Here is a 72089-nt window from a genome sequence, read left to right on the forward strand (position 1 = left end):
ATGCTGGTCATGAAGATTTATTGCAGCACTTCTTATTAAAATTAACAAGGCCTACAATGAGGTAACACCTCACACCAGTCAGAAACCCCATCATCAAAAAGTCTAAAAGTAACAAATGCTGGAGAGAGTGTAGAGAAAAGGGGACCCTCCTACACTTCTGGTAGGAATGTAAATTGATGCAGCCACTATGGAAAACAGTATGGAGATTCCTCAAAAAACTAAAAATAGAGTTGCCATATGATCCAGCAATCCTACTCCTGGGAATATATCCGGACAAAACTTTAATTGGAAAAGATACATGCACCCCTATGTTCACAGCAGCACTATTTACAATAGCAAAGACATGGAAGCAACCTAAATGTCCATCAACAGATGAGTGGATGAAGATGTGGTATAAATACAGTGGAATAGTACTCAGCCATAAGAAAGGATGAAATAAGGCCATTTGCAGCAACATGGATGGACCTGGAGATTACCATACTAAATTATGTTAAGTCTGAAACAGAACACCATATGGTATCACTTATATGTGGAATCTAAAATATGACATAAATGAACTTATCCAAGAAACAGAAACAGACTCACAGACATAGAGACAGATTTGTGGTTCCCAAGGGGGAGGGGGTGGGGGAGTGACGGATTGGGAGTTTGAGATTAGCAGATGCAAACTACTATATGGATAAACAACAAGGTTCTACTGTAGAGCACAGGGAACTATATTCAATATTTTATAATAAACCATAATGGAAAAGAATATGAAAGAGAATATATATATATGTATAACTGAGTCACGCTGCTGTACAGCAGAAACGAACGCAACATTGTAAATGAACTATACTTCAATAAAATAAAATTTTAAAAATTTAAATTACATTAACAAGGCCACTAGGATGACTTATTATTAAAATTTTCCAGGTACAATTTCATTCCTCTAAAACAAATTGATGTAAAAGAGATAGTCTATTAAATATAAACTGTTCACCTAAGTCATAAAAACAAAAAATACACCTTAATTTTGAAACAATTTTCTGTACTGCTGTTGCATTAAGTGAAAAACTCATCCTTAAATTCTAAAGCACAGCCTCTCTTCACAGCACTTAGCTTTGTTACTACCAAGAACAGCTTAAAGAGGAATCAGTAGGAGCAAACTAACATTTCAGTGGTAGTAGTCTAATAGGCAACTTTAATTATGTCCTGTACACAAAGTACATATTTGGCAAAGTAAAGGGTGGGTGTTTTAACTATGTATCTTGAAGTGAGGAACTTGTTAGAAGTGAGGAAATTGTTAGAAGCTCAAGTATAAAATAGTAGCATCTGCTGGCAAAACTGCTGTCCAATAGACATATAAGTAAACAGGCAAATAGAAAACTACCATTACGAGGACATTTAAGATCTGCATAAACAGGAATTGCACCTTCCCCACCGCCCTCACTCAAAAAAGGCTCAGAAGAAGAAACAGAGGGGAGATGCCCAATTTGGGAAAAGGTACCCAACGATTCTTCAGTGACTGATCTACAGATGCTAGTGTCTTACACTGCTTGGTGTGTGACAAGGTGAACCAGTCTTGCTCTTCCTCAAAAGTACTTTCGTCTCACCTACCTGACCATATCTTGGTTGAGAAACTTTTCTCACCAGTGCTTAGGTTGTTTAAGGAAATAAACGAAGAGGTTGTTGTTGAAATGTTCCCCCGGTTTTAGTTTTGTTAAATGATCTATTCTAAAAACTGGAGGATAACATTAAGTTTTGAGCAAAGGAAGTAGTTGGTCAATAAATGTAAATGGCTCAGAAAAAAATGCTGAAATCTATTAATTATTGATAGAAATCAAAAGCGTAGTCATCTACTGCAGCATCTCAAAGGCATGCGCAGCCCTCTCTAACAAACACTTAAGGTACCCCCGGTTTTCAGGGCCACTTGCTTGTTTCGGCCTCTAAGTTTCACGCTATTTAGCTCCTCAGGAATGCTTTTCTCCTTCCTGTTTTTTCCCAAGTTTAAGTCCATGGCTTTTGTCGGCAAGCCAAAGAGTCAACTGGGAAGAAAGTGTAATTTCAATGACATTTTGATCCTGAGTGCCGACAGAAGAGGAGGATCATTTCCAATTGTCTTGGGATATTAAAAACAAACACATGTGGATGAAGTTTAAAGAGCACCAGAAGAGATAATGGCTAAGACTTTCCTGGATTAGGGATCTTTGCAATCCAGGTTGTATCTGTAACTACGCTGATGAGAATGGGTATTTCCAGTTCTCTTACTCTTTGGAGTAATTCCCAAAATCCTTTGAGTAGGTATATGCTATAGAAACTGAACTATGGAAGTAGTTAAGCAAACACACAGGGTTTCACAATAAACTCTAGTATAAAAGTAACAGAAAGCTGTAGTAAAAAAAAATATGTACGTGTGTGTGTAATTATGTATGTGTGTGTGTGTGTATATATATGTAGTTGATATAGGGAAATATAATGGAAAACAGTTGAGGACTTAAAAATTATATTCACAATTGTCATATGACATTTACCTTTTTTATTTCTAGATGTAAGCAATTATAACAAAGCAGGAATAAGCAGCAGCACTGGTCACATCTAAAGCTAGATGTGATCTGGTATCAATAGCCCAGAGTACAGGGAGATCTACTAGACATTTGAGCAATTCTACCCAGAATGCCAGCCAAACACAAACTCCATTCCTGGAATATAAATGTATCCATTCACTCCCTCTCATCAACTTCATTCACTCCCTCTCATCAGCTTAACAGTCAGGCTTTCCACAATGCAAATGATTAACATATTCATTGTTCTTTTATGCTTTTGCCTCAGAGTTTTACTTCTTTAAGGATCAAGGATATGTGAATAACTTAGCAAACAAATGCTCCTGAAAAAAACCATCTCTGTAAAATATAAGTGGAACCCGAAGTGCCAGAATGAGTTTGTTTTTTTACTATTTCAAGGGACCTACAAAAATGCTAAGGAAAACAAATCTATGAACCAGTTTTTATTTTATTTTCACTTAACATGATTATATACATTCATGTGTCTAACAAGATCTGCACTGTTACATTAAAAATACAGTACAATAACATTCAACATGAGGTACTTCATATTTATATATTTTTCCTTCATAAATAATGCTGTTAAGCTACTGAATTCAAGCACTCTGATGCACAAGTGGCTAGTGTCTTGAATTAGCGAGCTTATTTAAACACCTTAAAAAAAAGACAGTTCAGTGCAACAGTTATGTAGAAATTAGACCATTTACTTAAATACTATATTAAGATATGCTTAAAGAATGTTACATTAGAACTGCTAGCCTAGCTCCCCTTATCCCCAGGATATAAACAATGACAAAGACTGCCAGGTACATTGGGAAAAGCATCTATAGGGCATTGTTCAATAAAGTTGCGTTTATACGCTACAGTTGCCCGCCTTGTCAGAACAATGGTTTCTAGCTTTAAAAGCTACAAAATTTGAGATTACCAAAGAAAATAAAGCAAGCACATTAGCCTTAATTCCATGTCACTGAAAATGCAGAAGGGAGAATAGGATTTAAAAGATAAAATTTTCTTGTTTTAAATACAACTTTCAAATTTAACCCACAGATCTTGGCAACAGCCAATTAGATGATGGGTGGGTTTTGGGTTTTTCCTTTTCAGGTGATAGCAATTAATATAAAATTAAGTTCTTCCACACCTAGTGTACAGGATCTCACGTGGCTCTCACCCAGCGGTTCCCCAGCCTCTGGAGGGCAGCTACTAACAGGAGCACTGACCATGGGTGTTACTGAATGAACAATCTTCACTCTAAGGTTATCACACCCACCGCCAACAATCAGATATGATGAAATTAGTGCTAAATAAAGTTTCTTCTCCTCTGGCTTAAAAAGTAGTGCCTTCCAATTAGGTATATAGTCTACCAATTTGCAAGGTAACTATGAGTTACCGAAATGTTTAACCATAATTTATAAATAAAACCCTTTGTAGAAGTATTTTTTAAATTGAAGACGTACCTTTATTTCATAGTTTGCCAAAACTACTGTCATCTTGCTAATAAGAAATAACTGTTAGATAATTTTGGAAAGTTGTCCTGGGAATACTCATCTATAATCACCGTAATAGCTTTTGATCATCTACGCTGACATAGGGAACGGTAAAGGTGATTAAAACATTTCCCATAATCCAGTGTTCTCCTCCGTCAGGGAAGCCGGCCGAAGCACCGAGCCCACGTCTACAGGGGGAGAGGTGGCCCAGAAGCACAGGCAGTCACTCACTGGGGCCCAGCTGGGGCCAGCAGGGGGACCTTTTCTGTCCCAGCCCTCACTGACCAGGCAGGGAGGAGACAGTTCCTGAGCTGGCACGCACCTGACGGCGCACGGGCACCCACGCACACACCCACCCCAGGACTAACCCCTGCTCCAGAGCCAGCTTCAGGCTCACAGAGCAGAAGAAGGAGGCGGCCAGTGACCACACTCGGGGTGGCGGGGAAGCCATCTCAGGATCACGCTGGGCAGAAAAGCTGCCCAGAAACACATGGATACTTCAACTGGGAGTGAACACAGTGGACACCACCAGGGTCACGGGCACTAAGCCAGCACAAGCCTTCGCTGAAGGAGAATGTTTTGATGAGCTTTTCCCTCCTTTGTTTACATTATCCGTGGACAAATAAGAGAGCTGGATGTGATGCTGAGGCAGTGAATATTAGGTATCATCAAGTGTATCGCTCTAGACCATTTTCTAAAAACCCTGCAGGCATATATTGGCATTTTAAGGTGGCCAGAGGCCAGATTCTAGCAGTCCAGGAACAGGACAGAATTATAATTAACTAAGAAGATACAACGTGGTTAAAGTAGATCCGGTGAAATACATTACAGATTAAAAAAAAAATCAGTGAATAAAATATCTTATTACATTAACATGTGGTGCTACAAAACTAATTGTTATTCCATTCATCTAAAGAATTGTTTGGTCCTCTTTTCATGGGAAAAAGGGAATAGGAATTCTATACAGTACAACTTTTGAAAACCAGCAAATGGCAGGGATCACAAGCTAAGCAGGGAAAAGGGTCTGACTTTTTCAAACTCTGTATTATAATTTGTCATCAATTAAACTATCTGTTGTATGGGACTGTTTTAGGCTTCCTTTTAAAACCGTTTTAGTTTAAATTAATAGGCCTGCAACTTTTTCCTAATGACAGTAAAATTTTATAATTTAGTTACTTCTAAAAGAAGTCTCTGTACTGCAATATTCTGTCTTCTAAACTAAAAGAATATAAATCTGCCTGTAGCAAAAGTCATGACATAAAACTTCCAATTTCTTACTTGCTTACTTTACATTGACACTTTGCAGTTTAAAATTTAACAATCTTATGAATTTATTAGGATTTAAGAAAAAGCAATGCCCAAAAGTAAAATATTTAAAAGGAAATAAAAGAAGGTAAAGGTGACTACTGTCTACTTTCTAAATTATTAATTACCAAGCAAAACGTCTTTCAAAATTGTACACTGAGGTTTACCTGTTTTTTGGGAAGTGAAGGGTTCTGTTTAAAAATAATGCTTGTTATTGTTATTTTAGACTGTTTATTCCTATTTAAAATAAAGCCCAAAAGGGAATTTGAGGTGATCTGAAAATTGTCCTAAGAGGGACAAAACTGGGAGGTCAGTGGGGCAGTTGGAAAAGAACTCAAAATCTCCCCAGATGTATAGATCCAACTCTAAGAACCACAAGCCTTGATGAGAACTTGGCTCTTTTAGGCATAGAGTTAAAAGCTGAATGCTGCATTTTTGTCTGTACATAATTAAAAGGTTGAAAGAAATTAGAACCTGCCTACAGCTCTGTTCATTACAAATTACCTGCGCTGATCGCATATCTGCAGCTGAGCTAAGCATCAAGCAAGCAGAAGTGTGGTGTGCACCTCAGAGCCTGCACTGCTCTGGGAAGCGTGCTCAAGCATAGAATATAAGTTCGGGGATCTGCCCCCCCTGCACCCCAGTGCCGTTGGTGCTGTCCGACGAGCACTGGAACTGGACAGTGACTTTGCCACACTGAACTTCTGTCATGCCTTCCTGTCCAAAGTAGCTGAGCTCATTGCCGTCCAGGATCACGCTGGCCGTGTAGAAGGTGTCCGGCTCAATCTGCACCGGGTACTCAAACCACACGGGGAAGGTGTTGCTGGAGCCATCTGAGAAGTACTTGCTCAAGTTCTGCCCCAGGACGACGCCCTGCCGCTTGAGTTCGATCTTGGCACTGTACTCGGCTGAGCCGCAGCTGGAGCCGTACAGCCCGAAGCCCGCGATGAACACCCTCTTGTCAACGGCGAACTGGATGCTGTCACAGCGGCCCCGGTAGCGCCACTGGTTGCTCCGGTAGGCGCACGACTGGAAACGGTGGCAGCGCTGCGGGACGAGGCCCTTGCGGGCTTTGCTCACGAACTGCAGCTCGGGCTTCTTGGCTGCGGTGTACCAAAGGAAGATGTCGTTCGTCTCATTCAGAGTTAAGACTCCAGACTGTGCAGCACCGTTTGCAAAATCGTCCAGGGCCATGGTCGGGATGCGGATCAAGTAAAGCGCCTTCCCGAGGACCTTGCGCTTGTTTTCAATGCTCAAAGCCAGATCTTGTCGCTGGCATTCCACTTCAGCCCAGTTGAGAGCTGCCTCGAAAACCACAATTTCTTTGGCATTCAGAGTTTCCCTGCGGAGGATACTTTCTAGTGTCTGGAAGTCAATATCACAGAACCCCTCAGACTTGAGAGCGAGCTCGGCCTGGGCATCGATCACCTCCCAGCACCGCTGGGTCAGGTCCGGTTCCTCAAACAGGCAGCTCTGGGACAGGAGGACACAGGCGTTCTTGGCGCTCAGGCTGGTCTCCAGGAAATTGACGCAGGCCCGGGCGAGGTGAGGGACGATGTACTTTTTGGCAGCATAAAGAGTGGCCAAGACTGTGTCAGCAGCCAAGTCAATTTCATCACAATAGATGTATCTGCAAGAAAGAGCGCTGCATGTAAATGGAATTTTCACAAAAATGAATGTGTCCAGTGAGAAAAGATGTAACTACTTTCAAGTTAGTTCCAAGAAAATCATCTTATGTGACAGTTATTACAAACATGATTAGACATTAAAACAACATCTGAAATACATTCATAAGTTAATATTTCAACTTAGTAGAAAGTTTGTATAATTAAAGACATTAACTTCATGTAACCATTCTAGCCTCTATTTTAAAGCTACAAAATATAGAAGATACTAGAACTGCTTAAGAAAGGGCTGAAATCAAAAATAGTGAATATGAGGAAAAAATATAGCAAAATTCTATTATATATACTATATTTAGTTAAAAATAACCCCCATATGTTTTAGGAGAAATATATGTATGTAGACTTACTTAAAAATTTTTCTGCAAATTCAGATGGAAACAAGTATCTTTAATATCAATACTGTAATGTTAGCAATGATTGCATCTTGACGCTTTTATATAAGAATGACTTGGATTTTCCTTAAACGCAAAACCTGATCTTAAGATATTTTTCAAGTAGTTCCAAGTTCAATAGATTTTTAAATATGGGCTCCAATGCTATCTTCCAGTTAACTTTACATAGAATCCAACGCAGGCTTTGTATCTGGCTTTTTTTTTTAACTCTAAATTCTTTCTTCTCCCCCACACATTCCTTCCACCTTCAGAATTAAAGAATACATTATTTCCAGATACACTTAATTAAAAAACAAAGTTAAGAAAGTCTAAGTATGTACTATTTGTGTGCTCCTGTGAAGTGTCCCCATTTCAGGAGATAAGACACTTCTTATTGTTTTGGGGGACAGTGTCAGTCTCCCAAGATGGTATGTAAAGATAGAAATCATCTGCTTCTTTTAGATGCTGTGGCTGACTAAGAGATAGTAAGAACTGCACATGAGTAAAAAATACATACTAATAACATAATTAAAAAATTTTTCTAGCTACTTGCTGTGACATTTTCCTTAGTGAAACACATATAACAGGAAATAAGCAATAGCTTCTGTAACAAAGTACAAAAATATAAGGATGGCAATGAGAAAAATGACCACAATCATGAATGGAACCTGAATTTTTTCTCCCAGGAAGCCCTTACTCTTTTCTGATAGACTAAGCCAGCCACTGGCAAGATGGCAAGACTGCTCGACTAAATACCTGCAGCACCAGGACCATGGGGAGGATTCTGCAGCCCGGTCAGCACTTTGTAGCTCTTACCCTAGAACTGGCAAGTGAGCAGTCTTCCCTTTTCTTGACAGCCCCCTTTCCAGTAGTACTGGCTACTAACCCACAATGCAGGGGTGAGGAAAACCTGGCCTCCGCTATCCCAGGCAACTACACTGTGCTGATGAAGTACAGCATGACAGTAAATGGCACCTGCTACATTTCTGATTCTTACCACTTTATGTGGACTGCTCATATAATTTTAAAAAGCTGTATCAAGATATATTCTAGGCAACACATTTATAAGAAAAGATGCCTGTCAAATGATGAATCAAATGGCTTAGGTGAAACGGAATTTTGTGACTCGTACTTGGGTTTCCTAATTATGTACCTATATCTGCGGCAACATAACAGTCTACTTGACTACAGTGATGACAAAAAGCTGAGCTAGTGTCAGCATTCTCCTCTGCAACAGACATAATGTCAAATATACAAAGCTAACTTAACTGGGGAAAAAAACAACACACAAAAATCGCTACAGGTAAAATTGAGTTCTGTATGTATATCTCTGAAACATTACCAAGGTCACAAAGTGTCTGTTCGTTAAAAGTATCGGATTAGTTTATGTTTTGGTATTTCACGTGCTCACTTGCCTTTAATTTCCCTATCTCCCACTATGAAAGTTCTAGAGACCAACAAATGGATTTCAAAACTATACTACACATAAAGAATTAAACACTTTAAAGTTCTGGAACTAACTATAATACTTATTTTTCAGTAGGCAGAAGACAATATATATCAACGTTTTAAATGTTTGTGGGATTACTGTCCAACATGTTGAGCCAATGAATAATTTTTTTCAACAAACATTGTAATTTATTCCAGTGACTCAAAATCCCCACAGCAGCAGGTAACCTTGAACTCTGATACACTTTGGTGTGCTAGAATAAGAATCAAGAATAATCACCTAAATATTACTTAGAATAATCACTGGACCCTAACCACACAGTAGACTATCACACTGTCCAGCACCAACACAGGTCACAGAAGTAGATTCTATTTATCTGGTTAACATTTACTGGATTCTGAAAAAGACCCATGAGAGAGAAAACTATTTTTAAAATAAATTTATATCTTATAACTTTACATTTCTGTATGACCAATTAAAGTTTTTCTGAACAAATCCATATAAATCTATAGAAAATTATTCATCTTTCAAAAATTTCTCCTCTACTACAAAATGCAAATGTCTCTTATCCTTGACAAATAGTATCTGACTTCATGTGACAGCATGTGTATGTATGTGTGCATCAAGATCAGACAATTTCAACAGATAATAAGTTTTATAATTGCTGATAGGAGACAATAACTCCTAGAAAACATAAAAACCTCCTAACTGGTAGTATTTAAATAATGTATATAATTTCTGGAATTGTGAAGCAAAAATATAATTTATGTCTTTTTAAAGACTTCTTCACACACAATACTTTCAGAGAGAACATGCTCTATTAGATAACACACCAGAAAGTTATTTTTCTTTAATTATAAGTCATTAAAAATGAAATCACTATACGTGCCACTTGCCCCCAAATTCCATGTCAAGGTGTGATTGTAAACGCTTGCTTCATTCCACATGCTCCCCATGAAAGATGCACAGGAGTTTTCATCAAAAACACTTACAAGGTAAGCAGCACCCACTTTCTTCATCAGTCTCTCTTTTCTATTACCTGGAAGTTATACTTAACTGTGAAACCATAAGAGCACAAAAACAGCATAAACAAACTCTTTCCAAACATACGCAAGATGCTTACTTCAGCATAGCGAGAAAAGCAGCAGGGTCGACATCTGGTATACGGATTTCATCTTTGTCCTCGGCAAGTTCTCCGTAAAACATTGCATGGAAAACAGAGCTCCCAACAGCTAAAACATACTGTGGAGAAAGGGAAATCTTATTTCATGCACTAAATTGAAAACATTTTCAGCAAATCAATCCAGAAAAACAACTCTTAGCAATCAGCTTTAGTGGACACAGAGCACCTAACACCTGCTCTACTGACAAAGCCAAGGTACAGTGGATCTGGCCATGAAAGCAAAAGACAGAAGTTCATGTAAACCAGTCTCTATGCTGCTAATTATCAAGGCTTTAACAGACTGATGCTCAAGTTCCCTCATTATAAAATAAATAAAATAAAAGCTTATCTAACAGATTTCTCAGAGAAGGGTAAACATATGACTTTCCTAACCTATCACAACAACTTCCCATGACTGTAGAGTTAAGAGGGCATGTTTTTGTGTGAGAGATAAAGCAGGGTAGAAGGAAACAAAGAAAAAAATTAAGCGTGGCCAAGGCCCTCTGGAGACGCTGCGCTTTCTCTGTGATCCGGTGAAACACTCACTGCCTGCCATTGGCAAGCTGCCCACCCCAAGTTCCAGGCTCACGGAGAGGGTCCCTCTTTGTAAATCTCAGTACTAAACGAGTAATGCATCTGTTGCTTACTTTGTGTCCTGGCAACCGCTGAGTCCCACCTGGTGGCCCAACCACAAAATGTACATCTGCCATCAAATCATTATTGAACATCACTGCATTTCTGTAAACAGAGGCAATTCATTAATTCACAGCGTTTTAACACCCCCTCCCCAACATACAAAACCCACAAAAGATTCACAAGCTAAACAACAGTTTAATAACTTCAGGGTAAAGCTACAAATAAAGGTTCCAACTATACAACTGCGTCTGTAATCACTGCAAACACATGGAAGTAACTGAAGTTAAAAAAAAAAAGTTATCCAAACTTTTCTTTAGACTTAAGGACAAGTAAAAGGTTTCTATCTTCTATAACCCCCAGACACAGCCCTGTCACCTAAATGTTACAGCTTACAAAAACATTTTTATCTAAGAGGAAAACAGCTGTACTATTCTGGAAAAGATACAAGGCAGTTTTCCATTACCAATAAAGCTTCTGGGAAAAGAGGAAACACAGATTTATGTTAAAATACATTACACGTTGTGCAAAAGCAGAAACTTCAACACAGGAAAACTTTTAAAGTAAATATGCTGGCCCGGCACTTACCTCTCTCTAATGGTGGGATAAAGACCCTGCCAATTCGGGGCCGGAATAAGGTTGTTGTTACTGAGATTCTGCTGGTGGTACTGCTGGACAGTGGTGCTGCTGGAGTTGGCTGGTTTTTTTCGGGGGAATATATCAGCAGCCATCTTCTTCTTCTTTTTAGTCTTCAAGGTAATTATTTCATAACAAACTGGAGGCAACTTGCTGCTGCTGCTGCTACTGCTGCTGCTGCTACTGCTGGGATTTGTTTTCTTCGAGCTTTTCTTGGACCTGTTCTTTACCGTCTCTGGAAGCATCAAGAAGAAGGTGAGACATTTCATGTTCTTTTCCTTGTCATCTACCATGAGTACAGTAGGTCTCTCTTTATAGCCAGATATTCCAAATCGGTGTGAACATCAAGGAAAAGAGGCTAGCACGAGCTAAGATGAGAACAGAAACCAGCAAGCTGATATTTTGCTTCTTTTCTCAGCCGGGCAAGGTGACCTTTTTTTACTATGTTGAATTAGAAACTGGCTTTAAGTTTTATCCAGTACTGGGTCTGTTAAATACATCCCCATCATGATTCCTGTTTCTCTTATTTGCTCATAAAAATAACCCAGTTTCCTAGATCACCTGAAAATGCTACACTGCGCGAAGGTGACAGGCAGAGAGCCGTAGCACTTGCTTTCTGAATTAGGTTAGCAAGATGTGCTGGAGCCGCGTGAGTCTGTTCGGCCGGCTGAAGTTGTGTGGTGAATGGATCAGAGGAGAGTAGGTATTACAGCCCTGCAGATGGAGTCAGACAGCCAGTGCTCGGAGCCAATAGCTGAAGTCACCAGTCATGATTGGACCAAGCAAAACAGTGACACCTATTGTAGTGTGCATAGTTCTGATATTAAAGGAACAGCAGTTGCATTCTCTTGGCTACTATATTATAGTACATTTAAATAAGATAAACAACCTATGAGATATATCTGAAAACAGGAAGAGAAGAGTTTATGTCCACAGATTTTTCTTCGGTAGCTGTGCATTTTCATTCCCCCAGTTAAACAAGCAGGGACTGATATCTACTGTTTCTAGTAAAACCTTTATCCCGGCAGCATCCTAGTACTTCAAACAAAATCTTCCATTCTACCAGCTAAAGGGGATTATTAATAGCAAAACCATATTACACACATTTATTACAGCTTAATGGGAAGGAATGAAATTTTTCTTTTTCCTTTTTTAGTCTCTTTGAATGCAAGTTATAGTCTAGTACAAATAAGAGATGAGGTCATGTGTTCAGTTTACCCCCCCCCACCCCGCGTTTTCTAAATCCTATAATGATCTTTGACAGGATTCCCAGATCACAAAATACTGTTAATTAGACTAAAATGATACCAGTAGGTTTAGCTGCACTGAAACATAAGACACATTCTGGATGTAAAAATAAGATTCAAATGAGACAAATCTGGTAATCAGTGTTTAAAGGTTGTAATTCGCTAAAAATATGTGAAATGGGGCCCTGTTCAGGACTTCAAAAAAATTCAACCTAAATGTTATGGTTACATTTAGCCTCATCACAGTTTTAAAGAATGTAATTCACGAATTCTAACACAAAACCAATAATAAAGCTACCCAAAATGATACATGCTGCACAGTTAAGATGCAAACAGGTTCTCTTGGCTTTGAATCAGGACAGTACTTAACTACTACATGGTTTTTATAAATGTGAATCCTCCAACGTTTCTAGCTTTGCTGAGTAAGGAAAAACCAAAACACCTGCTGCAGGTTCCACACATGCGCATGCATTTCTAGGGGAGCCTAATGAGGAGAATGAAGCACTATCACTCCTACTGGTTTGAAGGGCAGCAGCCACGTGCTGCCCCCACCTGACACACCTTCATGATCACAGCCCTGCTTGCTGCACCACATCCATCTGAATAATGAGTTCCTGAGAGCGAGGGCCCAACAAATGGGAGCTTTGGTTGCTGTTATAACCGACAATCTACTAAAGATAACACAACTAAAATCAGACTTTAAATCCCTGGGAACTGGAATCACTAAACTGAACCAAGGAATATCCTCTTTATTGTCATCATTATTATTCTTAAACCTGTTTACAAAGCCACTGCAGGACAGAGTGTGTGCAAAGAGAACCATGGTCTTTAGCACAGGTTGTTCACCCCCATTTCGTACAAACCCTGAAGTGCCACGTATTTACTACAAGTACCGTATTCCCAGTTATAAGGCTAACACACACACACACACACACTTCCAATTGCCTGCAAACACACTTCACACAATGTGTGTGTGTGTGTGTGTGTGTGTGAGAGAGAGAGAGAGAGAGAGAGAGAGAGAGAGAGAGAGAGAGAGAGAGGGAAGGAAAGAAACACATGGAGAAAGGCACAAAGAACAAACAAGTGAGTTCCTATTAGAGCTAACTTTTCAGAATATGATTAAAAACAAAGGATTTCTCTCCTGCTCAAGTGCTACTGAACTTCCTGACCATCACCATCCTAGGAAAGTCCCCGGGGAGCTCCTTTTGACTGGGATTAATTCCCTGTGTACTTCTAACAAACCTAGGCTCCTTCAGGTCAGAAGTAATCAATTAGAATGGAAGGGAAATGAAGGGTTTTGAAACAGACTTACCAGCAGCTGGAAAGATAAAACAGACAAAAAGCATTAAAGACAGACACAAGAACTTAGAAGTTTTGTGGTTTTTATTCATTTTGCATATAGTTCAACACCCTTCACCAGAAGTCTCCAAAAAACACTGCTCTTATACCACTAGAATAAAGGAAAAAGTGCACGTAATAGTTTAAGAAAGAAAATTATATAATATTTTAGAAAATGTTCTTTATAAAATTAAGTTTCAGTTATTTAGAAAATTAAGTTTTGTGGAGAAGCTTGGAAATATTTATTAAACTGGAATCACCTAGAACAGTGCTGCAAAGAGGGGCCTTGTCCTTATTCACGGATGTGAGGACTGATGAGCACGGCTGTTTTAAAGACTTTTTTTTTTTTTTTTTTTTTTTGCGGTATGCGGGCCTCTCACTGTTGTGGCCTCTCCCTTTGCGAAGCACAGGCTCCGGACGCGCAGGCTCAGCGGCCATGGCTCACGGGCCCAGCCGCTCCGCCGCACGTGGGATCCTCCCGGACCGGGTCACGAACCCGTGTCCCCCGCATCGGCAGGCGGACTCTCAACCACTGCGCCACCAGGGAAGCCCTAAAGACATGTTTTTAACTACAAAAAATAATCCAGTTTTTTAAAAAATAAGATATTTTAATTTTTGTAGCCAATTTGGAAAGGCATGAAAATGTGAATAAAATCAAGACAATGAAAAGCTTATTGAGAGCCACCTTTTCTTCCCACGATAATAAGGCAGTTAATATGAGGTCCCTGCTACTGCACGTGTGGTCGAAGGAGCAGCAGCAGCACCTCCTGGGAGCCTGTTAGAACCCATGGCCTCAGCCAGACTCTGCATCAGGATCTGTATTTTAACAAAACTCTCCAAGTATATATGACATTCAAGTTTGAGAAAACCTCATACACATGACTAAGGGAATGTTACAAGGTCTTCCCAATGTTCCAGTATCAACATCTGGAGCCACGTTTCACATTCAAGTGAATGGACAAATAATTCAAAATAATTTAATTTTGAACCTTCATGTCTTGTTCTGAAATTCTGATCAGCCCCTAAGTGTCAAATTCTATGATTCAGATGTGTAGAAATCCAACTGAGAGGTCCCCAAATATTTTTCAATTTTCAGGAAAAGAAGCTCAAGCCCAAATTATTTTAAAGGGCAGTGACAGAGACAATTAGTGGGGAAAATAAAGGATTAAAAAATGCCAAGTGTGAAACAGATGAACCACCTAATATTTTAAAATAATCTACTTCAAATTCTATTTCAAAAAATTAGCACTGTGGTACAGCACAATTAGCAATCAAATAGTCTAGTTCAGTCCTGGCTCAGCCACTAAAAATTAAAGAGCTGTGTGTGTGTGTTGGGAGGGGGAGGGAGGGAGAGTGTCGGAACACATCATTTAGCCTTTAAAGCGCCTACACAATGAGGAGGTTCATCCAGAATTGATGAGTGTTTCTCAAACTTTACCCTCAATCCACAGTAAGAAATCCATTTTGTATTCAGACCCGGTACTAACACACACAAACACATATATCTATATACAGATGGAAAGAAGGTCACAAAACAAAACTTATGCTTAGCATGTTATGAAACACTCTGATATTTTCTGTTTTATTCTTTTCTTTTCAATATTGGTTTTGATACAGTCCATTGATTTCATGACCACAGTTTAAGTAACACTGGTCTAGATTATTTCCAAGGACTTTTAAGGCTTAACATCCCAGGGTTCTTTCCTATCAGGAATTTGGACTAGGGGCCACCAGACAAGGAAGAAGGCAAGGCTGCATCAACTTCATGGAGCCCATGAAACAAACCCCTCAAATCACATGCAAAATTGGGAGTCTGCATTTATTTTTCTGGAAAGAGAAGCCATATCTGTCTTTCAGAGTAATTCATGATGCAGAACATAATAAAATGTTATGGAAATCGCAGATTAATTTGAATAGTCAAAATATTCATTGTATCATTTCATTTTCTGCTTTCATTTCTATAGTCTATCTCATTAAACACAAATTATGGCTTCTTTCCCCCCCTTGAAATTAAATATAAGTAGTTAAAATCCCATCTATTGAATCTGTAACCCATAAACATCACCCACTGGGTTGAGGAATAAAGAATACCAGCCTGGTATCTACTGTCAAATTTCACGTCTAAAATTTCTTTCGGACTAGCATACTACTTGTTCCTACACGTCCTGAATTTTAAAGCTGTTATGAGACATGGTTAATTTGCCCTATTAAAGTAAATAAATAGGTGAAGTCAAGAAGCCCATCAATCTTTTATGAAAGTATTCTCAAAATACAAACATGCTGATCATGCAGTGTATTAGGTGTCGGGCATGCAATGGTGAGCAAGATTGGGAATCAAGCTTAAAAGGTTAGCGAATAGCAGTGGATTTCAGATAATTTTATAACTGCCGGAAAGTTCAATCACCTTTATCTCTTCCCATTCAATTCCCGATAATAATAAAATTATGAACAGAATTAAGCTCACTTAGATCAAATTATCCGCTTCACCACTGGAAGGTTTGCCAGACATCCGGTCTTTATTTGGTATTACAGAATCTTGTTTATTCAGTTTGGGGACTTAAGGTTTGGAACTAAAAGGGACTATAGAAATCATTTAATGTAACTCTGTCCCACAGATAAGGTTAACTAGGGGTCCAGAAGATTACGGGATTTGTGAAAAGTCCACAGTTAGGTTGTGGGGCAATGTTCAGACTAGAGCGCAGATTTCCTGACTGCTTGCTTAATTGTGTCTGTTCCACTCGCTCTAGTTTTCACCCACAGTAATTACCCCACAATCTTATGTAATGCTTTATCTTCATATTTCTAATCTACTTTAAAAGAAAAACACATGTCCAAATTTACAGATATGAAAACCGTGAACATATATATACTCTGTACCCTGCAGGAAGCAACTGCTAGAAGAATGGGGAAGGACACTTTCTGGGAAGAAATGGAGAGGAACTGTAACAGGAAGAAACACAGGAGCGCAGCAGCCATGAGGAAGCCACTCAAAAACAGAAGAGGCTCTCCAGTAAAATGAAAATTAGAAAACCAGCCATTCATGGTTAACACCAACAAATGCGATGTCAACAACTAACAACGCGGGCAACTCTTGTTTCACTTGCTCTAACCTTGCTCTCCTTGTCTGGACTTGTATTTGGTTTACTACAAGACACCTAAACAGCTACAGGGTGGACACCTCCAGAACCTAACAGAGCAGAGTAATATAACCTGATAAATTATGATGGAACAGTGTTTTGGTTTTGCTTATCTTTCTCTTCAGTACTGAGAAAAAGTTATGTTTGTGATTTGGGAGGTATAAAACATAAGTGACAAAATGGTGGCAATCTCTAAAGACAGCAACAGTTGCTGGAAAACAGACTATATGCATGCTAAATTTGGAAATAAATACAGTCAAGCACTGGCAGCACCGTATAGTGGGGAAAAAAAAGAGCCAATAACTAGCGAACTTAGGGTTACTTAGAATCTGTAAACCTCATTCTACTCATCTGCCAAACGGGGTGATTCTACCTAGCTCATCCCTTTCAGGTTTCTCCTGAAGGCAAGATTACATGCTTGTGAAAGCACTTTGATAGAAGTTGAAAACACTCTGCAAAGGTAAACTTCCACTATTAGTAACTATTGCACCCGAAGCAGGAAATATTTGTGATACAATTTTCCAAAACACAAAAACCCAAAGATTGATCTGGCTCCCTGCCCTCCTAATCTTCCTGGCTTACAGCTACTGATATTTCATCCATCTGCAGGCTTGCTCCAGTCCCAAGCAGGCTCCAGTTTGCTGGGGCTCTTGTTCAGATTTTGCAGGTGAGGTTCAATAATCAAGATCTCTGTTGTGCATTGTGATCAGGTCCCACACAATGCCCAGTTGTGCACCTGGAACCCACATTCCAGGCTGGGTGTCCACTGGACTTCGAGATCACCTGTTGGTGGATACCCAGCTGTACCCACCTCCTGAGAGAGCCCAAAGTGGCAATTAGTCCAGAGCCACCCAGCACTGTCTACATTAGCAACTCAATTTGGCCTCTCAACAATGACCCAATTTGAATTCTAGCACCAAGGGTGATGATAACTAAAACAAACACTTGGGCAAGGCATGCCTCTGGGTGGCTGGAGGGATGAGGGTCATGGGCTGTTTCACTAAGTCATTTCCTATTCACCACACAAAGTTCCAGTTAACCTTAAAATTGTACATTAAATTTGGAAAAAATGCCCAAAGGTAGAATGTGACAATTCTTTGAAGGCAGGAACAACGATTCTTTCAAAATTTCATGTAGCAGTTAACATATTTGATGATTATAGCTATGTCTATGGGTACCTTGTTTGGACTATTAAACAACTCAGCTAAATGCCATATCATTCTCTATCATATGTTAAATGAGGTGATCTTGAGAGGAACATATAAAATATATCATATGAGATACTCTAATGATAGGTATTTAAAAAAATACTATAAATTCTTTCGTAAAGTTTAAGATCCTTTAGTAAACAAGATAATCAATTGCTAATTTTTATATACTCTGAGCGATCTCGTGTTGTTTCCTTGTGTGTGAAAGTTGTTGACTACACAATATCTCTTATCGTTTCCAATTCTAGATTTCTAGAATTAAAGAATCTGTATAATGTTTGTTAGAAATAATGATTTAATATAATTTTCTTTGTATTTTAATATTATAACCAAAACCCAACTAAAACTCTATGTATGTATATATAGACATGTGCCACATTTTACTGGTTATAAGATTCCTTTTTCTCCCCCACTGCAACATTTTAACATCTCTGAAATTGGGCTGAATCTTATAATTGATGGCATTTTATGAGTATAACTTCAGGCTCCTCCCCTTTCTTATTGGTACATAAAATAAAGGCATACCTTACAACTGATGGCACCTTACAATCAGTGAAATAAGGTAAAATATATATAATTCAACAGAAAAAAAGGGCTCTCTTCTTTAGGTTGGTTAATTATTCCCCTAACCAGGCAAGATGCCGGCTCAGAATTCTGGCTGAACTACATTAGAATAACTGAGCTTTCATCAACTAGTCATTTGATAAAGTATATAATCACAATTCTCAATGGAGACCGCTGCTATGACAACCAATGATATGGTAAAAAGTCTACATGGAAATTCCAAAATGAGAATTTCCATTGCCAGGACTGGTAAGAGTTTCAGCATTAATACAATGCATTTCTACTAAATTCTCATGGCACACAACTATAGATGTACTGAAAACTCCTTAATAGAGAAGCCTATTAACTGTGTAATATTTGCTAAAGATATTTTATCAATCAATCAATCAAAGATTTATTAACCTACAACAATGTGATACATAGGTTAAACCTGGAGCTAAATGACTCCTTTGAAATTATTAATAATTTTCACACAAATAGAATCAATATTAAAATATTAGTTTTAAGAGGGAGAAATATTACCATATTACAATGATCCCATTATATGTATGACTTTCTCCTAGGTACTTGAAAACAATTTATCCAAAGAAAAGTAAAACCAGGCCTCAGGAGGTCTCTTCTGAGAAGGCCCAAAGGGGGGCTGTTCTAACCCAACAGGGGACATTAAACCTATTGGAAATTCTGGAAAGGACTCTGCCTGACCACAGCTGTGGTTTTTTCCAGGTCGGCTGTTGGCTTTAGTTGACAGAGGAGGAAAATATGTTTTAGTCAAATAAAAAATATTTTTCATAGATATTTTTCTACTTTGCCTACTATATTTTTTTCTGATATTAGGAAGATAATAACCAAAATCATCTCTACACTCAGATCATTAAAATCCAAAGGCCCTCTTCACTTACGTACTTAACCAAAGAATGTCTGGCTTTATTTGATAAAGTCACACTTTTCCAATGAGCACATGGAACAGGAAGAAAAAATCCTGACAACCTTCAAACCAACCTTCAAACCATTCTATATCGGTCCTGTTTATTAACAGGGTAGATGTAACAAACCTATTTCCCCAACATCTACAACTTAGTGAAAAAGCTCTGCAAGATAAAACAAGATTCCCAAACACAAGTCACTTCACTGTGCGTTTGCCCTCAGTCACTCAGGGGCACTTAGAAATGAGCACTGCTCTCCTCTCCCTCAACATAGTACAGCCCCCCAAACACCTGAGGGAATGATATACATTACCTTACATTAAAAATTGTTATCACTGTAAAATCAGTAGGATAGTTTTGTTAAAGGCAAGGCGAGAAAAAAACAAAAACCAAAAAACTTTAATTTCCTATTTTAGCAGTCACATAGAAAAGACAAGTTACCAATTTTGTGTTTTGACTACCACCATACACGTATCCACAAGAGCCTCAGTTAATTACTATTTAATGAAATGCCTTCCTTCATTTTTACAATGTATGTGACTAGAATGAAATATAGTTATTTTAAGCAAACAATACAAGATCTAAAAATAAGAGATCTGCTATACTGAGAGAAATTGTGCTACAGGAAAACACAAACACATCTGAAATTACCAGGCATCTTCAAACCCAATTTTTAATATATCCTTTCTAGAGTAGAGACCACCAAATGAAAATGAAAAAAGCACATACATTTCTAAACTGAGTCACAAAAACATGTTCTAACAAAAAATCCAAGTAGAATTAGAAGCCTGTGATGGAGGGTTATTATAGAAACCAGCTTCTGGCAAAAACTCAAAGTAAAATCTGTTTTAAGTCCAAATAAAAAAATATGTTTTACGCTACTTTTAATTAGCTTTAAAGTCTACAATTCCCCATGACTGTTGTGAAGGACACAATATAAAGGCACACTGTACTGTAAATGTTGGCATAACCTTAACTATATCAACACCAAGTAACATTCAGAGATGACCACCATTTGCTGCAGGAAATATTTGGCACCAATAAAGTACCCCTTGTTGCTTCTATCTCTCATGCTGTTCTAGCCAGAATAAAAGTTGAGGGGTTTCTATACAGAGTTTCATTGCATGTGTCAGAACTAAGAAAATGAGGTACTTTAAACAAAAGTTCAATTCTAATAATATATTTAGCAAGTTTTTGTTTTGTTTTGTTTTTTTAATTAAGAGCTGCTATAGAAGTAGGTCAGTACAACTGCCCGGAGATAGAGTATAAAATTTAGTTGCTCATAAAATAATGCTCAAGTAAGTTTCATTTAGAAAGTCAAGACTATTTGTGAAAATATGTTCTCAAATTTGGGTTTCCCCAATCTCTGCATCACACAACAATAAGTAGACAGTATTTACATGTGTACCTAAGTAAAATGAGTAGATTAAAAGCATTCGAGTCAAAAATATATCTTTGAAAAGTGGCCACTCAACTATTAGTGCTCCAAATTTTTTAAGTAACACTCAGAGAAGCAATGGTTTTACCACAGTCAAGAACTGCCTAGACTCATACAAGAACTGCCTAGACTCCAAATTTTTTAAGTAACACTTAGAGAAGCAATGGTTTTACCACAGTCAAGAACTGCCTAGACTCATACAAGATCCATGGTATTGATGATGACTGGAACCAAACCAAGGAAGAGTTGACAGTCTCTGAAAAGGGTGATCAAAATTAAAGGAGTCAGGTCTCTGCATAAAGCATTTTACTAGCCAGCTGTAGGGATGCCATGATCCACTGAGAGTTCAGTACAGGAGACCTGGTTGATGTCAGTATTTGTTTAATGTAATACTCTCTCATAAAATGTAAAATATGGCATAAAAAGGAAATGAAAAGGGGTATTTATTAAGTGGCATGTGGCCAAGTTTTTTAAATTAATTAGTTAATTAATTCATTTATTTTTGGCTGCGTCAGGTCTTCATTGCTGCACGCGGGCTTTCTCTAGTTGTGGCGAGCGGGGGCTACTCTTCGTTGCAGTGCGTGGGCTTCTCATTGAGGTGGCTTCTCTTGTGGAGCACGGGCTCTAGGAGGGCAGGTTTCAGTAGTTGTGGCTCACGCTCTAGAGCACAGGCTCAGTAGTTGTGGCACACGGGCTTAGTTGCTCCGAGGCATGTGGGATCTTCCCAGGCCAGGGCTCGTACTCGTGTCTCCTGCATTGGCAGGCAGATTCTTAACCACTTTGCCACCAGGCTAGTCCCAGCATGTGGCCAAGTCTTAACCAACTACTCTGTGCTGCTCTTCCTAAAGAGGTTACCATGTGAAAGGAGGATGGTCTCACCTGTTGCTTCAGCATGCTAGGCGTGCAGACCAAGCATCTATCTAGAAAAAAAAAGAAGAAATTCTGTCTCATCTTTCTCAGCGAGAGGAAGCCACACAGTTTGCAGTGTATTCTGGATCTCCATGACCTGATTCCAAGCCCTGTGACTTGTACTCCTCATTCACTCACTTTGCAAACAAGACTATTCCTGAACTGAAATGAGCCCACTGCCTCCCGCCATCCTCCCTGCCCTCGCTTCCTTACAACCCACCTGTCGGAAGCCTACCCATCCTTCACAACGCAGTCCACAGACACCTCAACAAGGAAGGTTTCCCAGCCTCTCCACGCCGCACTTTCTCACATTTCATCCTGCCTTAGGTGGTCTGACTATGTGAGTTTTCCGAGGGCCTCATCTCCATGCCTCCCAACAAGAGATAAAAGCACCACACTCACACCTGGCTTACAATCATTCTGTAACAGGAACGATCAAGTCCAGCACTTATAAGTCCATCTAGAACCTGAGATTGCATTGTGGAGTGCAACTGGTCCTGGGCTAACATGGTCTGAAACTGAGGGCTGTCAAGTTTCCAGCTGTCCGAGATGCAGGTTTACACGAGGTACAGTGGTAAAGAACTGAGACATCTGTGAACTGTGTCCTGAGGCTTCCCGAACATGTCTAAGCACAAATGTGGTTTTATAACATTGCATCCATCTAGCATCTAGTCCAACTGAAAATACTAAAGCACGACTTAAAGCAAGTCCCCATACGTGCTCAGAGCAAGGCTTCGTTTCATTAGAGTCTAAAATTTAACAGATATTCGCATAGTCAGAGAGAAGTATGGGCTAATGAGGAGCAAGACTCAGTTACCCGGGACAAAGCTGCCTTTATCAACTGGTCTCAATTCATGGCCTGGCGTATTTATTTATAGCACCAGTAGAGAATTTTAGTGATTTAATGAACTAAAAAGGATAATAAATTCTCAGCAATTCACTTGAAAGGAGGAAAGCAGTCATATGAATAATCTTAAAAAATGGATAATTAAGAAGACTTTTATATGTGGCTTTGAAACGTGTTTCGTCTGTACTTAACGCTGAATGCAAGGATTTCTACTACATTAGACACACCCAATCTTCAAACAAAGTAATAAAACAGGCCTGTGTGTTCAGGACTGAGTATATGAATAGTCTAGAAACTCACCCCTACCCTGCAAACAAACCACACTGCTAGAGATGGGCAATGTCACATTTCAGATTACTGCAGGGCACAAGCACAAGCAGAAAAATGCACTTCTTAACACGTGTCTGTCTCGGTGAAACACTTTACTAAGAAAAACTGGAGTGTTAAGTAATCACATGTTTTATTTTTCTTCCCCAAAATAAAGAATTCTCAACTTCGGTCTATATATCATCTTACATTATTGGAGTAAGCATAAATGGAAATGGTCATATCAATAGTGGAGGAGCTGAATACCCTAGCCATGGCTGTAAAGTCTCTTGCTGGGTTGGTGTGTTTATGAAAGGAAACTTACCAGCAGCAATGATTTTTAAAATCATTAGTAGGGTTGATAATGTAAACAAATTGTTAAAATGTAATGGCTCGAATTGTGTGTTTGCAAAAATTATAGCTTGACTTTCTAAATAACGAATTCAACTGGTTATAAAAGCACATTTTTTGGAAGGTGGGATGAAGTAAACACACTGTTTTGCGCCTGTTGGTTAAAGTGTGTGTGTCTTACTGTGTTAAGTATTTTAAGCAATTCTGAACTGCACTGGTTCAGAAGGTACCTGAAGTAGCTGCAGTGGCTGAGGCCCTCTGAAACCTCTCTGTGACATCTGGCAGTGGTGATACATCACCAAAAGCCATCACAGGAGGAGCCATCTGCTCCCAACAGAAAAGGGAGCCTCAAACAGATAAGGACTGGTCCACAGTCAGGCTCTGTGACTCTTGCCTTTTCACAACTGAAGCTGCTGGTTCCTAAGCCTGGACAGTCACTCCAGTGGACCCTAAGCAGCCAAAGTGAACAGCACTGAAGGACCTGTCAAGTGGCCTTGCCTTCCCTATGCCTCCCCACCCACACCTGGGGTGGGGGGTGGGGGGCTGGGGGATTTAGGAACAGTGATGAAACAGCTTGTGTGAATAGATTAGCTACTGTGCATTCCTTTGCCATAATCCATAAATTATTTCATTGGGGAATCTCTATGAGATGCAGTAGTAAAAACTGTTGATTTTATTAAATCTCAGCCCTTGAGTACACATTTTCTTAATATTCTATGTGATGAAATGGGAAGTATGCTTAAAGCATTTCTGGTGAAACTGAAATAGAACGGTTGCCTTGAGAAAAAAATACTTGTGCAACTGTTTGTGTGAGAGCTGAACCAGCCATTTTTTTCATGGAACACCACTGCCCTTGAGAAAATATGCAAAGTATGCTTATTCACACTTAGGTATTTAGCAGACATTTTCTCAAAAATGAATGAAATGAGCCTGTCACTTCAAGGAAAACTGACTATTTATTGCCAATGAAAAAGCAAGTTAGAATTTTGGAAATCTTGATTATGCCACCATGAGCTTGATAGCTTCCCAAGCTATCAAGACTTCTTAAAGAAGTCTTCTTCAAGACTTCTTAAAGACTGTTTCTGATTAACACTGGTGACATCAGGTAAATGTAATTTTTTTATATTGTATAATAAAACATGTCAACATTTTAAAGATCTGCATAACTCAGTGAACCAATGTTTTCTAATAACAATGCTATTACATTACAGAATCATGCATGTTGGTAAAAGGCCCATTCAAAGTACAAGACAGATCAATGGATTTTAGTATAAAAGGAATACAAAAAGTTCACTGATGGTTTTAGATTCCACATAGCAATCAACCTTTAAGAAATTACCATTCAAGTTTTGCTGAAGTTATCACAGAATATCCACCATTATCTGAAAAGACTATTAAAATACTCCTTCCTCTTCCAGCTATATGTGTGAGGCCAGATTTTCTTCATAAGCTTCAATCAAAACATTTATTTTTTAAACAAGTGAATATTAAATTTTTTTCTGTTTTCACTTCTATTCCAGTAAATATTAATAGATAACCCCTATAAACAAAAGCTCTTTGGGTTTCTTAAAATATTCAAGAGTATAATAAGAGTCCTGAGGTCAAAAAGTATAGGAACCACTGATGCCTCACCTGGCATCATAAGGAGTTTGGATTTTATTGTAAGTGTTGATTGTGGTAAGCTACTAAAGGTTTTCAAAGAAGATCCTTTAAAAACAAAAAAAAACTGTAAGTGATCAGGGCCAGGTTTTTACACATACCTGCTTTTTGGTTCTACTCTACTAGAAAATAATAATTAATTCTCAGAGCATAATTCTCAACCATTTTTTTGCACATTAGGTAGACAGAATGGAGGACATGAGAAAATGACAGTCTCTGACAAAAAAAAATTAACAGCAGTTGGGGCTTCCCTGGTGGCACAAGTGGTTACGAATCCACTGGCCAATGCAGGGCCACGCAGGTTCGAGCCCTGGTCCAGGAAGATCCCACATGCCATGGAGCAACTAAGCCCGTGTGCCACAACTACTGAGCCTGCGCTCTAGAGCCTGTGCGCCACAACTACTGAGTCCATGTGCCACAACTACTGAAGCCCGTGTGCCTAAAGCCCGCACTCCGCAACAGGAGAAGCCACTGCAATGAGAAGCCCGTGCACTGCAATGAAGAGTAAAGCCCGCGCACAGCAACAAAGACCCAATGCAACCAAAAATAAACAAATTAATTAATTAATTTTAAAAAATACTTAAAAAAAAATTAACAGCAGTCAAGGAGCTAATATTCTATTTGTTCTATTACATTGTTTGGAACCTTAGCTCTACCCCAACCTCAGAAAATGCAAATACAAGGTACAAGATATATCAATTGACACCTTCTTTGAAGATCTTAAGAGAAAAATTTAAATGAACTTTGAGTAGACAACTGTCTCTAGCTTCATATAAACCAGCAGGAAAGAAGCAAGTTTCTCTCTCTGACAGTTTGCTCTCTGCTATAGGAAAATGAGAAGTAGCAACCTCTGCAAGGTAAGCACAGCTGCCAACATTTAAGAGAATTTGTTGTTCACTTTTTTCCTTCATTTAGAGACACACATTAGACAGAAACTGCCTCCCCCTCCAACACACCATTTTAATATCTTCCTATATACTATTTCTATACAGTACAGTATTTGATATTATGTAATATCAAAATATTCCTCTATAATAAGTAATTGGAAACAGTGAGTTGGAAATAAAGTTTAGGTTAGAACTTTGAAGAAGTCCAGACAAAGGAAATACAGCAGTGACTTTTCATTTAAAAACTGCTTTAAAAGAAAAAAATATATATATATATATATTTATATATATTTATTTATTTATTTTTGGCTGTGTTGGGTCTTTGTTATTGCCTGCGGGCTTTCTCTAGTTGCGGTGAGTGGGGCCTCCTCTTCGTTGCAGTGTGCAGGCTTCTCATTTTGGTAGATTCTCTTGTTGTGGAGCATGGGCTCTAGGTACGTGGGCTTCAGTAGTTGTGGCACGTGGGCTCAGCAGTTGTGGCTTGCAGGTTCTAGAGCACAGGCTCAGCAGTTGTGGCACGAGGGCTTAGCTGCTCCGCGGCATGTGGGATCTTCCTGGACGAGGGCTCAAATCCGTGTCCCCTGCATTGGCAGGTGGATTCTTAACCACTGCGCCACCAGGGAAGCCCGAAAAATTGCCTTTTCTTAAAAAGCTGGTGTTCAAACACTTCCTCAGCTTCATTCTTGAAACGATTTTAGAGGTTGTGCATGTTAGTAGGATTGTGATCCTACTAGTTACCTTACATTCAGTAATTATATATTATTATAGAAAGACTGTAAAATCAAAATACTGGTTGATCTGACCTCAAGCATCTGATTTTCCTATAACCCAACCCAAACACCATTAGGTATTGACATCCGTAACAAACACCCACCTGGTTGAGCACAACACTGGCTGGTGACGATTTTGAGAATGTGTCGGGAGCTGTATACTAGCCCAGAGTTCAGGATTGATTTTTGGCATTTTGAGGAATCTTTCATGGCAGTGACAGGAGATAATAAAGTAACCCAGAATGTCAGGTAAGCATGGGCTGATCCCGTAAGTCCCAAAGAAATACTTGTTGAATAGTGTTAAATTAACTAGAAAATCTATTACTTCCTGTAAATATATTCTAAAACATTTACTGAAATATGTGCTGAAATCCTTCGGGGGAGGGGTGGGGAGTCTGCAGAGAGACTGGTAGGAAGTGGGAGTGACTGCCCCTCCCGTTCCAGCAGCCGGGCCAGCTTCTAGCTCCTACTCATCTCATCTCATCTGAGGCTACAGGAGGGGTGAGGGAAGAAACCAGGAACAGAGAGGGAGCACTCTGGGATGCACCCCTGCCTGGGTGGGTGTCTTACATGGGGGTGGGGGGAAGGGCTATGCAAAAGAGAAACAACAGCTAGAACAGTGGGTTTGGCATCTGAACCGGCATCTGGAGCGGGAGGTGCTTCTGGGCCCCTTCTCATATTTTTAATGTGGACAGTAAGATTATTTTAAGAAGAGAGGCCTGCTTAACTCTAGTTAAGAATTTTATCATTTTCTAGACCTCCTAGGAATGTAAGTGATTCCCCAGTAAGCCCCCCAAAACACATCTAAATGCAGTTTGACTATTACACTTGACTTGCCACTACACGTCCCATGAACAAAGGTATGAAAATAGGTGGCGGTCTAGATGTGAGCCCTGTCTTTCTAGAGACCTACAGTGTAATGCCTAAAGGCCAAACTCAGTCCCTCACTACAGAGTATGTGTGTTTGCTGGTGCTGAGTAGGCAAGATCACCACTTCCGAAAAACTGGATAATACAAGAAAAGGTGGCAATTAAAAAAAAAATCTTCACAATGAAAACAAATACTTACACAGGTCCTCAGCCCAGCTGTAGAACTATAAAAAACAAGGTGTGTTTTCCAACTGGGCTATCCATTAACAACCTAAACTAAGGGATATTGTGCAATTCAGCAGCAGAGAGGCAATGCTTTCCATTCAGTCTTGGCCAACAGTACTGACTGTTTCCAGTTCAAAATAAAATAAACTGTAGCAGTGGTAAGTCTTAAAGAATGAATAGTCACACTAACAAAGCAGAAACACAGAAAGGGCAGAAAGCAGAAACAAGAAAAACTACAATCCCGCAGCCTATGGAACACAAACCACATTCACAGAAAGATAGACAAGATGAAAAGGCAGAGGGCTATGTACCAGATGAAGGAACAAGATAAAACCCCAGAAAATCAACTAAACGAAGTAGAGATAGGCAACCTTCCAGAAAAAGAATTCAGAATAATGATAGTGAAGATGATCCAGGACCTCGTTAAAAGAATGGAGGCAAAGATTGAGAAGATGCAAGAAATGTTTAACAAAGACCTAGAAGAATTAAAGAGCAAACAAACAGAGATGAACAATACAATAACTGAAATGAAAACTACACTAGAAGGAATCAATAGCAGAAAAACTGAGGCAGAAGAACGGATAAGTGACCTGGAAGACAGAATGGTGGAATTCACTGCTGTGGAACAGAATAAAGAAAAAAGAATGAAAAGAAATGAAGACAGCCTAAGAGACCTCTGGGACAACATTAAATGGAACAACATTCACATTACAGGGGTCCCAGAAGGAGAAGAGAGAGAACAAGGACCTGGGAAAATATCTGAAGAGATTATAGTCAAAAACTTCCCTAACATGGGAAAGGAAATAGCCACCCAAGTCCAGGAAGCGCAGAGAGTCCCATACAGGATAAACCCAAGGAGAAACATGCCGAGGCACATAGTAATCAAAATGGCAAAAATTAAAGACAAAGAAAAATTATTGAAAGCAGCAAGGGAAAAACGACAAATAACATACAAGGGAACTCCCATAAGGTTAACAGCTGATTTCTCAGCAGAAGCTCTACAAGCCAGAAGGGAGTGGCATGACATATTTAAAGTGATGAAAGGGAAGAACCTACAACCAAGATTACTCTACCCGGCAAGGATCTCATTCAGATTCGATGGAGAAATCAAAAGCTTTACAGACAAGCAAAAGCTAAGAGAATTCAGCATCACCAAACCAGCTGTACAACAAATGCTAAAGGAACTTCTCTAAGTGGGAAACACAAGAGAAGGAAAGGACCTACAAAAACAAACCCAAAACAATTAAGAAAATGGTAAAGGAACATACACATTGATAATTACCTTAAATGTGAATGGATTAAACGCTCCAACCGAAAGACACCGGCTTGCTGAATGGATACAAAAACAAGACCCATAGATGCTGTCTACAAGAGACCCACTTCAGACCTAGGAATATATACAGACTGAAAGTTAAGGGATAGAAAAAGATATTCCATGCAAATGGAAATCAAAAGAAAACTGGAGTAGCAATACTCATATCAGATAAAATAGACCTTAAAATAGAAAATGTTATAAGAGACAAGGAAGGACGCTACATAATGATCAAGGGATCAATCCAAGAAGATACAACAATTATAAATATATACGCACCCAACATAAGAGCACCGCAATACATAAGGCAACTGCTAACAGTTAGAAAAGAGGAAATCAACAGTAACACAATAATAGTGGGGGACTTTAACACCTCACTTACACCAAAGGACAGATCATCCAAACAGAAAATTAATAAGGAAACGCAAGCTTTATATGACACAAGAGACCAGATAGATTTAATTGATATTTATAGAACATTCCATCCAAAAACAGCAGATTACACTTCCTTCTCAAGTGCGCACAGAACATTCTCCAGTATAGATCACATCTTGGTTCACAAACCAAGCCTCAGTAAATTTAAGAAAATTGAAATCATATCAACCATCTTTTCTCACCACAACGCTATGAGATTAGAAATGAATTACAGGGGAAAAAATGTAAAAAAAAAACACATGGAGACTCAACAATATGTTACTAAAAAACCAAGAGATCACTGAAGAAATCAAGGAGGAAATCAAAAAATACCTAGAGACAAATGACAATGAGAACACGATGACACAAAACCTATGGGATGCAGCAAAAGCAGTTCTAAGAGAGAAGTTTATAGCAATACAATCCTACCTCAAGAAACAACAAACATCTCAAACAATCTAACCTTACACCTAAAGGAGCTAGAGGAAGAAGAACAAACAAAACCTAAAATTAGCAGAAGGAAAGAAACCATAAAGATGAGAGCAGAAACAGAAACAAAGAAACCAATAGCAAAGATCAATAAAACTAAAAGCTGGTTCTTTGAGAAGATAAACAAAATTGATAAACCACTATTAGCCAGACCCATCAAGAAAAGGAGGGAGAGGACTCAAATCAATAAAATTAGAAATGAAAAAGGAGAAGTTACAACAGACACTGCAGAAATACAAAGCATCCTAAGAAGACTACTACAAGTAACTTTATGCCAATAAAATGGACAACCTGGAAGAAATGGACAAATTCTTACAAAGGTATAACCTTCCAAGACTGAAGCAGGAAGAAATAAAAAACATGAACAGACCAATCACAAGTAATGAATTGAAACTGTGATTAAAAATCTTCCAACAAACAGAAGTCCAGGACCAGATGGCTTCACAGGTGAATTCTATCAATTAGAGAAGAGCTAACACCAATCCTTCTCAAACTCTTCCAAAAAGTTGCAGAGGAAGGAACACTCCCAAACTCATTCGATGAGGCCACCATCACCCTGATAACAAAACCAGACAAAGATACTACAAAAAAAAGAAAATTACAGACCAATATCACTCATGAATATAGATGCAAAAATCCTCAACAAAATACTAGCAAACAGAATCCAAAAACACATCAAAAGGATTATACAGCACGATCAAGTGGGATTTATACCAGGGATGCAAGGATTCTTCAATATACGCAAATCAATCAATGTGATACACCATATTAACAAACTGAAGAAAAACCACAACGATCATCTCAATAGATGCAGAAATAGCTTTTGACAAAATTCAACACCCATTTACGATAAAAATGCTACAGAAAGTGGGCAAAGAGGGAACCTACCTCAACATAATAAAGGCCATATATGACAAACCCACAGCAAACATCATTCTCAATGGTGAAAAACTGAAAGCATTTTCTCTAAGATCAAGAACAAGACAAGGATGTCCACTCGCACCACTATTATTCAATGTAGTTTTGGAAGTCCTAGCCACGGCAATCAGAGAAGAAAAAGAAAGAAAAGGAATACAAGTTGGAAAAGAAGAAATAAAACTGGCACTGTTTGCAAGTGACATAATACTATACATAGAGAATCCTAAAGATGCCACCAGTAAACTACTAGAGCTAATCAATGAATTTAGTAAAGTTGCAGGATACAAAATTAATGCACAGAAATCTCTTGCATTCCTATACACTAATGATGAAAAATATGAAAGAAAAATTAAGGAAACAATCCCATTCACAATTGCAACAAAAAGAATAAAATACCTAGGAATAAACCTACCTAGGGAGACAAAAGACCTGTATGCAGAAACCTATAAGACACTGATGAAAGAAATTAAAGATGATACAAACAGATGGAGAGATATACCGTGTTCTTGGACTGGAGGAATCAATATTGTGAAAATGACTATACTACCCAAAGCAATCTACAGATTCAATGCAATCTCTATCAAATTACCAATGGCATTTTTTACAGAACTAGAACAAAAAATCTTAAAATTTGAATGGAGACACAAAGGACCCCGAAAAGCCAATGCGGTATTAAGGGAAAAAAACGGAGCTGGAGCAATCAGACTCCCTGACTTCAGACTATACTACAAAGCTACAGTAATCAAGACAATATGGTACTGGCACAAAAACAGAAATACAGATCAATGGAACAGGATAGAAAGCCCAGAGATAAACCCACACACCTATGGTCAACTAATCTATGACGAAGGATGCAAGGATATACAATGGAGAAAAGACAGTCTCTTCAATAAGTGGTGCTGGGAAAACTGTATAGCTACATGTAAAGGAATGAAATTAGAACATTCCCTAACACCATACACAAAAATAAATTCAAAATGGATTCAAGACCTAAATATAAGACTGGGCACTATAAAACTCTTAGAGGAAAACATAGGAAGAACACTCTTTGACATAAATCACAGCAAGATCTTTTTTGATCCACCTCCTAGAGTAATGGAAATAAAAACAAAAATAAACAAATGGACCTAATGAAACTTCAAAGCTTTTGCACAGCAAAGGAAATTACAAACAAGACGAAAAGACAACCCTCAGAATGGGAGAAAATATTTGCAAACGGATCAACGGACAAAGGATTAATCTCCAAAATATATGAACAGCTCATGCAGCTTAATGTTACAAAAACAACCCAATCCAAAAATGGGCAGAAAATCTAAATATACATTTCTCCAAAGAAGACAATACAGATGGCCAAGAAGCACATGAAAAGCTGCTCAATATCACTAACTGTTAGAGAAATGCAAATCAAAACTACAGTGAGGTATCACCTCACACCAGTTAGAATGGGCATCAGAAAATATACAAACAACAAACGCTGGAGAAGGTGTGGAGAAAAGGGAACCCTCTGCACTGTTGGTGGGAATGTAAAGTGACACAGCCACTATGGAGGACAGTATGGAGGTTCCTTAAAAAACTAAAAATGGAATTAGCATATGACCCAGCAATCCCACTCCTAGGCATATACCCAGAGAAAACCATAATTCAAAAAGACACATGCACCCCAATGTTCACTACAGCACTATTTACAATAGCCAGGACATGGAAGCAACCTAAGTGCCCATCGACAGACGAATGGATAAAGAAGATGTGGTACACATATACAATGGAATATTACTCAGCCTTAAAAAGTAATGAAATTGGGTCATTTGTAGAGACATGGATGGATCTAGAGACTGTCATACAGAGTGAAGTAAGTCAGAAAGAGAAAAACAAATATCGTATATTAATACATGTATGTGGAACCTAGAAAAATGGTACAAATGAACTGGTGCAAGGCAGAAATTGAGACACAGATGTAGAGAACAAACGTATGGGCACCAAAGGGGGAAAGTGGCAGGGGAGTAGGGTGCTGGTGTGATGAACTGGGAGACTGGGATTGACATATATACACTAATATGTATAAAAAGGATAACTAATGGGAACCTGCTGTATAGAAAAATAAAACAAAACAAAAACAAAGCATAAATACAATGATCCCATCTTCAAAGACAAGGCAAATTCATCAGGTGATACATTCAGAATGTGGTGCTTGTGAAATTTTATTTGTAATATGTATGGTAACTGAGGCTAAAATGTTTACACTCTCTGAATATGGGGACCTCCCCTGCTCATATACTATTAGAGAAAAATAAAGTAGCTTTTTAAAAAACTAAGTAATTAGATAGTTTTTGAGGAAAAAAATTCGAAATTGACGAAAATGTTCACATTTTTGTGTTCAGGTTACTGGCATTGGGTTTACACATTTCTAGAGATACATACATCGTGATTTTGGTTTATTGTCTATTCTTTGGCTGCCTTCACAATCTCTAAAATAATCATCTTTTTCTGGCACATGACTCACCTTATTTGCACAGTAATTGCCACAGTAAAAAGCCTACAAATATTTCTTGCTCTATCAAAAGAGGAGAGGGAGCCTGATGTTTCTGAGGTATTCTCAGATTTAAAGGTCACAAAAGGAGACCCTAGAAACTCTGTAAGCAAAATGGTTGCTGCAGGGATGGCCACAACGCATGCTTGTCCGGGGAACTGAAGATAAAGGCCTGAGAGCTTTTGACTTTGTGGATTTAATATCATGTTCAACTATGTGCTTCTCTGTGCCTCTGAAGGATTTCAAAATCACCTTATAAAAGAACTTATTTCAGCTAGAATCTCAGAGGATAAAAGGACTTAAAGGAGACTGAGAGATGGGGAGATGTCCTGAACAGCAAGAAAGCACAAAAGGAGAAAACAAGTGGTTGCATTCCACTTTAACAGATGGGTTAAAGAATAAACAAAGGAAGAACACATCGCTGATATTTACCAGGGAGCTCAGGCTCCCTGTATTTTGAAATGTTCCCAAGGTGAACCCACTGCCCACCGTTGCTTAAAAAACTGAAATCCAAAGAGAGCAGGTTCTAGAATTCAATTCACAACATTCAGATGTGAATCGAGTCAGTTGGCTAAGGCTTTCCGACAGTTACGTGACCTGTTCCTACACACTGGCACAGTTTAGCACTTTAGACAGTATCCTATTTAATCCTCATAACCACTCTCTGTATTATTATACCATTATAAATTATACATGTTCTTCAACTTCCCTGTTGCTGATGGGATGCTAAATCACCAAAGCTAGATCCACAGATGCCAAAGGACTACACTGCTTTATGAAAAATTCATTGGAAAAAAAATGGAGAACGCACACTATGTTCATTTATTCAAAAAACATTTACTGACCATCTTCTATGTACCACACACTTGGGACACATTAATGAACAGACATAAAATACCTGGCCACATGGAACTTACTGTCTAGCAGGGACGGGAAAAGAGAATTCACCAAAAATAAACAATAAATAAATAAGTCATACGGTAATTTAGAAGGTAGTAGATGTTACGGAAAAAGGAAAATGTAAAGCATTCCAAGAGGGATACCAGACACAGTTTGCAACTGTAAACAGCATAGACATCACTGACGAGGTGGTAGCTTAGTGAAGACCTGAAGGCAGTGAGGGAGCTGGCCATGAATGCATCTGGGGAGAAAATACTACAGGCAGAGGGAAAACCCAGCACAAAGACCTAAAAGTGGGAATGTGCCTGGAGGGTTCCAGGATCAGCAAGGAGGTAAGGATGGCTGGAATGGAGAGCATTCCATTGCAAGGAGAGGAGTGGGGAGGAGGTCAGAGGTCTTGGTAATCAGAAGGTGTCGGGCTTTGTGAATCATTATGAGGAATCTCGACTTTTACTCTGAGTGACATGGAGAGCCAGAGAAGGGTTTTAAGCATATGCAACCTATGGTTGTTATGCCAATAACATATTAAAGGCAGGCAGGGAAGAAGAAAGGAGAGGCCACTGCATACCATCCAGGCAACAGGTGCTGGAGACTTGGAGGAAGGTGCTTGCACTATATGTGAGAAAAGGGGTTGAACTCCTGGATTTATTTGGAAGACAGGATTCTGGATACATCTGGAAGATAGAGCAGCAGGATCTGCTAACATCCTGGATGTAAAGTGGGAGAGAAAGAGAACAGTCAGGATGATTCCAAGGTTTCTGGCTTGAATAACCCCCAAAATGGAGCTACCCCGACACCAAAATAGGGCAGGCTATAGGGAGAGCAGGTTTGCAGAGGAAGATCAGAAATTCTGTTTTAGTCCTTAAAATTGAAGTATATTTTACGTATTCAAGTGAAGAAGTCAAAAAAGTAGTTGGATATATGCATCAGGAGTTTAAGAGACCTACTTCAACTGGAAATACACATTGGGAGTCTAAAGGAGCTACATGGTACTTTATTAAAATCTTACAATTGTTTGTGACAAGAGTCCCACAAGAACTGAGCCCTGAAGTATTCCAAATTAACAGGCTGGTGTGAAAACAAACAAACAAAAAACCACACACGTTTTTAAAAAAAATGACTGAAAAGCCAGTGGTACAGAAGGAAAAGCAGGAGACTGTGGTGTCCTCAAAATCAAATGAAGAAAAATCAAATCAAAAGAGAGAATGACCAATTATATCAAGTGCTGCCAAGAGTGAAGATGAGAATTGATTGTTGGATTCTGCAATTTACAATATTTTCTTTTGAAAAAGCCCTGGTGACTGTATCCCACACAGCCCCCACCACAGAAGACATGAATATGCACTGAATGTGATGTTATCTTTATTTTGTCACAAACTGAATTCAGTTTTCTAAAGAATTATTCAGAAGGAAGGATTTACTCCAGTTTAATATTTGGGACTCAAGTCAGTAGATCTGTTAAGAAACACCAGTGATAAACCGCAGCTGCTAACAGTAATCTGCTAATTCCTATTAGCAGATTACTGCTAATTGAATTCCATTCAATTCCTATCCCTTAAAAAATAATAAAAATACCTTTAGGTAAATTGGAAATAAAAGGATAGATTTCCTCTGTCCTGATGAGGAATTATGATAAAACAAAAGCCAATACTGTACTACTGTTTTTCCTATTAAAGAACAAAAGTTTGCACATTACTGCCATTACTATTTGATAATGTTCCAGATGTATTTTATAATGTTCCAGAATGCTAACACTAGTGCAGCCTGCCATAAAACCAAAATAAAAGGTATAATTATTAGAAAGAAGTAGACACAAGTGTCATTACGTAACTAGGGAACCCAAGAGAATAAACTACAAAGCTCTTAGAATAAGAACCAGCTATAAAATAAAATTACAAAAATCAACAACCATCTATGTCAGCAATAGGCAATTTGAAGAACCCATCACAATAGCAACAAAAACATAAATACCTAAGAAGAACCCTAACAATAAATATTAGGACTTATATAGAGAGTAAACAAACAAACAAAACACCTCTGCTAAGAGACAGGTCTGTATAATTCTTCACATCCCTTCAGAGAAATACTGACTACTTTACATGTACATGACAGTTCTTGCCAACGAACCAAAATAACTGGATATTTCTCAGTTCTAAGGATTCATTTGCAGAGCATTCCAGGTTAAGATGGCACGTTTAACAAAACATTCAAGCACATCCTCTCTCTAAACTCCACAAAAGTGGCAGTGAAGAGTTTTTTCCAGGTCTTCCCTGGTGGCGCAGTGGTTGAGAGTCCTCCTGCCAATGCAGGGGACACGGGTGCGTGGCCCGGTCCGGGAAGACCCCACATGCCGCGGAGGGGCTGCGCCCGTGAGCCATGGCCGCTGAGCCTGCGCGTCCGGAGCCTGTGCTCCGCAATGGGAGAGGCCACAACAGTGAGAGGCCCGCGTACCGCAAAATATAACAACAATAATAAAAAAGAGTTCTTTCCAGAAGACAAGGATGCAAGGACTTAAAGAACTGTAGTGGAAATTACAACAAAATCATGAAAGTGGAAAGCGGATGGACAAGTAGCAACTCAGCAGCCCTAAGAGTGAAATGCTCCACCACCAGCGAGAAAAGCTGAGAAGCACTCCAGTTTGCTTCAAAACTGGAGAAAGGGTAGCAGGCTAAAATAAGGTTAGCAGCCTTACTTCCCGGATGCCCTTCCCACCTCCTGGCTGTGGTGCTCTGGCCCACAGTCTCTGCCTAAGCCCAGCAAGACTGGAGACTGATTCTTGGGAGAGTAGATAAAACAGGTAAGTATTTGGACTGTGAGAGCACCAGAACCTTCCCCAAAGTGAAGAGGATGCTAAGACTCCAGCCAGATGTCTCCCCAACACTGGCAGCTGGACCCTTTCCTCAGCGCAGGGTGCTGCCTGATGACCACCCTCTGACCAACCCAACAGGAAAAGACCTCGTATGTGGTCCCAGTGAAAAACTCAAAAGAAACCAGTAACAGTCAAAAGACTGCCACTGAGGAGCCTAAGGGGATGGGTAGAGGGCGCTGAGAGATAGGGGACCACTTATTTTACAATAAGTATTTTAGTATTCTTAGATTTAAATTACGTGCATGTATTAGTATAAAGATAGTAATACAATTTTTATTTGAAAGGACAGATGACTATAATTATGATTTTTAAAAGAACAGCGTGACTTCCTCTAGCCGATACTTCTATATATTCTAAATGTACATTTAAAAAGATTTAACGTTGATTAAAATAAGAGGTCAATGATAGATAAGTAAGACCTAAAACAGAATCAGACCCAAAAGCTAGTCACGATCTTAAAATATAATAAAGGGAAGACCACAACCCATTGAGGAAAGGATGGACTGTTTAACAGATGGTGCTAGAGCTGGCTGAGGAGGAGAAGGTGCTGTAAAACAATTCACATCCATGTGCTAATATAGAACTAAATGTACAAGTCTAATATATTTCCAAAATTTTTGTTTAATTTACCTCACGTCTGTTTATATTTTCAAACGTAAATATTTACAAGGAAAAGTCATAATGGACAAGATGGAGAGAGCTGACTACATAAAAGTAAAAATATCCTGTTGTTTGGAAAACACCATAAAGTAAATTAAAAGACAAATAACGAGCTGTGGAGGAAAAGAAAAAAATTACAAATATGATAAAGGCACAATGCTCTTTACATTAAGAGCATATTTATATTATATGCTCTTTATATTAAGAGCATATGTTATATAATATATATAATATTTAATTATACATATATTATCTCTTTATATTAAAAGATATTTTAAATCGTTTTTTAAAATCATCATTTAACAATAAAATGGACAAAGTACCTGGACAACTCTCAGAAGGCAAGATGAACAAATAAAAAGCAAATTACCAATTTCACTAGTTACCAAAAAAATATGAATTAAAATAAGACATTTTTATAGAAGATTAGGAAAGATTAAACACTGGAGTGCTGATACTATGGAAAGACCGTTCAGTGTGTAAGGGCATCGACGTGTTCTGGCATAAGCAATTTGGCAACAGGCCTCAAGAGTCATAAAAGAGTTCACCTCTACCCCAGGAATTCTGCTATAAATCTAGCCTGAGCAAGTCAGAAACAGTAAGACTTTCAGACAAGGGCATGTACCCCAGCTCTGCTTGTGTGTCTGCTATTACTTTCTGAGCCTACATCCTTTGCCAGACTGTTGAAGACCTTCCTCTATCTGGTTCATTCCATCGCTCCAAAACTCTATGTTGCCGGCACAATTATTACCCCCATTCTATGGATAAAGGAAGCACAATCAAATAATTAGGTAATTAAGGTCACTTAGATCCGAAGTGGCCAAGCTACGATTTGCAACCAGAATTTAATATCATACCTCCAAACACTGAAAATGGAAATATGTCAAAAAAGAGAAAACTAGCTAAATAAACTTTGCCACACCCATCATTAAAAATCTTATTTTCAAAGAAGATTTAAGGGCATAGGAAATGTCTGCGATATATTAAGCGAAAAGGCAGCATTTAAAAATACAAATGAAATTAAAGTGCCAACTTTGCTTAAAAGTATATATACGCAGACAAATAAAACGGGACAAATGGAAGCATATCATCCCATTAACAGTTGATTATTTCTGGATGTACCTGTGATTTTTATTTTTTTAACTTTTTTTGGTAATTCCCAAAATGTCTACAACAAGAAAAATGGCTTTTCATTTTAAAATGTTTAAAAACCATAGAAAGAATAGAAATTCTCAACTGTAGGTGCTTAGAAGGCCTCAATTTTTAAACACGGAATGAAAAGATTAGGTGAGCAGTTACTGCCTTAGCTGCACAGCATTACTGTTGAACTACAAGGTCCATCAAACGAGAGGATTTTCCACTATTATTTTCTTCTCAGAGTGAAATGGGGAAAATTAGCCTTACTGAATCTGCTTGATAACCAGAAAGTTAACTAGCACATAACACAAGAGTAAAGAAAACCTCTGCAATCCCCAATAGATGCTGGGAGTCACTATACTACCATAAGCATTTTGAACTGACTGATCGAATTCTGATTATTATTTACACAGTAAAGTTGGAAAGGTTTCATAAAAACAAAAGGCCTAAAGACAAGTAAATATGTCTGTACTATTTTGTGTGGAACAGTTTTAAGAGTTCCTTGCAAGGTAAACTGGAATTAGTTGGCTGCGGAATATCTGTTTTGAACATAAAAGAATGAACATTTAAAAAAATTATCTTCGTTTGGATGTGTGTGTTGGGGAAGGGAAGGAGTGGGTGAATCTGTAGAAAAACTGTGCCTTTCCTTTGTTATTTGTATAACGTTAAAAGTGGTTTAACTTTTTGCAAAGAATCATGGCAAAGCACTTTCTAGGAACGAAATAATTTACAAACTGACAATGACATTTTTGGGCCACAAATTAGCAAAGGTTTTTGCATGGATACAGGATTATATTTCACTTTTAAAATTTCTTAAATATGTCTTTGGAGTTTAGAAAAATGATGCATATACTTCGTAGATTTGTGTGCCCCAAAGAAAAAACATTTTTTAAAAAAAGTTGCTTCCACCTCTTTTGGAACTTTGTTACACAAGTTCTTAGTGCAAAGACTGGTAAAGGTAGAACAGCAGAGCTGCTAGCATTATCACTCCATACAACAGCATTAATAAATAATTCTGAAATTACTTAGAAAGAAAAAGTGGAATTGCGTGAACTCACCCTTACCTGAGCTGAGGCCAAGAACTGAAAAGGGTCATTCAAAATCTTTAGAAAAGTTAGAGTCCTATTCAGAAAACCAAAGGTAGACCCGTCCACTTCCCCTGGAAGACCCGTTGCTGTGGTAACCTGCAGTCACCCCTCAGAGTCGGTACGTGCTGGGGGATGGTTAAGAGGGGAAACGGGGGAGGGAGGCTGAGAGAGGGTTAAAAGAAGATGAAACCCCTTGGGTGCGGCAGGGGTCAGGAAGGTGGGCTTACTACTAGGAAATTCAACACGCCCAAAAGAAATTCAAAACACCAGTTAGAACAATGTCTGGACGCTGGAGTCGTATTATACAGTTCAGCTAAAGTTTGAACCATTAGAGGCGCTTCCCTCCCTCCCTCCCCGGCGGGAACAAACCACTCTTTGTGAGTTTCTGTCTATGGAAAACGAAGCCAGAGTTTCGTCTCATCAGTTACAAACTGAATGCTACTTCGCAAAACTAAAATCTTGACTTTCTTAAATTAAACCTGTTTCCCAAACTCTGCTGCACTACTGGAATCACCGAGGGAACTTTATAAACTACACACCGTGTTTTAATTGGTCTGGGGTGCAATTTTGAGCAGAGTTTTAAAAGTCTCCAATGATCCTCTTGTGCAGCCAGTTTTGGGAACTACAGTACTCTAAGAAAGGAAAAAAGAAAGCACAGTTATCTCCCTTTGTCTTTTTACGGCTAATAATAGAAATTAGCTGGCTTTCTCCAAGCACACACAGGACAATAGGTTTCTTGATAAATAGGAGTCCCCGGTATGCCCTAACAATACTTTCTTTGAGATTAAAAAAAAAAAAAAACGGGCAACATAAGCCCTTTCTTCCCAAGAGAGCAAATATCCTTCTTACCGAAACACCAAACTTACACATCTATTTTAAGAGCGAATTGGCAGTGAATACAGCTCAGAACTTGGAGGACGAGCTCCAGGACCAGAAGGAAACTGAACCCGCAGAAGCCCACCAGCATTCGCGGGGGTCCTGCGGCCACCAGGGCTGGGCGAAGGCCGGGGTGTCGGTCGGGCCCCGCAGGCTGCGCCCCAGTAAAGTTGCTCCGGGGAACTTTGCTCCCGTTTCCAACCCGCGCCTCCCCGGGAGAGAGGCGCGGCCCCGCCACCTGCTCGACGCCTAGGCTGCTCGGCCGCGCCCCCTCCTTGGACCTCGGCCACCTCCGGGGGTCGCGCACTCAACGAGCGCCCGTACTGCCGGCAGGAGCCTCGGGGGGTTCGCCTCGCCCCTCCCCGGCGTCCTCAGCTGCAGCTAGCCCTGCCCTCGGGCCCGGACGCCAGGACCTCCGCGCGGGGCCAGCACCGTCCCGCCTGGAGCTCTTCCGGAACCCCACCCGCGCGGCCAGCGCCTCTCGAACCGGGACGGGGAATCCGGGCGCCCCCACAACCCCTGTCCCGACGCCGGCCGGCAGCCCCGTCCCTGCCCAACCAAGCTCTGCCCCTCCGGCCCGCGGCCGGGAGCGCGCCCCTGGCCCGGCGGTCCGACGCTGCGCACGCGCGGAGGCGCCCGCCCGCTCGCTCACGGTCCCCTCACTCACCGCTCGCTGTCCTTGTCGCCTCAGGCAGCGCCCGCCGTCTGCTCTGCTTACTGCTCGCTGCCCCGACCCGGTGCCCGCTCTTCAGGCCCCGGCCCGGGCACTCGGGGAACCAGCGCCCGGCGGGCTGGGCGGGCACCCGCACGCAGGGCACGCTCCGCGGGGCCGCGCACGCGCGCACCCGAGCGACGGGAGGGGCGGGGCCGAGCGAGCTGCGCGGCCGAGGCGCCCCTGTATACCGGGCATGCGTAGTGCCTTTCCCTTCCTAGGGTCCGGTGGCGTAATGGGCTGCGACCCTGGACCTGTGAAACGTAGGGAAGTGGAAGAGGGCCAAAAGTCACCCTTCGCTGAGAAGCAAGTTCGCTCTTGTCCCACAAGTTGCAGTCTTCTCTATCATTCGTCAATTAAGGTGTTAAATATTTATTGAGCACCTACTTTGGCAGAGCCTTTGTGCAGAACACAGGGCATCCTCAGGTAATGGTGAACCGATTGCATTTGGCTTTGGGATTCCTTTTCGGGCACTGAATCCAGCCCTCTCTTTGAACAGATGAGAAAAGTGCATTCAGTACCTGAAACTGCAAACCTTAGCTACACTCTTAAGCAGTTTGGGGAAGGAGAGTTGCCTCTGGCTGGGGTGATGAGAAAACTTTGAGAAGCCTGGAAGGGTAAGAGATGGAGTCAGAAGATAAGCTCACCTGGGAGAAAGGTCAACGCAAAGGCAGAAACTGCAAAAAAAAAAAAAAAAAAAAAAAAAAAGAAAAGAAAAATCAAGTAATATACGAGCTCATGAACCTTCTTGGGGACAAGTTTAATCTGAATGTGCTTTTCATAGTGAAGGGCAAAAACGGTGGGAGGAAGGGTACTTGAAGCTTGTCTGGAAAAGATTTTTGATGCTTCACTTAAAAAATTTTCAGCTTTTTTTAGTGGATAACTGATAAATACTAAAGGTACAAGGGAGAAGGGTCTGGTGTTTCTGGCGGTCTGATTAGATGCAGAATTTAGGAATATAAGGTGAAGACTAGCAGTGAAATTCTGTAGAAGTAGAAGAGTCCTGAATTCAAGTGTTGGCATCAGAAATAGAATACATGGAAACGTTTTCAGAGATTGTGAGATTGTGAAGGACAGGATTCCCTAGTTATTGTCACTGCCTGTTTGGGTGTAAAGAGTTGTTTCTCATGAGAGACACTTACTTCATTAGATTAGATCATCATCCTTGGTAGATATTTATTAGTGGATAAATTAGACCTAAATTTAAAATGTACAGCTACAATCACTAAATGCTTGTTTTAACATGAGTTTGGTTCTGGGAGAATACATTTCTACTTAATTAAAAAAAACATTAATTTGAAAGACACTATATGTGGTGAAAAATATATGGACTTTGGAAAATAAAAACCCCTTTTATAAAGTCCAGATGCTCTGAAACAAACTGTCTGATGTCATGCAAATTACTTAATATCTGTGAGCCTTACTGTGTTCGTCTGTAATGTCAGGGAGGAAGAAATTTTCCTCTCCCCTTTTAGGTTCTTCTGGCTGGTGTAAGAATTCAATTGAGACAGATTAACAGAAGAAAATCAAACAACAGTTTAATAACATATGTGCATGGCAGAGAGCCAGGAAAACTGAGTAACTCACCAAAATGACTGGCATCCTTATCTTAAATATTATCTTCAGTTTAAAGGCAAAAGAAGATGTTGTGGGTCTTGGTTTGGGACTTGAAAGGGGGAGAAGGAAATTCATATAAATGTTTGGTAAATAACTGTTTGCTGGGTCAGGCAGAGACAATGGGACACAGAGTGGACTTTGATCTCTAAGCCCTATTCCCCTACCATCCCTAGCCCATATTTTTTGCAGGTATCTCTGGTGATAGCTCTATTCCTGGAATAGGCCCTATATCTAAAATTTTTAGGCAATTAGGGGGAAGGTCAGAATTTCTTCCTGAGTCTTTTGGGCCTTGACTGTTTTCAGTTCTAAAAAAAATCTGCATACCAAAGAGACATTTTGGGGTGGCAAGTTTTGTTCCCCTACAGTAGCATGGAATCATAATATTTACCTTGTATGATGGTTAATTTTATATGTCAGTTTGGCCAGGCCACAGTACTCAGATATTTGGTCAAACATAGTCTAGATGTTTATGCGAAGGTATTTTTTTTTCAGGTGAGATTAACATTTAAGTCAGTGGACTTTGAGTGAAGCAGATTGCTTTCCATAATGTGGGTGGGCCTTATCCAATCAGTTGAAGGCCCAAATAGAAAAAGACTGACCTCCCCTGGAAAAAAAAAAAAGAATTCTGCCAACATACTGCCTCTGGACTTGAACTGCAACTCTTCCCTGGGCCTCCAGCCTGCTGGTTCACCCTGCAGATTATGGATTTGCCAGCCTCCACAATCATGTGAGTCAATTCCTTAAAATAAGTCTCTCTCTCTCTCTCTCTCTCTCTCTCTCTCTCTCTCTCTCTCTCTAGTTGAAGAACCCTGACTAATATGCCTTGCGAGGTTATAAAGATTACATGAGTTAATTATCATCTGAATCTGAAAAACGGGGATTATAATCTTTAACTTATAAGGTTATGACAAATTAAATAAAAATGGGTAAAGCACCCAGCACATGCTAGGGTCTGAATAAATGGCAACTGCTATTACTTGTAAATGAATACCAGAGGCAGAAACCAAAAGAGGAGAGAGTGTGGATATTGGCACTGTGAGATTTTCTTGGTTCACTGGGTAATACTATTAAATTTAAAAAATTGATATAGGAGGTAACACAATTTTGGTCTCCCTAGCTATGATATACCAAAAAGGTGATACATATGAATATTTTAATTATTTTCAAATAAATGCCTAATGAGCCTAAAGATAGACTCTAGCTGTACTCTTAAAACACCAGACATGCAAAGCAGTGACATGATTTCACGTCTGAACATTTTATCTCAATTTAAGTGCCAGTACAATTAACTACTTACTGCTAGGATGGAGCAACCTAAGGAGAGTTTACACTGGAAATAATTTTCAGTCTCAGAGTAGATGCATGATGTAGTATTCAATCAGTGTGTTTATTGAATCCCTTTTGGGGCAATCCTGTAGCTATTGGGAGCATGCAAAAATGGATAAGATATTCCATTTAATCTACAGATATTGCCATTTGTTATGTACTAGGCAACCTCCCTGCCCTCGGGGAATTGATCAAAGAGCCTGTGAGTCCATAGCTATAATGTAAGACAAGATGTGGCAAGCGCTTTAGGAGGGGCATAAATGATTGAGCCAATTGTACTTTGCACAGTTTGGTTTGGCACAAGCCAATGGGGTAGAGCAGCATCTTTTAAAAAAAGTTTGAACAAAGCTGGTAAATGTTAAATAAAATAACATTCTCATTCCCCTGACTCACTTGCTTCAGTTCAGAGTTTACAGTGTATAATAAGAGAGGGTGAGGCAGGAGGGGCCTTTACAAGCCATTCAGAAGTAAAAGCTCCTCTTTTCCTCGTTTCCTCTTTCTTTTTCCGTCATGGCTGTTGTTTTGTTTAAAGGAGAATTTAACTTTAGAGTTAAAAAAAAAAATAACTTAGGTAAATTCCCCTAACCTCATGAAGATTTATGAGGAGAATACATAAAAATCTAACATGACAGTAACAAAAAGTGGGGATTGGAGTTCATAAAAGGACAAGGAATAATTGAGTTGGAAACCATGAGCCAGGTGGACAGAGATGGCCATCATGTTTGTTCTGTAGCCAGGGCTGTCATGATGTGACCCCCGTTTTCCTTTTGGCTGAGAATGAAATATTCCACTGTGGATGAGAGTAAGCCAACTGTAGGACTGACAAAAGCAAGTGATTTAGGGGAAATACACAGCATTTTAGTAATTTTTAAATAATCAGGATGTTATTTTATTATAAGAATTTGTGAATATATTCATTTCAGGAGCTTTGCCACAGTGAGTGGGAAATAAATTAATCTGGGATTAAAGGAAACTCTATACTAGAAAAGGAAGAGTTTTAATAAAATTGAAAGGAATGGCCTCCAGCCATGTATGTTAATTATCATCTGATGAATAATAATGATGATAATAGGAGATGTGAAATAAGTTAAAATACATCCTGGGCCAAATTTTTTTTAAAAATTACCAACTCTGGAATGGTGCCTTGCAGAATTAACCAATGTGCTCACATTAAATGGTTTAAAATTAGAACTAATACATAGCTCTGCACTACAGATTTATACACAGCATCCTCTCTCATGATTTTTTTTTCTCCATGATTTTTTAAAATTAATGCTATTCAAAAGAATTCAACCTGGTAAGTATCACAAGTAGAATGTTGCCTACTCTGTAAAGAGAATGGCAATATAAGTATTTCTTATTATAAGAATATTTGATCATGAAAAATCAAAATATAATATAAAATGGCTAGCAGGCACAATATCTGTTATTTTTTCCAGTTCTACCTCCTTTTAATATTTTATCCCACTGACAAAATATCACTGACACACAACTTTTCAGTAAGATGACTTTTGCACATTTTAATTATACCTGTAGTTTTAAATCCTAAGCAAACGTTCCATCAGTATGACATTTAAAATATTAAATTGAGTATAATCATAAAAATTAAATGCATGTAAATTATTTTGCATAAGCAACGACAAAAACAGTGTGACAAACCCAGTACTGGGTTATAAGAGGGTTGTTTCTTTAAAAATGAACCTCCTACACTACAGAAAATTATATCCAGTTTTCCAGAATGTAAACACATACTTCATTAAGCAAGGTTTTGTAAAGTCACATGAATATTAAAATTATTTATATACCTTATATTCTAGTTTAATGGGACACTCTAGGTCAGTGCTAAGAAAGAAATGTTAGCCACACATTTGAGCTACATATGAAATTTAAAATTTTCTAGTAACATTTTAAAAAGTAAAACCAGGTGAAATGAACTTCAATAATGCCTTAATCCAGATATTCAAAATATTATCATTTCATCATGTAATAAATATAAAAAATTATTAATGAAATATTTTACATTTGCTTTCATACTACATCTTCAAAATCTGGTTTGTATTTTTCTCTTACAGCTCACCCTAATTCAGACTGCAATTTCAAATAATTAGTCGCCACATGTGACTAGTTGCTATCGAGCTGGACAGCACAGATCTAGGACTAGGTTGTTGGTTCTCAAAAGTGGCTGCACATTGGAATCACCTGAGAAAAGATGAAAAAATGTTGATGCCTGTGTCATGGTCCCATGATTCTAGTGTATTTGCTCTAGGGTGTCACCTGGGCATTGGGATGAAAAAAGAAATTCGGGTGATTCTAATATGCAACAAAGTTTGAGAATCACTAGTTTTATTTAAGGCATTATCAAAACTTAAATATTATGAGACCAGTGTCAATTGTTCTTTACTTGAAACCAATAGCATTTAAAAATCATGCTGAAACATACTAGTGGTGTAGCATATATAGCATACGCGGCATATGTGCATCACTAGTATTTCTTAATAAAATTAACAATTGATAATAAAATTCCAAGCTTTGATTATTCAGGCCATGAGTTCTGATGTAACGTGGACAATTCCAGGTAAAGATTTAACTTCAGTGCTTGGTGAGAACTGTTGAGTGTTGGCACTTCTGTATTTGTTCTGTGGAATTTTTACTTTATGATTGTTTAGAAAATCTCCTAATAGAGAAATCACCTCTGACAATGGGATCACAAAACTTTTCTATGATGCCTACATTTATTTAATATGTTTAACTCTTGCACTCAACATACTACTGCCAGTATAAGAGCTAACTCACATTCATGACAAAAATTTCTCACCTTGTTTTCTACTCCAGTCATTGTTGATTATCTGTACCTAACATATCAAGTATATCTAATACCTCTCAGTAATAAACCACTCTAGGAATTAGTGGCTTTAAGACAACCTTTATTGCTTCCATCGAATCTCTGGGTCTGCTGTGCAGTTCTGCTTCTAGGCCAGGTGGGGTGCCTGGAAGCTAGTTGGTCTAGGATGGTCAACTGGAATAGCTCAGCACTGCTCCTCATGGTCTGTTCGTCTCCAGCAGGCTAGCCCAGGTGTGTTCTCAGAGCAGTGGTGGCCCTCCAGAAACTGTGAAAATACCCAAGCACATTTTAAAGCCTCTGATTACATCAAGTTGACACTGTTTCATTAGCCAAAGTAAGCCACATTGGCAAGCCCAGAATGGATACAGGCATTAATTAATTTAATCTGCCATGCCTAGGTCTTATTTGGTTAGTCCTATCACATTTGATTCCACACATTTCCAGTTCTTACTCTGCAAGGTTTTTTTTTTAATCTCTTCAGTAATTGCAGTGTTGACTATCTCTCCCTATTGTAAATGGGATCTCTCTCAAGTTTTATTAGTATCTTTCTGTCTTGTAGAACTTTTCTTTGAGGTTTAGTCATTTTTACACTTTTAAAACCTTTTTTAAATTGATTATATGGGTAAATAACAAAAATGAATACAGTCTTTGATTAACCCAACAATCAGTAAACAGATATGTTTAAAACACTATGCAGTCTTGAATTCTAAAAAGGTTTTAAATGCTGTGTATTTCATCAGAATTCTAAACCTGATTTCAAAAAGATTAAGTAACAAGTTCTCATATGCATACAGTTGTTGATAAACACTTCCTACTTGTCTGTTATCCATTTAACGTTTGTAGTTCACACGTGTGTTTTTCACTGCGTTTCCTCGTAATTAATGGCTCAATTCATCATGTAAAACCATTCCCGGTTGAATTTTGAGGAAAACATACTAAAGAGTTATATAGAGAGATTTTCTTAAACCCAGACATTAAAGTAAAAGGCATTGTGTTTTATCACTTGATTATATGACTGAGCTATGTTTTTAAGAAATAAGCAAGTACATTTCCTTCTCTGGGTTTGCTTACTTGGCATCTGTGGAGGTTCAGAGTCCTATAGAAACCTTTTTTCTTTTTCCCTTTAAACAGGCATTGTAAATTGTTTGTTACTAGATTATAACCTTATAAGAGTAAATTACAGTTCATAGAGCTGTGAGTTACCATTTACCATTTATTAGCAATTGTTAACATTCTGTGCCTACATGAGTGAATGACAAAAAACAGACAAATAAAACACCACCTACTTGTATTGTGCTGTTTGCCCTTCTAAAAAGGGTTATTACTGTGCAACTCCCCATAAAGCTGGAGAAGATATTCTTTCTGATCAAATAAGTTGGACCCCGAGAAGCCCTGTAGAGTCTAATTCTCCCAAGGTTAGCTTTGTGGCTTTGGAATATTCCAGAATGTGACAGCAAAAAGTCATATCCCACCAGACCATTTAGCTTTGATTTTCCTCAGAACCAAACCTCCAAACAGGATTCAAGTGCAAGTAGTGTGTTTGGAGGTGATCCAAGGAAACACTGAGGGTGAAGCGGGGAAGTGAAACAATGAGTGGGACGCAGCCAGGTTACCAGCTGGAGCTCAGTCCTGTGGGGGACTGGGGGGACCGAGTGGGGAACACACCAGGGATGTCCCAGTCGAGGATGGAGGGAGCTGGGATTGTTATCCATCAATTCTCATCCAGTCCATCAAAGACTGAGGTTCTGCTCCCAGGGAAACTGATTTCCCTGCACTTCCATTCAACCTTTGCTTATAAGCTGAAGGTGGTTCAGTGGCCAGAAAAAAGGCAAAGAATCTCAATTGCTGGCATCTGGAAGACAGGCGTTTTGCACCAGTAAGTGTGAGGGGATGTGAGCAGGGCAGCTCCACATGCACCAGGTAAACACAGACATGGAGAGGCGTCATCAAGTCCCTTCCCAGGCAGACCTGAGTATTATCTTCATTCCGCTCAGTGATTGCCTCTTGTCTTCTGATTTCTAGTCCTCTCTGATCTTCTCAAAATGTGATGCTGTCAATGGAGGTATGCTCTAAAGATGTTCACAGCAGGCAGTGACCCACTGTGCCAGAGAACAACATGGGTTTGCCAAACCACCTGGTTACTTGCACACATTAGCAGGTCACCTTACATCCAGACTGTTTCCAGAAAGTTTGGGAAAATTGTACAAAGGTGTCAACGTCTTGGAGAAGACCTGAAGACAAAGGCATTAGCAGATTTCCATCCAGAGCAGTTCTCACCTGGAGGAAATTTTAACCCCCTCTCCCTTCCTGGAGATATTTGGCAATGGCTGGAGACCTTTTTGGTTGTTACAATGTGGGGGGAGGGGACTATTGGCATCAGGTGGTTAGAGGTCAGGGCTGCTGCTAAACATAATGTACAGGATAGCAGCTCCTACCCCACCAATTAGCCATCCTAAAAGGTCAATTGTGGTACTGTTCAGGCGCTCTGATCTAGAGAAAAAACATCAGTGGGAAAGGAATAAGCTACATATCATTCATTCCAATTTCCTCTCCTAATCTTTTCTCCCAATTTTTGCTCTAACAAAGTTTCCATTGATTTCTAAAGGTGTTTCGAAGCATCTTGGGAAGCTCATTATGTTTGTGAAACTTTAGTAAATTGAATAAGGGAGTAGCAGTCTGACCTTTTAAACTGTTTCCAGATGCTGAGCACTGGATTGAAATGCTAAATCCAAAGAACCATCTAATGCTGATTAGTAGTGATATGGCAAAAAGGGCAGTTTTCTCTTGACAAACCAAGTCACAAAGGACAGAAAGACACTAACACTCAGTGATTAATTTCTGGAAATGTGACTGAAGGAATCAAATTATGTATCATGTGATGCCATTAAATTTGAGTTCCTGCATTATATGTGGACCTTTTACTTTTCAAGCATTCTCAGTGTGTGAAATTGAATGTGCCATTTACAAGCTATCATGTAATTTTCTGTTTTCTGAAACAAAAGCAACAATCTGGGTACATTAAAGACCATTATATAATTGACAAACCTGCTTTTTAAAATTTGATCCAAAACATTTACAATTACTATCATTTGCCAAAGGGAGCTATTCCTTAACAGTGAAAAGTCATTTAAAAATTAAAATCAAAACCTCCTCTGCCTTTTTCCAACAGGAATATCTTCCATGTGTATACATTTTCACAGTTTATGAAGTTTTTTTATACCCATTAACTCACTTGATTTTCAAATCAACCATATGAATAGAACAGATATCATTTCCCCCACTTTTAAAATGAGAAAGCTAAAATTCAGAGAGCATTATTTGCTGAAATAAAAATTTGGTTGTCGGAATTCCCTGGTGGTCCAGTGGTTAGGACTCCACACTTTCACTGCTGAGTGTGCAGGTTCAATCCTGCACCCTGCAAGCCGTGAGGCGTGGCCAAAAAAAAAAATTTGGTTGTCTTACAAATAGCCAACACTATCAACACTACACAGTGTCAGCTGTTTGTAAGACAACCAAATTTTTATCATATCATATTACTTCGACTTGATGTTTAATTCCAAGTTTTAAAATTTTTATCGAAGTATAACATACACATGGAAAACTATGCATAAGTGTGCAACTCAATTAATTTTCACAACCTAAAAGCATCCATGTAACCAGCACTCTCACCAAGAAACAGGACATGACCATCATCCAAATGCCCACCTCATGCCCCTTTTGGACACCACTGCCCAATTCCCCAGGATAACAGCATCCTCATTTCTGACAGCGTTGACTCATTTTGCCTGTTTTCAAATTTTCTATAAATGGAATCATACACTATGTCTCTTTTGTGTCATCCTTTGCTCAGTATTAAGTTTGTGAGCTCCATTCAGATTATTGGGGGTGGTTGTAGGTCATTCTGATTGCTGTATAGTATCCCATGTGTGACTGTTTCAGAATTTAGTCATCCAGTGTGATTATCGTTGGGCATTGTGGCTGTTTTCCAGTTTTTCCCTGTTCAAACAGTGGTGCTGTGAACTTTCTTATACATGTCTTTGGTGGACAGAGGGATATATTTCTGTTGGACTTATACCTAGAAGGAGGATTGCTGAGTCAGAGGATTTGAATAAGTCAGGCTTGGTAGACATTGCTCAACAGTAGTGGTTGTACAGATTTACACTCCCACCAGCGTTGTGTGAGAGTTCATGTTTCTTATCCTTGCCAACACTTCATATTATCTGTCTTTTTTCATCTGATTCCTTCTGTTAGGTGTGGTATTACATCATGGAGATACTACATTTCGATTTTAATTTAACAATTTTTTAAAACAGAATGTGTTTTATTTGAATACTGAATACGTTCTGTTGGTACAGAGTGTGCTGAGGCTGAAGATTTTTAAGAAAATAAAAGGCAGTAATACAATTAAAACGGAAAAAATATGATTTCAAATATAACACAAATGACAAACAGATAACATTAGCATTCTGTGAAGCCCACTTAAGGGGCATTCCATCATCTGATAAGTTGTAGTTTAATTTAAACTTATTTCAGACGTGAGTATTTGGAACTATCAAAAAAAATACCACATCTATAAAACATGACAGCAAATCAAAGAGTGTATCACGATTTATTAAATATCTTTAATGAAACCAGTATGTGATAATTAGAAAACAGTTAAACCATTTGTTTAAAAAAAAAACCCTTAAACTATTGTCCATATTAGAGGTGATGGTATATCTTTTATAGTTTGTAACATAAAATAAGACCATGTTGAACTTTCCATATTGAAATTTATCTTTTCAATACAAAGCATAGGCTCTGCCCGTTACATCAGAATGACATGAATTCAGGTTTCAGTTCCCCCGAATTCTCAGAGTGAGACAAGAGCAGTGATAAGACAAGTCTCAGAATCATCATGAGGCTTAAACCTGCAGCCAGCCCAGCTGGCATGATTTTCTTGGATCTCTTAAACCTCACCCCCATTGTGGTGTCCAGGAAGAAAGCTGTAAACAGTGATTGTTTTACACCTCGCTTGTCATTGGAGACACAGTAAGCTCCATAACCAGCCGAAAATCCAACAAAAAGACCAGCAGTCAAAGATGGAATACCACCTCTCTGCTTATATCCCAAAATGCTTACGGATGCCACCAGGGCTGCATAACAAAAACCAACCAGGTCCATTGGCAAGGTCAAGTCTGGTGTAGAGTTACTTCCTTTGAATTTCTCTCTCCTCTGGGCCAGTCCAACTCCTTGAGGACTAAGCTCAGGTTCAGTTCGTCTTGTCTTTCTCACAGCATCAACCTCACTGCCAAACACTAGGCAGGTGCTCAGTAAATACTTGCTACACTCTGGAAGCTGACCCCGCCGCCAGCGCCTTCTGACTCTGTGTGCTACCTCTCAGCACTCTCAATTATAATTTTAATAGTTGGAAGCTGAGCCTCTTGGCCTCACTAGCCTATAGATTAAACGTTGATTTTCACACTAAAATTGGCTTTGTTGTCCCTAGTTCCCACCTACATAAACGCAGGGCCTTAACACCCACTTCAAAGCCACCTGGTTATTTCTGATTGTCCATTTAGCCCAGAGGACACTGCTTCTGGATTTTGTCCCTGACCATCGCTAGTGTTTGGTACCCACGAGACATGTGATGAGGCATGAGGCTTGGTTCACTCAGAACCATGGATGCCGAGCCCCTAAGTGTACCATGTCTCCACCAATAGCAGTTCTGCCCAGCACAACAAATGCTGCCAAGGTCCAGAGCTACCGAAGAGCATTCTGTTCTCCCTTTGCGAGAGTCATATTCTGGGTTCCACTATAAGAGATTCTTTGTTACCTGGGCCCCAAAACATTATCTCTGCCTCCACCTGCATCCTCTTGTCCTGACCCAGCTGGCCAAATCCCATGTTCCGGATCCTGTGTCATGACCTTCCTCTCTCCCTGGGTTAATTATACTTGATTGCTAGAGGGGCTTGGAAGAAACATCTCCTGCTGGCCTCTTCATCCGTCTCTTCCTTCCTCCCAATTCTGACCCAGAAACTGCCTCCCATGAGTGGGTCCCTTCATCTAACTCCAACTGTTCTCCAAATCACAATTTAGCATAGCCTGGGATATTACGCTATAAAAACATTGTTTTTCTGAGAGGAGGGATACTTTGGAAGTTAGAAAATTATGAGCTGTCCATGATATAAAGAAGTATATCTGCACTCTCTCACGGAGTCACAGGACTACACAAGGTCGATAGTCCCCAGGAAATGGAGAGGCACCTGGACTCTTGAAATTGGAAATGTTCAACCTTTAATACCCAGGCACCTAATGTCTACAGATTTGCCAATATCTGTAAAGAATGACTGCAATAAGAATCTTCTCTAGTCCTGGTTTTAATTTTATTAACTGGGTAGATTGTCATAATAATCCCTTATATATAACCACTTTCAAATTAAGTGGCTTAAAATAATAAGCATATAGTTAGTTCATGAATCTGAGGGTAATGACTTAGTCTGGGCCAAACTGAGCAGTTCTTCTAGCCTCGACCCCGTTCACTCAAGTGTTGAGATTCTTAGCTGTCTATATAGTCATGGTTTGGATGGCTGAGGTGACTAGTCTCTGCTCTGGGTATTTTTCCTCCTTCCTCTGGGACCAATAGGCTAGCCCGGGCAGGTGCTTCCCGTGGTGATGGCAGAGGGCAAGAGCAAGGAAGCCCAGGTGTGCATCAGCTTTTCAAACCTCTGCTGGTATGCTTGCTGACATCCCATTAGTCAAAGTACGTTATGTAGGTAGAGCCAGAGTCTAAGTGGAAGAACTGCAAAGTTTGGTGGCTAAAGGTATGTGTACAGGAAAGGGTAAAGAACTGGGCTATCACACGAAGTAAACTTAGACAAGCCGCGTAATCTTTCTAAGCCTCATTTAGGTTAATAAATTAGAGATGATCATAACCCAGAACCCCCCTCCCAAGTATCTCTAGTGATTTAAATTGTGATAACTAGGTTGCAAACATCTAAGTTCTTTATAAACTGTGAAATGATGTACACATGTGACATACCATTATGATGATGATGATGGTGATGTGCATTATTCTCTTTATTATATTTACGTGTTGTCCCTAATAATTGGCCTACATTGTCCCTGAGCAAAACTCTGAGGTGTATTAGCTTGGCTTTCAGTGCCTCTGGCCTGACAAGCGAAGTGGCCTCATTTTTACCAAGCCTCTCAGGGGTGTCCATTACAATAATCTACCCATTTTTAGGAAGCAGTCAATAAATGGATGAATACAGAATATGAATAGATGAATGAATAGATGAATGAAGTTTTCAAGGAAATGACTAGTTAACCTAACCGTTGTCCTCTCTTGCATTCAATCAAGATGAATTGGAATTGAGTGCCTTCTCTGGTTAGAGCTCCCTCAACCTGTTAGTAACAAGTACCAAGGATTCAAATAAGAAGAGAGACAGCTGCTTCCCTGGAGGAATTCACAGTCTCTGAGTGAGAAACACTTCCAAACAAATTCAATTACAATGTGAGGCGTACTCTCTTGGAGGTGTGCGCCAGGTGAAGTGAGATCAACTGTGTCTTGTTTAGGGAAGTAAGGGAAGGTTTCAGAGGAGGCTGTTTGGAGCAGAGAGGAATGAGTGGCAGTTGCCCAGGCCCACAGGTAGGGGTGCACATTCCAGGCCAAGGAAACAGCCTACCTAAAGAAAGGATCTCAGAGAGGTGGCATGTTGGAACATTGTTTGGTTATACCGGAATTTACAATAGGATCCTGGGTTTAACAGGAAATGTAAGTTAGACAGATGGACAGGTGGCCAGACCTTTTATATTATCCCGAGAATTTTCATTTTGCAGGGAGGGGAGGGCACTGAAGAGTTTGAAAGGGAGTGTCATGTTCAGAATTTAGTATTAGAAGGACCACAGTGTCAGGGAGGACAACAGGAATGAGATTGCAAGAGTCCAAGTGAGAGGTGGCCCATCCCTGATCCTGGGCCAAGGAGGGAGGGATGAAGAGAGAAGGGTAGATCAGACAGAAAGTCACTAGAGCTAATGGGACACTGGAATCAACTTGATGGAGGAAAGAGATGTACCTGCCCAGAGCAGGAGCATAAAGAGTATTCAGTTAGGCACTGTGTGAGTCAGTCAGTGGATTGCTGGCATTTACTGAGGGCTTGCTTTGGGCAGACCAAGGAGCTAGTTACTGTGGTGCATCTAAAGATGCTGAAGATACAGGCCTCTGACAATTAGTACACGAGTGGCTATAGTAAGTCACAGAATAGAAAAAGAGCTTTTACTGAGGAACAGTCCTTGTGCCATGAGATCATCAAGAAAGGGGTGAATGACCTTGATTAATTAGCTTTTATTTTAGGGGATTGGGAAGTCTCATTCTAAGCTTGCATTGTTCGTGTCTATTAATTGTCCTAATGGATTCTATTCCTCACATGGAAAACCAGCTAAATGCCTTTCTCTCTTTCTAACGTGTGAAAAATGAATAAGGCTCGAATGTAGAGTTCTTCTAGAATCTTTTTATAGAAATGGTAGAGCCAGCACAGTGCCTGTCTTGCTTGTTGATGGTTGTTTTGAAGAACATACAGTAAGTAACTAAGTAAATTGACTGACTTATCTGAAACATGTATTTTGAGAATTTTGTCATAGCCCAGTCAATTCGGAAGCAAATCATTTACAGTTAGAGTAGAAGAGCCTAACCCTTCACAGAGGACGTTGAAACTTTCCCACAAAGTATTGAGAGTGACTTCAAGCAGATTATACACTTTTCTTAGGGAAAAGTGGACTAGTATTAGTGGGGATAGTACATGAAAGGACTAGGTTTCTCAGCTACAATGCAGATCACACTGGCATCAAGTCTGATAAGTGCTTGCATCAGGACCATGGAAGATTTGGTAGAAATCTATGTAACCCCTAGATATTGTGTTAACTCACAGTGTTTAGGCGTTAGGTCATCTGATTGGGCAGCTAGTCAGAAAGAACTCAATGGAAAACTATTAAAGAAAAAATAATCATTTCCCTGAAATAAAATGTCTAAAGAGAGTGATAAACTTATTTGCTGCCCCTTTCAAGTGTAATGGCTACGCTAATCAGAGTTCATCATAAGTTTTCATTTCTTTCCCCTACTATTATAAATTCATAAGGAAATTCAAGATTGGTTTACTCTCTTGAGCAAAAGGTAGGCAGGGAATATAAATGAATAAAGAAAGTGAGCTAAAAACTATGGACCTTGTCCCTTTGTAAAGGAAGCAGCTACATTTCCAGCCCCTGTCTATAGTTGCCATGTGGGAATGAGAGGTCTCATGTTATCAGACCTTCTGAGGATTCAAGAATAATTGGAAATTTAAACACTTCTAATATTAAAATTTTTTCAATTATTAAAAAACGACTCTGCTAGCCAAATGTCATAAATTGCAAGGACATTATTTCACAACAGAATAAACTATGAAGTTGTTGCTTATCTTTGAAGTTATTATTATATTTTAAAGTTTATAATTAACCTTTTGATATTGAAATAAATTTGATTTATTGCTTAGTTTTAACTTACACCTACTTTTTTTCTCACCCCTTTGCATTCTCAGTGTTATGTTTAGAGTCTTAATGTAAAACCAGTCCCTTAACCAATATCTATTTATCCCTACTCTCTTTTCTGGGGATTCCAATGTTAGAAGCATCTTTAGTATACATAGATACCCATATGGACCACTGTGAACTTCTAAACATCTGTAGCCAACAGGCCAGTGAAAAGAACAATAAACGGAATCCAAAACTGGTATTCTGTTCCCGTGTCACCTCTATTTTCTAGTCCATGAAGACAGAGGTATCACTGATTTCTATACAACAGTTAAGGTCTTTGGAGAACTACAAAAAGGCCTCTTCGAGTATAAGTGTCTCTAAACTATCTGACTTAAACATTTATACTTCCTCATGTGAAATAGAAATTTGCCATGGTGTCATATTTTGCTCCAATACAAATTTAATTTAGTCCAACAATTTGAAAAAATGAAAAGAAATATTTCACTGATTGGGTTAGCAAATATTAGAAAGATTACAAATACCAACTTTTGATGTGGTTCTCTTTCACTCCAGGAGGAAGTGTAAATTGGTGTAACTCTCAGAAACTCAGTTCAGTATTGTGTTATCTAATTAAAAAATACACACACCTACCCTTTGATTTAGCAATTCTACTTTTAGGCAGTGTATTGTAGCACTTTTCATAATCATAAAGCAAAAGCAATAATTCAAATGTTGTCTTAATAAATCACTGTATGAATGATGCCAGAGCCAGTGGTATGTTTTGCATTCACTGAATGCCAAATGGTGTTGGCATAGAAATAATATATGTGAAGCAAAAAAGTAGGATTCACAACATTTCTATTATGGTACCATTTTTATTACAGTGCATGTACTGATATGAGAGAGAAACAGAGAGAGAGAAGAGAAGAGAGAGAATGAATGAGAGAACAGGCAGCCCTTGCTTTGCATGGTAGTGCAGCCTGTAAAATGGATTATGCAAGCTGTTCCCTACAACCTGTTTTAATTGTATAAAGAAATGAAAAAATAGTAAAATTAATCTCTAATTAGTATACTCTAATTTAAAACATTAGAAGCACTGGGAATTAAAGTGTTTCATTTCTTTAAAAAATTATCAGTAGTAGTTTGAATAGCACTTGCCTTCTTGTCATATAACGTATGATATGGAACAAGCATCTTTTCTATGTCTTGGTGAATTGTTATCCTCCTTTTAAAGTCTGGGTCATCTTCCAGCATTTTATTCTTTGCACCGTCAAAGTCATGACATGTGTCTGAGAGTTTCCTTAATGGAGAGACTTGGTGGCATCACGTCCTTTGGGATATCTTCATCCTTTCATTAGAACTGCCTTCCACATTTGTGTCTATAAATGTACCTTCACTTAGTTCCTCTTCAATGGCAGCAGTGTCAACATTCCAGTGGTCCGCTATTTCTTCCATAATCCAGTTACATTCATTCTATCCTTATTTCACTTCCAACATCATCCCTTAAAAAGTTTTTTTTTTGCTGAAGTTTCAAGTTTTTGGCCAGTTTCCTCTTTCAGTTATTCATTTTTGAAAAATGTAACAGAGGTTTTATCCCTGGGAGATAGGGAGGCAACACAGGTACAAAGTTTGCTGTCTGTGTGAATGGAATAACAAATGCACAGAGACCCATCACTGACAGACTTTGAAGGAAATAATATCTTTGGCCACTGATCATGATGCATATCTATTATTTGTGAGGTGGTTGCTGGGCCCAAGAGCGAGAAGCAAAGTTTGCCCTTTATGCAATTACGGTTAATACAACAAGAAAACTGAAATTTGAACCATGTTGTTGGTTATAACTAAACCACAGTAGCTGGAAGTTTTGCATGTCAACGCCATGCAGATCAAGGACTGTAAACAAAGAAAGAGCCAGGAAGAGCTTGCAGCAAGATATTAAGAAGGAGTGGCTGTCTCTGGTTATTGCATTTGTATATGGTTTTATTTTATTCAAAAAAATACATCCTTATGTGTATTCTAAATTTTTCTACAATTAATACCTATTATATGTATAATGCAAAAATAAACATTATTAAGAAAAAATGTAGTGCTTATTTTTCACTCTTATAAAACCCATTTAGGCTTTGATGTGAACAACAGATAGATGGAGACAGTCCAGAGCGTATGGTGGCAAATGGAAACTGTTCTTTAAGAATTCTAGGAAGCACACGGAGGGAGAGGAATGCAAGCTGGAGGGGAGATGTTGTTTTCAGTGGAACAGACTCTGAAGCATGTTTAAAAGCTGTTGGGAAGAGTGTGGTTTAGACTATGAATAAGAGAAACAGGGTAACATAATATAAGACCCCTGAGAAGCTGGGAGCGGCAGGAGTTCAAGCATGGGGAGAAGGCTTGGTCTTGGTTACGAAGAGGGCCACGGCTTTCACTGAATCAGAAGAGGGTGGTGAGAGAATGAGTTTGAATGGGTGGGGACGTGCATACCTGGTATCCACTTGCTCCTCAAATGAACTTTGAGCAATAGCTTTGAGCCAAGCACCGTCTTAGGTGCTTGAGATGCGTGAGTGAATGACACAGACAGAGAGCTTGTGGAGTTAGAGTCAATTTTGGTTACTTTTTCCTTATTATACTTTTTGGTTTTATTTCATGTTAAAGGGTAATGTGGCTGCAATTTTTTCTGAGAAGGTAAAGGTCAGGCTGTTGCTGTAAGGAAGCTGGCAGGGAGTTGGAGAAGGCCCAAACGGAAAGTGTAAAAACCTTGTCATTGAGGGCTGGACAGAGAAACTTACTCCATTTGGGGGGACACTGGGGAGGTCCTTTTGAAGCTGAACCTTTGCCTTTATGAAAAACCATTGTGTGGACTGTTGCGCAGCTCTCTCCAGTCGAGCTTGGCTCCTAGGCAAAGATCTAGAGAAAGCACAAAAAAGAAGGTTTAGCTAAGAGAAGACTCTTAAATTAATTTTCTCCCTGTGCATTTGTGCCCAATTTTCTCTCTCCTTGTTTATGCTTTATCTCCTTTACCTTGAGTGCACTTGACAAAAGTTTATCTATTTTATTGATATGTTCAAATAATTTTCTTTTTTCCCCTTTTATCTCCAATATATTGTTTTTACCTTGATTAATTTAACTCTCATTTATCTTTGTTCATTTCAATGCTTTTTCTCTCAGCTTTTTCCCCATGAATACATAGTTAATTTATTATTTTTCTTGCTTAAATAACAAGAGCATTTAAGACTATACATTTTTCTGAAGATAGTTTTGGATCCATGCAGTTGATTTTGATATATAGTGTTCTTTAGTTTCTAAAATGTTTGTCATTTAGTTGTAATCTTTCATTTTCTCTTTTTCTTCCCCAAGAGTTACTGAAAATAGAGTTTTTTAGATTTCCAGTGGGTTAGCGTCAATTATTATATATTTGATTTTATTACATTGTGGTGAAAGAATTGGGTGGTATAATTTATACTATTACTGAATTAAGGTATATTTATGTCCTTATATGTTATCAAATTTTGTAATCATTCCACAGACAGACACTTGGAAATAATGTACATTGTTAATAGGCTTAGAAAATTTGCTAATCATTCCTTTGTACAACCATTCCTTATTGAGTTTCTAATGTGTGCAAGGAATCACGGTAGGTACTGGGAATGTAGGGAGAACAAGACAGTCAGGGTCCCTGTCCTGATAGAACTTATGTTTTAGTGCAAGAGACAGGGATAAAAGAGTACACCTCAAATAAAATATTTATAAGTTGCTATGAGTGCTATGAAAGAAGCAAGGAAAAGGAATTGAGGTAGAGATAGCAGACTGCACTCTGCATAGGGTGGTCAGGAAAGGCCACCAGAAGAACTTACACTCAGGCAAAGTCCTAGAGGATCATAAGTTACTGGCCAAATAAAGCCTTGGAGGGAGATCTTTCCCTGGAGAGAGAATGGGAGAGAACCAGGGAGCTGGCAGTACTTGCAAGGGATTGATTACAATGAGACGTCATGAACTTTGGGCTAGACAGGGAAGGGAGGAAGAAATAAGCAATCAGAAAGTTACAGGGCCAGTATTTTGGCAGCCTCCAAAGAGCTGAAGAATTGGGGGCTGTGGGGGTTTGTGATTTAGCGGTATAGGTAGAACAAGGGTGGCAGACAGAGTGGGGTGTTTAAACTCAAGATTTTAGAGACAGTGCAGTTTTTGGTGATGACTATCTAAGATGTAACCAGGGGAGGGGGTGACTGAGTTAGACATAGTTGTTGAAGGGGTAAGGATCCAGGGGTCTGGAGCGTTGGAAAGTTCTTCTCTATGGCCATTGTTGTATGACTTTGGGCAGAGAAGAAAGCTAGAGGCCAAAATCAGTTTATTGTACTTTACTGTTAGGTTCTCTATATTTTAAATAAATTTAATCTAATTGATTTGTTGACGTCTCAGATTCATGTTAAATCCTCCTGCTGGGATTATGATTTTTTGCTTTATATCGTTGATTCTCATTATTTGCAGTAGTTATATTCTAAAAGTACCCGGGAGACTGAATTAGTAAATACTAAGTCATTGCTCTGGGGGGAAATGTTAAGTTAGGTTCCTGCAAGCCTCTGATCACAACATTTTCGTCCATCAAACAATATATAAGCTTGTTTTATGTGTGTTTCTGTTTAAAGACACCTTATTGAATATGCATTTTTGATTCATTAATATTGAGCCCATGGCCCACAGTACCATAACTTATGTCTGAATGAAGCGTGTCTAACCCCTGTTTCCTCCATAAGGCACATTCAGCTTTCTTGCTCTTAGGGATGTTACTCGCACTTCAGCTCTTTGTTTAGAGTAATTTTAAACAGGGAGATCACCAACAAAAGCATTAAAAAAATGTGAAAAACATGGCACTAAATAGACCATGAATAGGACACTGGTTTACAGCCTGAGAGCTGAGACAGGTGAAACCCTGTTTGACCTCAGCAGTTAACTGCACATCGGGAGACCTAGTTTTTATGCCACTCTTCACACGTCTGTGAATGACTGCAAAAGTGCCACAAGTATTGATTTGGGGGTTATACATAAGGTTTTGCAAGTAGGCAAATTCACAAATATGGGCTCTGTGAATAATAAGGAATGGCTGTATATTGTGAGATTATTAATTGGCTAATTCATAACTATACTCTTTTCAATGAAGTTTTTATAATTTTGGAAAATTAAATGAAGCCCTTTGCCCAAATTAAAACTTTCTGTCTCAAAAGCTTTATTTTGGCTAGTGCTTATATTGCTATTCTTTGTTTTGTTCTGTTCATTTGTATTTTCCTGGAATACACTTTTTCATATAGCTGAATTTTGTTTTTTGAAACAACCTGAGGACCATTGCCTTATAATAAGCAAGTTCAATGATCATTAGTTGTTATAACTGTTTTGGCTAATTTTATTTGTGCCACCTTCTGTTTCGACTGTAGAACTTCCAGGTTTTGGGGGATTTCTTTATTTTCTTTCTCCTGCCCTTTGCTACATGAACAAAATCTATTTGTTCTTTTTTTCCTTCTGTGGTCACTTGAAAGTTGTACATCATAATTATCCACTACTAGTGATAACTTTAGCATGGATTGCTATTGTTTTTATCAAAAAATTGAGTAGATACAATAAATATGGTATAAAGCATATGAGCAGATAAAGAATAATCATGCAATGAACACCCTAGTACCAGTGACACAATTTGATAGATGGAACGGAACGTTTCTATTAGAATTGAAGTGCCCCATTCCCCATGCTATTCCCATACCTACCATTTCCCTCAGAGGTAGCTAGCTTAAACATTGTGTTGTATCATTCTTCTGGTTTTCTTTTTTTGTTTTACCACTTATGTTTATAACCTAAACAACATGTTTTCATATTGCATGTTTTTAACTTTATATCAATGGACTCAAACTGCATTAATTTTTCTGTGACTTGCTTTTTTGGGCTTAATATTGTGTTTTTGAGATTCATCCAGGTTGACAGATTTAACTGTTCATTTTCTAAAAATTGAATTACACAACTTATTTACCCAATCTACTGTTGATGGAAATTTGCATTGTTTTTGTTTGTTTGTTTGTTTTAGTGTTGTATTGGCAGTGCCATAAGTATTCTTGTATAAATCACCTGACATGCAAGAATAATGGTTTCTTCAGGGTATATTCTAAAGAGTGAAGTTGCTGGGTCATAAGATCAGAGCATCTTTAACTTTCCTAAACAATGACAAATTTTCCTCAAAGTCTTTGTTTCCTTCTGTGTGAAGTGCCTGTTATGTCTCTTGCTCAATGTCTTTTAATTTTGAGTTGTAGGAAGAGAATGGATGGATGGATGGGTGGATGGATGGAGATAAATAGGTAGATAAATATCCTAACACTTTGGGTCAGTTATTAAGTGCTGCAAATATCTTCTCCCAATTTTTAGCTTGACTTTTAACTCTCGTTGATGTCTTATTTAAAACTTTATCTTACAGACATTTACATAATGACATAACACTTACTATCCTATTATATCTCACTTAATCCTCAAATCAACTCTATGATGTAGGAACTATTATCAACCTTACCTTACTTTTGAGAAAAGAGAGGCAGGGAATGTAAGTAATGTGCCAAAGTTCACAATGGTAGTAAGTGGCAGAGCCAGGATTCAAACCCAGGGCATTAATCTCTCAAGTGTGAGATCCCAACTCCTATTCAGTGCTGCTTCTCTGTGCACTGAAAATCAGAAAATTCTAATTTTAATATATGCAAATTCATTAACCTTGTTCTTCTCAACTGAATTTTCTATATCTTCTTGAAGAAATTCTTTCTTATTCCAATATCATAAATATGATTGTCTGGACCATTTCCTGAGAATCTTATAGTTTGGCCTTTCAAAGTAAAGTTTTTAATCCAGTGGAAAGTGTGTGTGTGTGTGTATGTGTGTGTGTGTGTGTGTGTGTGTGTGTGTGTGTAGTAAAGGATCCAATTTCATTTCCTTTTCCATAAGGATAACCAGTTGTTAAAATATTGATCTCTCTCTGCTGATGTACTATAATGTTATCTTTGTGATAACCATAGGGTAAAAACTACTAGAATTAAGTGAATTTAGTGATCAACCATTTGAAAAAGGAATGGAAAAAATCTACCACTTACAATAGCATGAATGATAACTGAACAAAATAATATGTGATATGTACAATGAAATCTCCAAAATTGCTGAGGGAAAAAGAGAAGACAAATAAAAGGAGAGCTATACCATTTTTAAGGATCAGAGGACTCAATACTGTTAAGATGTCGATTCTGACCAGAATAGATGTATAGAGTCAAAGTCAATTCAATCAATATTTCAGCTAGTGGTTTTATGGAAAGTCACAAGCTAGTACCCAATTTTATTTTAAGCCAGTTTTTGGCTAATCATTATTTCTCTACTGTTGATGATTTACAGAAGTAAATTTAAATTCTCCATATTGATTTTGTTCCAGCAAACTTGCTAAACTCTCTTATTCATTATAATAATATGCCTGTAGCTTTTTTGGAGGATTTTATTTTTTTACTAGACAGTCATATTAACTCTGAATTATGACAGCTTTATTTCTTTCCTTCCAATCCTTATGTTTTATAGTTCTTGCCTTATTTCACTGGATAATATCGAATAGAAGTGGTGACAGCAGGCTTTTTTCTTGTCTTTTCTTTTTCCTGTTCTTAAACACATTAGAATTTTCACATAAAATTAGATGCTTGTCATAGTCCTTCCTTCTTTCCTCTTAAGATACAGTTTATCAAATTAACACAATTTCTTTCCATTCCTAATTTGTTCAGAAGTCTTTCTTAAACACATAATAAATGTAAGCTTAATTTCATGAAACATCCTTCCTAACTCTATTGAGATTATTTTAATATTTTTTCTCTTTTAACTGTTATTCTTTTTAACCTTTACTTATTCCTTCCCTAATGCTCTTCCTTTCTTTATGTAGATCTGAGTTTCTGACCTATATCATTTTCCTTCTCTCTAAAGAACTTCTTTTAACATTTCTTGCAAGGCAGTTCTACAGGCAACAAATTTCCTCAATTTTTGTTTGAGAAATTTTAAATTTCTCCTTCACTTTCAAAGGATAGTTTTGCAGGGTAAGAAATTCTAGCTTGGTAGGGTTTTCCTCTCAACACTTTAAATATTTCACTGCACTCTCTTCTTGCTTGAATGGTTTCTGAGAAGTCAGATGTAATTCTTATCTCCTCTGTAGATAAGGTGTTTTCCTCTGGCTTCTTTCAAATGTTTTTCTTTTCTTTGATTTTCTGCAGTTTGAATATGCTATGTCCAGCTGTAGTTTTTTGTTTTGTTTTGGTCACACTTTTCCTGTTTGTTGTTCTCTGAGCTTCGTAATTCTGTGATCTGATGTCTGAAATTTGGGGAAATTCTCAGTCCTTATTGGTTCAAATATTTATCTCGTTCCTTTCTCTCTTCTCTTTCTGGTGTATCCATCGTGGGTATGTTATACCTTTTGTAATTGTCTCACATTTCTTGGATATTTTGTTCTGTTTTGTTTATTTTCAGTCTTTTTTCTCTCAACTTTTTGGTTTCTATCACATATCCTCAATCTCAGAGATTCTTTCCTTAGCCATGTCCATTCTATTAACTAGCCCATCAAAGACATTCTTCATTTCTGTTACAGTGTTTTAGTCTCTAGCATTTCTTTTTGATTCTTTCTTAGAATATCCATCTCCCTGAATATATTACCCATCTGTTCTTGCATGTTGTCCACTTTTCCCATTAAAGCTCTTAGTATGTTAATCATAGTTATTTTTAATTGCTAATCTGGTTATTACAACATTCCTCCCATATCTGACTCTGGTTCTGATACTTGCTCTTTTTTTTTGCCTTTAGTATGCCTTGTCATTTTTGTTGAAAGCAGAACCTGATATACTAGGTAAAAGGAACTGTAGTAAACAGGCTTTTGTAATGTGGTGGTGAGGGGTAGGGGAGAGGAAATGTCCCATGGTCCTGTGATAGGTCTTGGTCTTTTAATGAGCCTGTGCCTCTGGACTATGGACTTTACAAGGGCCTCTTGGTCCACCCGCCCCCCCCCCCCCCCCCCCCACTGGGTATTTCCCTTTCTCCAGGTCAGTTAGACCCTGATTAAACCCCAGTAGTTTAGGCTGTGGTTAAATAGTTTACCCTGAGGACAGGCTTTGTTAAGAATAGAATGCTCTGGCGTATTTCAAAATAGCTACTTTTTCCCTCCCCCTGCTGGAAGCATGAAGGGATTTTTCTCCTACCTTCACTATGAGAAACTGGTAGAGCTCCAGGAGGTAAAAACTCACAAATGTGGTGTCCCTCTTCCCCCAAGACTGCATCCCCCTGGAGTTTTTAACTCTCAGACTTATCCATGCTGAGGCTCCAACAATTCATCAGTTACAGTTGAGATTTTCTTAGCCCCCAACTGATTCTTGCAGAGGTTTCTGCTCCTGTAAGTTGCGATTCTCTTTACCTGCCTGTCTGTGTCTCCAATATTTAGGGCAGCAGTTTGCCCTGCTGGATGGATGAATTCTCTGATAGATCTAAGAAGAGTTGTTGGTTTTCAGTTTGTTCAACATTTTACTCGTTAGGGCAGAGTAATGACTTCCGATCTCCTTACACGCCAGACCAGAAGCCAGAGTCTTTTAATGTGTCAATATAGTGAATTTTATTAAATTAATTTAGTATGTAAATTATAGGTATATAATTTAATGTATAAATATGAAATATAAATATAATTTAATTATATATAATTTTGAACCAACATCCTATTCCTAGAATAAATCCAACATGGTCATGATGTGTTAGCTTTTCTATACTCTGCTCAATTCAGCTAGCTAAAATTTTCTTTCAGATTTTTAGAAATGTGTTACAGAATATCCTGTAAATTTCCATTCCCTGAGCCTCTTGTTTGGTTTCCATGACATCATTATACACACCTCATAAAATGTTAGGGGTTAGTCTTTCTCTTGCTGTTCTTCAGAAGAGTATGAGTAATATTTAAATTATCATTTCTTTGAATGTTTAGTACAACTTTGCCCACAGATCTGTCAGAATCTGGGATTTTCTTCATGGAGAAGCTTTTAAGTGCTTATTCCTTACCTTCAGTGGTTATAGGGCCACTCAGATTTCCTGTTACTCTTGAATCAGTGTTGATACATCACATTTTGGGGAACTGGTTTATATTGTTATTTTTTGTTTTTTTGTTTTTTTGGCATTACATTCTTTTATGTTCTTTTTAAATAGCTATAATAGCCAGAGTCATGTCTCCTTCATCTTTCAGCTTATTTCAAACTTTATTCTGATTCTTTGAAGTCTGAAATATAAGTAAATTTCTTCAGGCACTATCTGTTTCTGCCTATGCTAAGTGCTTGGCAACTGTGAAACAGGGATCATTTCTGTTTTAGAAACAAGCTAGTTGTCTACCAAAACCTTTTCTTCCTCATCCTAGGTACATAACAAGACTGTTATGTACTGGATGAGACTGGATGACTGCCACAGTCATCCTTGGAGCTGACTGTGGTCTTGAGCCTGAGTTCCTGTCCATAGAATATGAGTGGAGTGATGCGCCCATCTCCAAACCTGGCCTGCAGAAACCTTGCCACTGAATGAACACCCATTTCAGTTATCTGTTGCTGTGTCACAAACAACCCCCAAGATCTAGTGCCTTAAGACAGCAACTGTTTTATCATTTCTCATGAACCTGTCCATTGACTGGGCAGTATTTTGCTAGTCCTACCCGGGCTCAGTTATGCAACTACATTAAGCTATAAGTTAACTTGGGCTGGAAAGTCCAAGATGGTCTCCCTTGCACATAAGGGGCCTTGTTACCACTGTGAGCTGGGGCGTCATGATTCTCCCCTTTGTGGCCTGTCTCTCCATGTGATGTCCCAACTCTCATGGCCTCTATGTGGCCTTTCTTTCCAGTGGGACCCAGACATCCTTTCAACATGGCAGTTGGGCTCCAAGAGGGAAAATGTGAATGCTGCCAGCCCCCTCACGGCTTGAGCTCAGAAGCCTCAGGAAGTTGCGTCCCGCACATTCTATTGCCCGACACATGTCTCAAGTCCAACTCAGCTTCAAGGGGTGGGGAAGTAGATTCCCACCTTTTATGGGAAGAGCTTCAAAATCACAATACGGTGGGCACAGGGAGACGTGATTCATTGGGGCCATTTTTCCTATTCTGACACATCACCCCTGAGCGTCCCCACACAGCATCCTCTCCCTCTTCCCCTGACAGGTAGATGTGCATATGCTCAGGGAGCCCTTCTGAGCCCTGTGATGAAGACAGAGGGGCTTCTGTTAGAGAGCACCTCACCTCCAGCTCCTGTTCTCTGGCAACTGGATGTGGTATAAGCAAGAAATAAACATGGGTTTTGTTAAGCCATTGATATTACAGGTTTATTTATTAAAGCAGCTAATCTTACCCTAAAAATAGAACTTGAAGCTAAATTCACAGCTTGAGGTTTTTCAGACCATACAGGTGATATGAATTGGATTGCAAACCTGAGAGAGGAATATCGTGTGACTATAGACTCTCAGGGGATGTTTTGTCCTTTCCACTCAATGCCAAGGTCTGAGGTAATCCACTTGACTTGCTGATCCATGTGGTGTGAAGCATGGGAGGGTTTGGAAAGTGTAGGCAGTGAGTACAATTTATTTCTTCATTTATCTTTACTCTGAGGACCCCATTCTATGTGGGTGAGCTCTGGCCTTGTCTCCTGATCCCAGCCAACCCTACACCCAAATCAGGCTGTGAAAACCACCAGATCTCAAGTTCCCTTGGACTTGCAAATGGCCTCAGCCTGAAGCTGGCCTTGACTCTCCACTGGACTGTATGGATTCCTGCCCCCAATCAGTGTTTGGCCTCTGAGAATTCCAGGCTTTCTCACCCACTCATGCTTGCATTTAAAAATATGTTATTTATATTTTAGTTAGCATTGTAAATTGTTTTCACTAAGAGGGTCAGTCTGGTTCTGTAAATTTCAACACTGCCAGAAAGATAATCAGACATTTGTTTGTAGTGGTATTTAAATTTGTGATAAATGTATGTGTTTCTCATGACTTCTACAGATGAACTCATCTCGGTCTACTTGCGTGAATTTCCTATTCACATCCCCTGCTTTTTTAAAACTGGACAATAGTACCAAGTGTGCTCCAAGAAAAGTCCTGATGATATTTCCACTCGCTGTGATCTCTGGTGGCTAAATCGACACCACCCCACCTTTTCCTGCACACAGGGACTTATTGAACAGCTCATTCTTGCCTTCAAGTCCTGCTTTTCAGAGTTAGGTAATGTTTGTTTCATTCCACTGAACTCTCTCCTCTTTCCCGGGTAGTCTGCTATGAATTTTAGGTTTATCCGTGTTTCCTTCAGTTTAGCATTCTCAGCATTAAATCTATGTCTCAGTCTGAGTTCTCCCAGAAGCAGACCCTGAGACAAGCATTCAAAGATATGTATTTATTTGGGCGGTGATCCCATAAAGCTGGATCATCCATCAAACCAAACTCCGTTTGCATTATGAAAAGAAGATAAATGGGAATGTCCAGGAGGCAGAATCAGTAAGAAAAGAGGGTTAAATGAATAGCACCCTGTTCTATAATCACCTAAAGTAACCAAAATGATTATGATGATGATTAATACTTATTGAGTATTTTCCATGAGCTTTTCACGAAGTTTAATTCATTTGAATCTCAAAACGTCCAGTGAGGTAGGATGCTTCTTATATTCCCATTTTACAGAATGACAAATTAAGGCATGGATGGATTACTTAGTTGCCTAATGTCACGCAGCTAGTAAGCAGTGGAGCAAAGGCACCCTGAGGAGTTCCACACTCCTAAATACTAAGCTATGTATTGCCTCTCAAGTTTATTCTAGAAATTGATGTCCACTGTAGAAAATTTGGGAAATGTAGAAAAGCAGAAAGGAAAGAATAAAATTTCAGACAATTGTTTCAGTCAAATCTTGATCCCAATAGAACTTGTGAAATTTATGAGGTAAGAATTTTTAATCTGCTTTAAAAGTGAAAGAGCTAACACATTAGGAAAGCTACTCAAGGAATTGCAGCAAAAGGAAGAGGAGGGAAGAGAGGGAAGGAGGGGGGAAGGGAGGGAAGAAAGAGGGAGGTAGAACCAGGATATAGGTACTTCCTTGGAGGTCCAGTGGTTAAGACTCTGTGCTCCCAATTTAGGCGGCCTGGGTTCAATCCCTTGTCAGGGAACTAGAGGCCGCATGCTGCAGCTAAGACCCAGTGCAGCCAAATAAATAAATAAGTAAATATTAAATGAGATAAAATAAAATAATAAAATAAAAGAACCAGGATGTAAACCAGGTTCTTCTCCATCCAAAGCACTTTATTTTAATACTCCAGTTGGCATGGGAATTTATTTCAGGAACACATTATGAGATCTAAGGACAATTCCGTTAGACTGTGTGGGTGCATGTTTAGTTGTAAGACTTTATAAATCTTTGAATCTGCACATGGAGTTTGAAGGATTTTGGTTTCAGGTAGCTCCTCTAAGGTCTGACATCACAGAAACTAGCCTTTACTTTTAACTTTATACCTTTGGGCTGGACATGAAAGTGACTGTATACTCTCCCATAGCCTTTTAAGAGCCTTGTGCTTTTTGAGGCTTATTGCATATTTAAAATCGACTCAAAATAGTATTCAGGTCATTTTCCTACTAATAAAAGGGGTATGATCTAAATGATCAAAATAAAACGAAGGTATATTATGCAACTTTAAAGGGAAGTGATTTGCTCTTTTTTATTTTAAGCACTGAAGTAGAAAGATGGATAGAAGAAAGAAATCATTAAAGGAAATTAAATTAGGAATCAAGGAAGGGCAGGCTAATAACAACCAGCTTAATTATAATAATTTATAAAGACTCATTATAGGATGGTTTCCAAATATCATTCATTGGATCACAACAGATCTGACCTGGTACATCTTAAGTAAGCTGCTTCGTTAGCAATCAGTCTGGAATCTTGAGGACTGCCAGGCAAGTATCTGCAATCTGTTATTAGTGGGGAAAAATATAAATTATTTCAAGCCATGAAGTATGTGGTTGTCACTTAATGCACCATTATTAGATATTTTTGAGAGTATTGGATAAATGACACAGTTAGGAGGAGCCAAACCTTCTAATTTAAGAAAACCTTGAGATGGATTTTTCATTTTGTGCACAGGCTTATAATTAAAGCCTACTTTACATTCTTTATTTTGTCTTTGTGTTTTGATTTCCGACTTTGGCTGATGGTTACTGTCTCTGGCCTAGATTAACTTTTTCCTTCTGTGAATAAACATGAATTAGCTATAAGGAACCTTGTACTTAAAATGTCTTATAGCTGTTAATTGCTCAATTCCTAAGGCTTTCTGAGCTTTTTCACAAAGTGGCTTCAGTTTATATGGGTTTTCAATGTGCTAATACCTCGCCATTTAAAAAATAAGGATTTTAATACAATTAAGTTATCTCAGATGGTTAGTGCAGCGCAACTTGAAGCATGGTCCGCAAGCTGGCAGCATCAGCATCACTTGGTGCTTGTTAGAAATACAGCTTCTCAGGCCTCACCCAGATGTACTGATTCAGAATCTCTGGCAGGCGGGACCCAAGAATCTGTTTTAAATAAGATTTCCAGGTGCTTTTTTTTTTTTTTTTTTCCTTGCGTTATGCGGGCCTCTCACTGTTGTGGCCTCTCCCATTTGCGGAGCACAGGCTCCGGACGCGCAGGCTCAGTGGTCCAGGTGCTTTTTATGTGCAATAAAAATATGAGGTACAGGAGGTTATGGCTGGGGTCAGCAAGCTTTTTCTCTAAAGGGCCAGCCAGATCATTAAGTATTTTAGGCTTTGTTGGGCCATCTCTGTCACTATACAGCAGAAGCAGCCATAGACATGGGTATGGCTGTGTTTGAATAACATTTTATTTATAAAACACAAAATGGGCCAGACTTCACCCAGGGGCCATAGTTCACCAAGCCCCTGGGTTAGAGCATGGAGTG

At 38.9% G+C, this 72089-nt stretch overlaps 1 protein-coding gene and 1 pseudogene across 5 annotated transcripts; both read right to left on the bottom strand.

Moving 5' to 3' along the window:
- Positions 1-5634: 5634 nt before the first annotated feature.
- On the bottom strand, positions 5635-41958 carry BTBD3 (BTB domain containing 3). 5 transcript variants are annotated; one of them, XM_007450203.1, is made up of 5 exons: positions 41805-41958; positions 11222-11504; positions 10648-10738; positions 9962-10080; positions 5668-6962 (listed from the first exon to the last, which is right to left on the bottom strand). In XM_007450203.1, exons 2-5 carry the CDS (start codon positions 11362-11364, stop codon positions 5930-5932), a joined length of 1386 nt encoding a protein of 461 aa, XP_007450265.1. In that variant the 5' UTR covers positions 11365-11504; positions 41805-41958; the 3' UTR covers positions 5668-5929. The 5 variants fall into 5 exon arrangements, with proteins under 5 accessions (XP_007450262.1, XP_007450265.1, XP_007450266.1 ...); XM_007450200.1 differs by lacking the exons at positions 10648-10738; positions 41805-41958 and adding an exon at positions 11831-11955 and having other exon boundaries at positions 5635-6962; XM_007450204.1 differs by lacking the exon at positions 41805-41958 and having other exon boundaries at positions 11222-11607.
- A 10488-nt stretch (positions 41959-52446) lies between these two features.
- LOC103090980 (transmembrane protein 14A pseudogene) lies at positions 52447-52797 on the bottom strand (annotated as a pseudogene).
- Between the last annotated feature and the right edge of the window lie 19292 nt (positions 52798-72089).

The sequence above is a fragment of the Lipotes vexillifer genome, unplaced genomic scaffold (assembly GCF_000442215.2).
Source record: "Lipotes vexillifer unplaced genomic scaffold, Lipotes_vexillifer_v1.1 scaffold137, whole genome shotgun sequence".
Classification (NCBI taxonomy): domain Eukaryota; kingdom Metazoa; phylum Chordata; class Mammalia; order Artiodactyla; family Lipotidae; genus Lipotes; species Lipotes vexillifer.

What these genes read in the sequence shown, in the direction of transcription:
- BTBD3 (XM_007450204.1), bottom strand. Translation starts at nt 11,562, where the DNA reads ATGGTAGATGACAAGGAAAAGAACATGAAATGTCTCACCTTCTTCTTG. An exon ending in AGCGGTTGCCAGGACACAAA is followed by an intron (nt 10,081 to 10,647) that starts GTAAGCAACAGA and finishes CTTTCTCCACAG; the next exon opens with TATGTTTTAGCTGTTGGGAG. An exon ending in GCTTTTCTCGCTATGCTGAA is followed by an intron (nt 6,963 to 9,961) that starts GTAAGCATCTTG and finishes TCTTTCTTGCAG; the next exon opens with ATACATCTATTGTGATGAAA.